Source organism: Dipodomys spectabilis, unplaced genomic scaffold (assembly GCF_019054845.1).
Source record: "Dipodomys spectabilis isolate Male_0828 unplaced genomic scaffold, ASM1905484v1 ptg000019l, whole genome shotgun sequence".
Classification (NCBI taxonomy): Eukaryota; Metazoa; Chordata; class Mammalia; order Rodentia; family Heteromyidae; genus Dipodomys; species Dipodomys spectabilis.
The window spans coordinates 11,328,858-11,400,946 of NW_024870696.1; the positions used below are offsets into that span (position 1 = coordinate 11,328,858).

The window sequence follows — 72,089 nt, forward strand, 5'->3', positions numbered from 1 at the left end:
CATAAAGGAAACATAAATGTTTATAATATTTTCCAAAATCTAAATCATATTTTAACCATCATGAAATTATGTCCCAAATTAATATTTGATTGTTAAAAATAGTTGATTCCTAGCCAGGCACTCATGGCTCATGTTGGTAATCCTAGCTACTCGGGAGGCTGAGATCTGAGGATCCCAATTTGAAGCCAGCCCAGGCAAGAAAGCCCATGACTTATTTCCAATTGACCACACAAAAAAGCAGGAAATGGAGGTGTGGACTAAGTGGTAGAGTGCTTCCCATGAGCAAAAACTTCAGGGATAGCACTCAGTTCCTGACTTCAAGCCTCAGGATCAGAAAAAAGAATTGAAGTATATCCTATACATTTGTTAGATAATATGATCTCAAAATGTAGAACACACTGAGCACTGGAGGCTCACACCTGTAATCTTACACCAGACTCCTACTCAGGAGTCTGAAATCTGAGGATCACACTTCAAAGCCAGCCAGAGTAGGAAAGTCCATAAGGCTCACCTCCAATTAACATGGAAGTTGATCTGTGCTCAAAAGGTAGAGTGCTAGCATTGAGGGAACAAAAAACTCAAAGACAGTACTTAGGCCCTGAGTTCAAGCCTGGTACATGTGTGTACACATGTGCACATGTGCACACACACCCACATACACAAAAAATGAAGATCACAAGAGATAAGTGGTATCTGTTCCAACATTATAATGCATGGTTTTGTTAAAGAAATTAATAAAATACTAATGAAATGCTATTAATGAAATTTAAAATATAGAAGACTACAGGATAGATATATAATGAAGATTACAAGTAAATAAGGTGGAACTGTCACAAGATAGTCCACAAATGATAGAGTGTAAGAAACAGAAATAACATTTTCTAGAGTTCTGGAGAATGAAGTCTTACACTGATGTTTTATTAGGGTTTGCTTTCCAGTAGAGACTTTTTTCCTAGTTGAAAAGGCCACATTTTCACATTTCACATTTCTCACAGACAGATGAGAAAGAAAAGGAGACCTTCCCTTTCTCTAAGGTGCCTGTCCTATGACATTGGGACCTTGTGTGACCTCCATTGTCATCAATCACCTATTAAAACCCCATTTTCATAAACAGTCATTTGGTGCCTCAATTTATGAGTTTTCGAAGACAATATTAGTTGCACAATAGATGATAATGAAGTCTTTAGATGAACTCAGTCTATCCTTTTATGAGTATTTTCCTTTTAGAAACCAAAGTGATTGCTACAGAGAACAACATGCCATTAGGACAGTCGTGCTTTTGTCAAGTAGCAATACTAATGTTTGGTTTGCTTGGTGTCTTTCGGCATCATCCTTTCTTCATGCAGATTTTGTTATTAAACTTGGAAGGGAAAAGCCTCATCTTCAGGAATTTATGTCAGCTGTGTTCCACAGAAATGTTTAGTACTTCCACAACAGTATAAGAAGCAAAGAAGTTCTCAAAAGCAAGATGTATACATAATTATCATCCAGTTCTTTCTTGAAAAGCAAATATGAACAGTTTAAATACTTATGTTCAAGAGGTAGAACCATACTGGGTTTCAAGAGATAGAGTGCTCATCTAGCAAAAGATAGACCATGACAATCACTTCAAAAAAATTAAGTAAAAATATGAAGCTGATGAGATCCATAGACCTACCATTGTGATCTAATAATTCACAAAGAGAGGAATAAAGAGCAAACATCTGAATACAAAGAAAACACAGGATGAATTCTTCTAAGGACTGATGAAGAATCTGATAGGAGAAACATGCAAACACAGCTAACTTTGAGTGTCCAATAATATTGAAGTCTCCAGCTTGTTAGGTAGTTCTTCTTGATTCTTATGCAGAAAGTGCAGTACAACAAAAGTTTGCATGGGGACAAGGAGTAAGCATCTGGTTTGACATCAGAAAGGCATCTGCTGGACCCTCTTCAGTTTTTATGAAGAAAAGAGCAAGTAAAATAAAATAGAAAGCCATCAATTTCAACCAGATGACATCCATAACTTGGAGGTTTATTCCAAGTTTTTATCAGGGAATATGGGGCAAAGTAGAGATTGATAAGTCAACATAAACTAAGTGGTGGAAAAAGGCATATGGAATATACTAATTTTGTGATATTGGAAGGATAACACGGGAACTAGCCTATAAGAGGAAGGACATAAAATGGAAATGAAATTATGAATCTTCAAATCCACAGCCTACACAAGTGTGGTAATGCATCATTGGAAAAAAGTGAAGAAACATAAAGAAAAAGGGAGGAAAAGGGAAATAAATTAAGGAAGGAAAACTTAAGATTTAAAAACAAACAAAGAAAGAAAGAATTAAGATAGAAAGGCAAAAACTGGTACAAGAACTTCATGACCAGAAGAGTATTCTGGGAGCTGGCAAAGTAGGAAGCTCTAGGACTTCACCTCCCACCTTGACCACAGCTGCACTGTCAATCTGTCTCATAAAATTCCTGGAATTCTGGAGTCTGGTCAAAGGCTGTGACTTCAGCAGGGAAGTCTGGGCCAAGAGTTTTGGATAATTTTCATCAAGCTCAACTTCTAGCATGGTAGCAGCAGCCCAACCAACCTTCACTTAAAGCAGGCAGTGTGTTCCCAGAATAGCATGTGCTAAGCTTGCAGGAGCCAGGATGATACAAAGACTCTGTTTTCCAGTTATCAGATATTTGTTGACTGTTTCCTGCTTTTGATCACAGTGGTACAAACACAAGATCTTCTCACCCTTTCTAAGCCTGAGAGTACCTGTTCTTCCTCTAGACATGCACAATGAATTCTTTTTCATTGTCTTTATTTATTTTTTATTCTTTTGTTATTGCCTAAAATGTTTGCATATTGTAGGGAATTATGTAATGTTTTGATATTTATATATGAAGTATATAAACTTTATACAATGTCAATCAGTTTTCCAAAGTGGGAATTGCACGCTAAACATATGAGTCCACACAGATAATCCTGGCACTCAAAAGTCAGAGGCAGGGAGATTTCAAGTTCCAGGAAAGCAAGGTGCTTACTCAAAACATTAAAAATTAAAACTAGAGCCAGGCACTGATGGCTTATGCCTGTAACCTAGCTACTGATGAGGCTGAGTTCTGAAGATCACAGTTCAGAGCCAGCCCAGGCTGGAAAGTCCATGAGACTCTTATCTCCAATTTACCACTGGAAAACCAGAAGTGGTGCTATGGCTCAAGTGATAGAGCACTCATCTTGAGCTGAAGAGCTCAGGGACAGCACCCAAGCTCAGAGTTCAAACCCCGCAAACAATTAATAATAATAATAATAATAATTCCACTTGTGACAGCTGTATACAAAGTGAAAATTACTTCCATATGACATAAAAGCAGGGAATCGATGGGAAGACAGAAAAAAATGGCAGAGGAGATTTAAAAAGAAATATCAGAGGAGAGAGAGCAGAGAAAAGGAGAAGTTTCTATATAAACATATTCCTAGTTGAATTGACCAAGCCTCTGTAGGGTTCCCATTGGGTGTAGGATATTCCAGCTCTAACCTAACCTGAAAGTCAATGATATGTGACTCCTATATGGCATCATGAAAAAATTACAGTACTAATCAAAACAATCATGGGTATAATTTTACTAAACCATGGACTATGTATGGGATGTTGCCATGGAGTTTTAGAAATGAAAAAGCCATGTATATCCTCACAGGCTCTCTTTCCTTGAAAGCCATGGCAGGAGAAAATGTGAGTTTCCCCAACACAGTTGTCCTGTTGGGCTTCTCAGAATATCCATGGCTGCAGATTCCCCTGGTTGCAGTGTTCCTAGTTTCCCATATCCTCACACTTCTTGGAAACAGCTCCATCATTCTTCTCTCCATGATGTAGCCCAGACTCCAGACACCCATGTCCTTCTTCCTAAGCAATCTCGCTCTGCTGGACCTATGTATCACCTGCAACATTGTCCACAGCTTCTGGCCAGCCTCTGGGGCCCAGAGAAGAAAATTTCCTCCTGGTGATGCATCACACAGGCCTACCTCTTCCTTTGGATAGGTTGTACTGAATGTGTCCTGTTAGCAGTAATGGCCTATGATCACTGCATTGCAATCTGTCATCCTCTCAGATACAGTCTCATCATGCATGTGTGTGGCCACTATGTGTATCCTGGTCCAGTGGCCTGGCCAATTCCCTGATACAGGATCCACTCACTCTCCAGCTTCCCCTCTGTGGGCATCACAGCCTGGACCACTTCTTCTGTGAAGTGCCTGCTCTGATTAAGATGGCCTGCAGTGACACTACTGCTAATGACCTCACCTTGATCTTTGGTGCTATCCCTTTTGGAATGATCACTCCCCTGATGGTGCTCATCTCCTACAAGTTCATTACCATGACTGTGCTGAAGTTACCTTCAGTTGAGGGAAAGCACAAGGCATTCAGCACCTGCAGCTCCCACTTGGTGGTTATACTTTGGACCAGGCACCTGCATGTACATCCAGCCTCCTTCCAGCAGCACTAATGCCATGTTCCTGTCTTTATTCTACTGTGTCATTATTCCACTACTCAATCTACTATCTGTACCCTGAGAAACAAGGATGTGAAGGCAGCATGGAAGAGGATCCTACAACTCCATGGTGGGAAGAAGGCTTTCAAAGCCAGATGATCTGCCTGTGTCCTGCAACAAACATCCACATGTTCATGTAACAACCCTCTGCACACTTCAGATCATACTGACAGATCTACTTTCCCAAATAAGTGTCCATAAACATCAAGATTTACCACGGTGATGACTAAAGAAATTCTTTCTTCTGGAATATTCTATAGTATGAGACCTATACTACATTTTTCTTTTTAGATACCTCCATTTCTTAAAAGAATTTGAACAATTGTCAATGTTCTGTTCCCACGCATGCATATAAAATACTTCAAACCCCTTACTCATCTTGTTCACTAGACATCCCCTACTATTGGTATCCACCTCTAAGCAAGGCATGTTTTTACTTTTTCTGAATTTTTTCTCCCATATATATTAATGCCACAATGGGTTTTTATGTGATAATTCACACATGCCTGTATTATGTTCTCAGATGAACCTCATTTAATTCTGATTCTCAGCATCCCTTACCCTCCTATTGTCAATAGCTTTCAGTGAGTTTCTTTGTGCCACCATCATATATGTGGGCACAATACATTTCAATATTATTTCTTTTTTGTTCTTTACTTTTCCTGTGTCCCTCTCATCTCATCAATTCTCAAACAATCCCACAGTTAACTTCAAGTCCCCATCTCCGTCCTTCCCTCTTCCCTCTCTTTCTCTCTCCCTTTCTGTCTCTAGAAAGAGGTATTTGATCTTACAAAGAGAGGAATAACATATATACATATATAAAACATATTTACATATATGTATATATACATATGCAAGACATATACACATGCCCTTATAGAGTATATGCATATATATCCTATATATAATCATTAATGTGCAACAAGGTTTCATTTTAACATGTCCATCTATATGCATCTTGTGCTTAGTCACTCCCACCACCATCCTTTCTTCTCCCCATTTGGACTTCCCAAATGTTTTATCAAGTTTTATTATTCTATTTTGACCATATATATACATATATATATATATATATATATATATATATATGCATCTTCAAAATCATTTGATCTTTTTTTTTGGGGGGGGGGTCCAGTCGTGGGGCCTGAACTCTGGGCCTGGGCGCTGTCCCTCAGCTCTTCAGCTCAAGGCTAATGTTCTACCACTTGAGCCACAGCACCACTTCCGGCTTTTTTCTTTTTGCTTTATGTGGTGCTGAAGAATCGAACCCAGGGCCTCATGCATGCAAAGCAAGCGCTCTACCACTGTGCCACCTTCCCAGCCTTGATCTTGTTTTTTGATGGTGCCATTCTAATGAGATTATATATATATATGTATATATATACACACACACACATATATATGTATATGCGTATAATTGTTTATATACATAAACAAAACATAAGTCAAACTGAGAGTAGAAGGTGAAGGGAAAGAAAAAAACAGGAAGAGTAACTTTGCAACACATTTCAGGTATATATGAAAACAGCACATTAAAAAACTCAATGAGGCCTGGCACTGGTGGCTCACACCTGTAATCCTAGTTACTCAGGAGGCTGAGATCTAAGGATCACAGTTCAAAGTCTGCCCAGGCAGGAAAGTCCATGAGACGCTTATCTCCAATTAGCCACCAGAAAAACAGAAGTGGTGCCGTGGCACAAGCGGTAGAACGCTCACCTTGGGCTGAAGAGCTCAGGGACAGCAGCCAAGCCCAGTGTTCAAGCCCCATGACTGACAAAAAAAAAGGAAAAAAAAAAAGAAAAGAAAAATTATTTCAGTCAATGGGTATTAGCAGAAATGCACTGGGTAGCAAGGATGATGAAGGAAGTTGAATACAGTCAAAATAGATTTCTAACAACTGTGAATATGGAAAAATAAAAACTGATGGAGAAAAAAAGGGGGCAAAAAGAGAGATACTATGACCAAGTAGTAGATAAGGGGTCTGTAGCTGACCAGATTGAAGGTGACTTTAAGTGGTTCTGTTATATGATTGTACTGCCCTAGTAGAGAGTTATCTCAAGGTAAAGGGGAAGGAGACCAATTATTAACTGCCTGTACTAAATGGGCCTGGTGTTCTATTTACTTCCTGTACTGAATGGGCCTAATGATGAACTCTCTGGGAAAAATGCCTACCAGATCCTGGGAAAGGAGCATGCTAAGCTATGGGATAGGAGCCTATTGAACTAACAGACAGACAGAGCATTTCAAATAGTCCTCTTTGTTCCCTATTTCATTTGACTCCTTTTGGCTGTGATGGAATTCAGGTCCTCTTCAGCCATAGTTCTACTCTGTATCCACAGCAAGCTCTCCACTGCTTCAGGTACCTCTCCATTTCTGGCTCTTTTACTGCTTAATAAGGGAGAAGAGTTTTATGGTCTTTGCTGCCTGGGCTGGCTGGCCATTGCTATCCTCAGATCACACCATCCTGACTTGCTAGGAATACAGGCAACATCCAACTGCACTTTGCTACTCTGACGCTGCTGATTTCCTACATGGGTTCTTCCAAACTCTGTTACTCCTGCCGGCTTCTAACCCGGATCCTTCCCTGCCTTCTTAGGAACTAGGATCACAGATGTGGACCACCAAGAGCCAGCTGAGCTCTACGTTTATTCATTTTCTTGAAGAACATTTACTTTATTCTTTACAAAATTGATCGGTGCACTCCTTGGTTATAAGAGAAATTCATTTTGCTTTCAAAAGTAAATTGTAGACGAGCCCTAGCAGCAGCCTCAAGAGGATGGAAGCAAGCTGAGCCCCAAGGGTGAGAGGATCCTTCCCAGTTGATTTCAGCACAGGGTAAAAGATTGCTGCCAAGAACTTTCGAGGCAGGCGGGTTGAGGGAGGGGCACCGCGATGTTCCGATCGGGCCTCCGTGGGGCGGTCGCCTGGAAAGCAGGGTCCTCACCGTGGCGGCTTTGGTGACAGAAGCAGCTGGTATCCCCATGGCACCGGGCCGCAGTCACGGCTGGCCTCCACCTCGGTGCTCCGGGATCCCCCACAAGGGCCGCAGAGAGGCGGGGCAGGGAGCCCCAGAGTTTCCCCCAGGGTCCCCGGGCTGCCCGCCCCCAAGCATCAGCAGCCCCACGGCGGTTGCTATGGCATCAGTGAGGCTTGTTCACCACGTGACGCCTGCCCCCCCCCCCCCCCCCCCCGCGCGCGGTCACGGCCGGCCTGGGTTCCGGCAGCAGCCGCGTCACAGTGGACTCCACATCCCGGCTCGGGCGGCAGGGAAGGAAGCGGCTGCCGGTCAGGGCAGTTATGGCGAAGACGGTGGCATGAGCAGCCCCGCGTCCGCACCTTTCCGGCGAGGCGGTCGCACCAGCAGGAGCATGAACAGCAACCACAGCGCCTGGTCTCCGCGAGAGGGGCAGTGCGGGCACCCGAGAGGACTCCCTGCGGCCGGCGGGTCCGCCGCAGCCACAGCGGCCCTGGCGGCGGGACGGTCCTAACCCGCAGAGGCCGCAGCCACGGACGCGGCCATCACGATGGTGGTCACCGGCGTGCAGCAGTCCTACAGACCCCAACGGCCGTAGCAGCAGTGCCCTCGGTGGGCGGCCATGTCCCGAGGCCCGGCCGCCGCAGCTCTTAGAATGCACACTCGTACGGGACGGCGGCTTTGGGAGGGAAGGTGCGCGGCCTTCCCGCCCGGGGCGCCGTGAGACAGGTACCCGGATCACAGCGTCCTCACGCTGCTGCAGCCCTGGGCCCCGGACCACTGTGGCAATGGCGGCGGCCGTGAGACAGGTACCCGGATCACAGCGTCCTCACGCTGCCGCAGGCCTGGGCCCGGAGCCACTGTGGCAATGGCGGCGGCCCAAGACGCTTCCCGGCCGTGAGACAGGTACCCGGATCACAGCGTCCTCACGCTGCCGCAGGCCTGGGCCCGGAGCCACTGTGGCAATGGCGGCGGCCCAAGACGCTTCCCGGCCTTGAGACAGGTACCCGGATCACAGCGTCCTCACGCTGCCGGCAGCCCTGGGCCCCGAACCACTGTGGCAATGGCAGCGGCCCAAGATGCTTCCCTGCTGCCCTGGCGGGTCTCCGGCGTCAACAGACTCCACGGTGACTCTGACGGTCATGGCTAGAGTGCCAGCCGGGGCCATAGCGGCCATGGGGACATTTTCCATACTGGCGACAACCACACAGAGCGATGGCGGCCGTATTGACCACTGCGGTCATAGCAACGCGGCCGCCATGCTGGCGGCGGCCATCTTGGCGGCGGCCATCTTTGGGGCGGCCATGTCGGGAGCCGTGACCATAGCAACAGCAGGCGCACAAGTCCGACACCCGTTGCCACCGTCACGGAAGCAAGCGCAGGGCACTTAGAATGAACACACGCCTCCGGGATGGCTCCTTTGAGCCTCAGGAGAGCGTGGGGATGGAAGGCGCCGGCCTTCCCGCCAGGGGCGCCGTGACACAGGTACCCGGATGGCAGCGTCCTCGCGCTGCCGGCAGCCCTAGGATCTGAACCACTGTGGCAATGGCGGCGGCCCAAGACGCTTCCCGGCTGCCCTGGCGGGTCTCCGGCGTCAACGGAATCGACGGCGACTCATGGCTGCAGTGCCAGCCGGGGCCATAGCGGCCATGGCGCCGTGGCCATATTGACTACCGCCATCATAGCAACGCGGCAGCCATGCTGGCGGCGGCCCTCTTGGTGGCAGCCATCTTTGCAACGGCCATCTTTTGGCGGCCGTCTTAGAGGCACTGGCCATAGCAACGGCGACGGCCATGTGGGCAGCAGCCATCTGGGTGGGGGGAACCTTGATGGCGGCCATGTTAGGGGCCATGGCCACAGCAGCAGCCATCGTGTCAGTAGGTGAAGTACAACACCTGCCACAGTCACGGAAGCAAGTGTGCCCAGAGGCCCGGCGCAGCCCTTAGAAGGCACACTCGTACGGGACGGCAGCTTTGGGAGGGAAGGTGCGCGGCCTTCCCGCCCGGGGCGCCGTGAGACAGGTACCCGGATCACAGCGTCCTCACGCTGCTGCAGGCCTGGGCCCGGACCACTGTGGCAATGGCGGCGGCCCAAGACGCTTCCCGACTGCCCTGGCGGGTCTCCGGCACTGACAGAATGGCCGTGGCTGCAGTGCCAGCCAGGCCATAGCGGCCATGGCGACATTTTCCACAATAACGGCCACGACCACGCGGAGCGATGGCGGCCATATCGACCACGGCGGTCACAGCAACGGCAGCTGCCATGCTGGCGGCGGCCCCCAAAGTGGCCCATCCGCTGCCGCAGTGAGGAAAGCGCCCGCAGGCGAGGCCCAGCCCCAGAGCGTCTGGAATCAACACGCTCGTGTGGGACGGCACCCGGGAGCCCCGAGGACTTGCCGACAGGGATGCCTCGAGACGTGGACCAGGCCCGCAGCTTCCCCGAAGGCTGCGGGAGGCCCAGGCCGCAGTCACGGCAAGGCGGCGGCCAGAGAGGCTTCCAGCTACGCGTGGATCCGCGGCATTGACCGCCTTTATGGTGAAAATAACGGTCGTCGCTGCGGCAGCCGAGAACGGTGCCAGAGTGCGGCAGCCGTGAGGACCACTGCGGCCTAGCGGCGGTGGCGGCCATGTTATGGGCAGCTGCCATTGCAGCCGCGGCCGCCAGATATGCAGTAACTGCAGAAGTAGCGACATCGGCTACCACAGTAGTAGGAGCAACCCACAGCCCCAAGGGCAGCTGCGTGGCAGTGGGCGCCAGCGTTGGGCCTCCGGGACAGCCTGCCCGAGGGTGCCTGAGGCAGGTACCTGACTGTATCCTCCCAGTGGTTGCTTAGGTGAGGATGGAATCACAGGCTGCCAGCAGGCCCAAGGGCCTGGAGCACTGTGGCTGCAGTTTCTGGACCCAGCCCTGAAGAGGTCCCACAGTGGCCTCTGTGCCTGACACAGAGCAGAGCACTGGCACCGTGGCTTCCCGGAGTTTGCCCTGGCAGCAGTGATGACACAAGCAACCCTCAGCTTGAAGGCATGCTGGCAGTCATCCTTGCTCTTAGCACGAGGGGCTGTGGATGTAACACGCCTTGTCCACTCCTTGCCTCACAGGAAAATGGGGAAGCGCAGTGGGCAAATCAAAGGGCCAGACAGAGACAGCTGGAGGTCAGCTTTCTGGCAGCAGCAGCATACACCTGCTGTGGTAGTGACGGTGAAGCAATCAGCATACCGTCCCAAGGAATATCCACACCAGTGCTTCAGACCTCAACTAAGCTACCTGAAAGGTCCCAAGGAATGGTCACACCTAGGCTCCTAGCGCTTAGAGAGAGCAGGGCGCCTAAAAGTTTTAGCAAAACCTATTGCCACACCGGCACTTGGGTAGAAGGTGCTACTGCATATAGCTATGATGAAGACAGTGATGTATGGAAGCAGTCCTCAGCTTTGCCTTTGTTTTAGGGATTTTAGACTCCATTTTTGAAGGGTGGTGACTAAAAACCTTTAAATTAGAAAAACAACCTTAATCACAGGGCATATCTTGGCTCCACAGGCCTAGTTCCCGGAAAGAAAAAAATGCATCTGGTCCCTCTTCCCTTAAAAACCTAATCCACCTGTGATTGTTCAGTTGAAAACTGACCAGTAAAGCAGATAGGTTGTAATCTTGCTCAACTGGCAATACTACTGGTAACTGTAAACCCGCCTTTTGCCCGCCAAATTTGTGCACCAATTCAAACCAAAATGATAGGATAGTTTAAACAACTACTATAAGACAGACACCTGCGTGTTGCCTAACATGACTATGCAATCCTTTATGTGTGTTGTGAACCCATTGGTCACCTGCGTGTGACCAGGTTTGACCGCATGGATTTTGCCTTTAAAAACGCTAGCTTGTGGGCCGTTCAGGGTTGCAGTTTCAGCTCCCAAGTCTGTGCTGCATCCCTGGCTGGTCAGCTATCCACTTCCCCAATAAAGTCATCTTCTTATATGAGGCTGTCTCTAAGTGGTGGACTCTTTTCCCTATAACAATATATGGTAAGCCCTACTTCTTATCAGAGCATGAGGACAGAAGTTAAGCATTATTAAGGTCTTGGTAAATAGTATTCATTATTACTGATAAGCTTTGGGTTTTTTTAAGTACTCATGAAGGTTTTTTCTTTAATGTTCTAATTGACCTTTCTGCAGAACTGTAGCTAAGAACTGAGAGACAGCCAGATTTTCTTAATGCCAACATGATCCCACCTCCAAAAGAGACTACCCCAGCAAGTAGCATGCAGATACTGGACTTCAGCCCAGTAGACCACCTGTGGATGCTGAAAACATAGTCTTTTGTCTAACATTGTCTAACTAATTAGTGCAAATAGGAGAGGACCATTGTGATTGATGAAGTTGTCCTTGTCCCATACAAGCAGGCTGCTCAGTTCACTTATGAGCAACTAAGAAAGAACCCTCCTTGCTAAACTGCTGATGCTATAACATCACATCCCAATAAAGACATTCTCTCAACTCATCTTGCAATGTGGTGCAATGGGGGGGGGGGGGAGGAAGCAGTGATTGGAATTGAAATCACCGCTCTGGAAGTGGGCATCAGCAAAACTGACCAGAGTATCATTGGCAGGCACTGGATGGCATCAAAGAATACCAACAGAGCCAGTAAAAGTAATGGCAACTGTCAGAATCAAACTGGAGGAAGACTGTTCCTTGTGATCCGTGTGCCACCAACCTAGCTATCAAGGACCAGGACTGTCACTGCCCACTATCATCCACTGGATGCCTGCATATACTACAATGACCCAGAATAACAGCTTGTCTTCACCTATCCACAGTTTCCATCTGGGTAGAGCAAAAGAACACATCAGTTTGGTTAATAAGAAGAGCAGCATGATCTACATATTTTGGGGATGCAGGAGAACTTCATTCCTTCAAATTCTATCCAAAGCAGTTCCTTTACCAGGGGCCATCCAATTATTGCTGTTGTAATACATTGAAACAACCAGGTTTGGGCTAGGAAGGTGGCTCAGTGGTAGAGCACTTGCCTTGCATGCATGAGGCCCTGGGTTCTATTCCTCAGCAACACTTAAGCAAAAAGAAAAAAAGCCAGAAGTGGCACTGTGGCTCAAGTGGTGGAGTGCTAGCCTTGAGCTGAAGAGCTGAGGGACTGTGCCCAGGCCCAGAGTTCAGGCCCCACAACCAGACCCCCAAAAAAAAAACCAAAAAACCAGGTTCTAGTACTATTATTATAATTCAGATGTCATATACAAGCAAAATCATAAAATATTTGTCTTTCTCTGAATTTATCATAATCAAAATTATTTCTAACCTTTTGGGCCTCTGTGGCTTATGTCTTTACAAGCACAAGATCTGAGTATCACAGTTCAAAGCCAGCTCAAGTGCAAAAGTAAGACTCAAACCTCCAATAAACCAGCAAAAACCCTAGACTGAAAGTATTGTTGCATAATGGAGCATAAGGTATATATGGGGGGGGGGGCAAGCGAGAGTACAAAGCCCAGCGTAGAATTCTATTTCAATGTCAGCACACACACACACACACACACACACACACACACACACACACACACACCCTATGATAACTAGTTCAGTTCATTTTTCTGAAAACATAATTTCAGCCCATAGTATATCACATTTTGTCTAGTCTGCTTCCATAGCTGGCTATGTGACTAGTGCTGCTATAAATTTGGATGTGTAAGTATCTCTATGCTCACGTTTCTTATATGTTCACTATATCAGGTATATCATATGGTAATTCCATTTCCTCGTCTCTATACTTTTTATAAAAGTGATGTACAGAGGGGTTATCATTACATAATTCAGGTAATGAGTACCTTTCTTTTTGAACAGTGTCACTCCTTCCTTCACTATCTTCCTGGTTTTCCCTCCTGCCCTCAATTTCCTTGTGTCTTCCTTGGCCATTTTTTTTTAACTTCTTCTGAGAGATGGCAGTACAATGCTATTGATTTATTTGCTCTTTCTTAATTCTCTGTATTCTGAATATTAATCCTTTGTCAAGTGTGTAGCTTACAAAGATTTTCTACCATTCTATAGATTATCTCTTTTATTATGGCTATTTCTTTCTTTGATGTGCAGAAACTTTTTAATTTGATAGAATCATATTTGTCCATTCTGTTCTTTTGTCTTTAGCAATCAGTTTTATTCAAAAAGTTGCTTCTTCTGCTTTATCTTCCATTGAATTCCTTATGTTTTTCCCTGAGTTTCAAGGTTTCAGACATTACATTAAGAACACTGATGCAGTTTTTAGTTGTTGTACATGTTGAAACATGGGGGTCTAGTTCCAGTCTTCTACCTACAGATATTTTTTGCCAAACACTATTTGTTGTACAGGCTGTCTTTTCTTCCGTGTATATTTGTGGTTCTTTTGTCCAAATGAAGATGGCCATAGACACATGAGCTAATTTCTTACTCCTCTATTCTATTTATCAATGTATCTGTTTCTGTTCCATGGCAATTGTATTACATAATTCTCTAATTTGAAGTCAGACATATGTGTATATACATATATATAATATACATATGCACTAACATAAAATAAGCCATTAAAAACTGTATAGGATACAAGAGGGAGGAGGTTTATGACAGAGGCATGAATTTAATCATAGTATATCCATACATAGTAAATCACAATACATTTGGACATGTAAAAAATTTTTGAAAAATCAAAATACATGGAAAAAAAATGGTGACAAGGAGTGACTATTGCATTACATATGTGTGTGGAAACAGCAGTATGAGACCTAGAAAAAATCTTTAAAAAGTGACACTAACAAATATGGAATGAATTTAATCAAAGTACATTATGGGCAAGTTGTGAACATCACAACGAAACTCCTCTGTGCAATTTATACTAATAATAAATATGGTAGACTCCAGGTGACCTAAACTGTGGAAAAAGAAGTGGAACATAAGTAGGGTACCAACTAAATCATGGGAAATGTCAAGAAAGAAGCAGAAAACATAAAAGCAACAAAAGACATTTTGGAAATTACATGCGGTAATTAAATTTCTACTAGAGGTATGAAAAGAAAGAACATGATGCAATCAGCAAATCACATCAAGAAAAAACATTGCAGAAAATGAAACAAGGATCTAGGAACACCAGCAACCAGACCAACATAGCATTGGCAGTAGCCTGGGAGAGCAGGGAGAAATGTTGTAGAGAGAACATTGGAAGAAGCTATTAAAAAATTTAAACTGATAAGAAATGTCAAATACAAGAAGAATAAACTCAGTCACAACAAGACAAAACTAATACTATGGAAAAAAAGAAAAAAGGGGGCGGGGAAGAAGACTGTGACTTTAGCAGGGAAACAGCCAATCTAACCTTCCCTTAAAAGCAGGCCATGGGTTCCCAGAATGGCATGCACTCAATTTGCAGCAGCCAAGATCATTCAAAGCCTCTTTTTTCCAACTATCAAGCATTTGTTGACTAATTGTCTTCTTACATCTGATCACAGTGGTATAAACACTAGGTCTTCTCACCTCTTTCAAGGCTGAGTGTACCTACTCTTCCTCTAGACATTCATAATGAATTGCTTTTCATTTAGTTACTTATTGTTTATATTTTATAGTTAGGACCTAAAATGGTTGGATTTTATGGGTGAACTATGTGCTATTTTGATACCTATATGTGACATATATAAATACTACACAATGTTAATCAGCTTGGAAAAGAAATACTAGCTGGATATGTGAGTCCACACAGGGAATCCTAGCACTCAAATATGAGATGCAGGGGGATCTCAAGATACCAAAGTACTTCCTCAAAATACAAAATGTTAAAAATAGATGCATTTTATCCATAAACTTAAATGGTAAATGGAAACCCCTTTGTACAACTAAAGATAAATATAAATATAAACAATGTAAAGGTAAATATATTAGGAAATTCTCACTAATTCCATGGCATGAATAAAATTTGATGGCATTAAATAGATGAAATATACTAAATCACAAATAATGAATCTACTCCTGGGAGTATATTTTGACCTCAAGCACTAACTGAACCATGTACTGAAACTCCGCTCTGAATTTGCAGTGCTTCCCTCCTCTACTCTAAAGATTTTTTTTTAAAAAAAATAAATCCTAGCTAGTCAGGAGCCTGAGATCTGAGGATCATAGTTCAAAGTCAGCCAGGGCAGCAAAGTCCGTGAGATTCTTATCTCCAGTAAACCACCAGAAAACCAGAAGTGGTACCTTAGCTCAAGTGGTAGAGTGCTAGCCTTGAGCTGAATAGCTGAGGAATGGTGCCCAGGCCCAGAGTTCAAGCCCCATGACCAACAATAAAAAATAAAAATAAAAAGTCTTATGCTCTCTTATTTCTCCATTTCCTCTGGTCTTCTGGTCTTCTAGGATCAACCCATTAATTACAAGTACTTCGAGTTCAAACAAGGCTTCAATTATCACTCAACCCCTTAGACACTAATTAAAAAAAACATCAGGGATAACATCCCAGCCAGTGGAGAACAAGCTTTTACTCTCAGTGTCTGGGGAAAAAGAGAACTCTCCTAGAAACATTGAAGAAGATAAGGTCAAGTTTAACCTGAGGAAAATTTTTTAAGGTCAAGTTTAACCTGAGGAAAATTTTGAAATGAGCAGGAACCAGGTCATGAAATGATTTGCTGTCTTCATCAGATGTCATCTCCACTGTCTACAGCACAATTTAGGGAAAATCTGCAGACCTGTAGCCCAAAGAAAACCAGAAAACCCTGAGGCTTTCCAACAGGACAGCAGCAAGGAAATTCAATTCACCTTCTAGAAAGAGCTCTCTACACCTGCGAAGGTCAGGTAAGGGCAAGGTCACAGTAGCCTCATCAGAGCATCAACAAGTGATATCTTCCTGACATATGCCCCACCTGTGCAGTGATTGCATCCTCCAAGCAGACACGCGTCAGGCTGCTCCATCTCTTAGCTGAGTCCTCGGTAGAAGCCAGGGATCCATCAAGGTAAATCCATGATAGATGCCCTTGACTCTGTATTTTTAAAAAAATCCTTGCAATATGGAGTAGTGGGGTTTGCATTTCATTTTTGCATTATTTGCTTTCAAATAATACAATAGGTTAAAGCTAAAATTGTAATATAAAGGTTTTTTGCAGCTACCCAGGCAGGATAGTTGCTAAGTCTCTTATCTTCAGTTGACTAGTAAAAAAAAAATAAGACAGAAAGAAGTAAGCAGTAACTGGAGTTGAGGTTCAAGTGCACAAAAGCTCAGAGACAGTGCCCAGGCACTGATTTCAAGCCACATTATGCACAAAAAGGCTTTTGCTTTATTTTAGCAGAGTAGTACTGAAGACAAGCAATGAGATTGTACTATTAGGCTTTCTCCTTTTTTTCAGCTAATGCTTTGAGCCTTGATTTATTCTAGCCAGAACCTCTGTCTAAGGAAAAGCAGACCATTGAATCAAGATTACAAATTCAGTTCTGTAGTTTCCCACTGAGTTTGTGATGAAGAAGAACTTGTTAGCATCAGTTAAGAATTCTACAAGCTTCCTCCCTTGGATTCAGTCTCTTGTGGTGTAATCTAGGTATGGCCTTGGCAGGTGCCCAGGTCCTTCACCTGGTTTCTTAGATGAAAGGAATCATAAGTGATATTTCAGATTGAGTTTTTTAAAGATGCTTAGAACTCTTCAATAAAGCAATAAAACTCTACAGCTGAGTTTCCACGCATGTGCTGCATTCCAAAACTTTCACGTACTCTACTGTTAAGTTAGAATTGATTTCTCCTGTTGTAGAGTAGGTGGAATGTTTTATCTAGGCCTAAAGGAATTTCACATGTAAATGTCAAGAGAGAAATACATAGATAACAGAGATGTTGAGATCAATTGAAAGGATTGTATATGGCACAGAGGAAGATACATATCACGAGCAATGTTCCATGTGTTCATAGCCTAGCCTGAGAGTAGACATGGTGCAGGTACTGTCATCAAAATACACTATGATGTCCCAGCATAACAATGTTTATTGCAGCACAAGTCACCATAGCCAACATATGGAATCAAACCAGATGCCCCTCAATGGATGAATAGCTCAAAAAAATATGATATATGTACATAATGGAATTTTATTCAGCCATTAGAAAGAATAATACTGTACCATTTATAAAGAAATGAAAATATTTGAAAAAATAGATTGTGATTTGAGTTAGGCCCAGAGAAGACAAAGGTTGCATGGTTTTCCTCATATGTGGAAGCTACAAGTAGCCTGCAAACTTCCAGTTGAACCCATGGGGTATTATGCAGATATTTACAAATGTATTAACTAAAATATGGTGGACTGAAAGCAAAATTCAAATAGGGTAATTTCTTAGAAAGACAAAGTCAAATCTCAACAAAATAAGCACCAGAAACAAGTACTTGCAAGAGGGTGATGGTGGCCAAGATGACAATGGTATATGAATAAAGAGTAGAAAGGGAGGGCCAAGAATTGAATGTATATACTACAAAATTAAGAAAAGTAAGGGGAGGGAGGGATTAGGAGTTGCGGGTGAGAATATTGAAAGTGGTGACACTAACCAAGATGCATTTTCTTCATAAGCTTCTCTGTTAAATGGCAACTCCTTTGTACAACAACTTAAAGATAAGTTAAAAAATTAAATTTAGAAACAATTTCCCTAGCGCCACTGCTAAGGGAAATAGATGAGCCGATGCCCAGAAGAAACTGCAAGGTGTTCAATGAGCAAAGGATATAAACCCTACTTTCAGCAGAACTATTTTAGAAAATAGGTCCTTACTTTTACAATAACTATTAGTATAATTAATAATAATTAGTGTTAGAAAAATTTCTTCTTGTGTATTTGCTGCACCAGATAAGGGAGAACTGCCAGCAGAGTGACAGTAACTCTGAGAGACTGAGACTGGTGTTCCTACACAGGACAGAAATAAGGAAGATACAGGCAGTACATGCCTGCCTTGCATGCTGAAACCTGTAGCCTAAGGGATGACACATGGAACATTAATACAAACAATCGGAATAGTTTGAGTTAGGTTGACTTGAGAAGAAGCTAGCTCTAGTTGAGAGACGCAATCTTTATTTGAGACCATGATGACAGTCAAGTTTGATATGAACCAGCTCACAATGTCGTGAAAGAATTTGGAACATCCTGCTGAGTTGACAGCTGGAAACAATGTCTGAAAGGACTTTGCTGGAGAGTGGCAGTGGCAGACCTGGAGAGTATCATGTTTATCCAGGGAAAGGAGCCTGCAGCCTGGAAAATGCCTCTACATGGGTAGTGGGAAAAGTAAAAGGAGGCCAAGAAACCCTAACAGAGGCCCAGCCTTGAACAGGGCACCAAGAAAATAACTCCACACAGGGCATCAGATGCAAGGTCTAATAGTCAGGGATGGACAGTATCTGGCTTTGGGGTTGAGAAGCTGTGTGTGTGTGTGTGTGTGTGTGTGTGTGTGTGTGTGTGTGTGTGTGTGTGTGTGTCTTACATATAACTGCAATTTATGAGGAAAATGAAAATGAAAGCTATCATGTATTCTTACACCAGTTAGGTTGGGTAATATAAAACAAATGATAACAAAATGCTGACAAATATGTGGAAGAAAAATTTATTTGAGGAGAGGTGCATCAATTCAGGGCCTCGTGCTCTTATTTAGTGTCTTTGCTCAGGCTGGCACTCTACTTCTTGAGCTATACCTCCACTTCCAGCTTTTTGCTGGTTAAGTGGAAATAAGAGTCTCATAGACATTTCTGTCCAGGCTGGCTTTGAACAGTGATCCTCAGATTTTAGCCTCCTGAGTAACTAGGATTACATATGTGAGCCACCAGTTAAAGTTTACTGTCCCTCTGCAAATAGCCCTTCCTTACCTGATCCAGCATTCAACTCACTGTTGGTGGTCATGCAAATTAGTATAGCATTATAGAGAAACAAAGAGATTTTCATTACAAAACTAAAAATAGACCTAGCCTAAGATCCAGCTTCCCATTCCTGGATGTATATCTTTAACAAAAATTAAATTACCAAACAAGATACACATGCATGCCAATATTTATTGCTGTACTATTTGCAATACCTAAACTAAGAAATCAGCTGAGATACTCATCTGTGGATAAATGGATAAAGAAAATGGATACACAATGCAGAAAAGACACAATTAAAAGACTAAAGTCTTCTTGTCTGAGGCAAAATGATTAGACCATGCGAAATAGGGGGGGAAACTATGTTCTCCCTCATATGCAGAAACTAAAAAAGGTCCACCTGAAAGAAGGGTAGGGACTAGGGATTGGGAAGGATGTGGTAGAGGGAGGTGGAAAAGGAGGGTTAGATTTGATTAATGCATGTGTGAAAATAGTATGCTCTACCCCATCCCAATGTGTATTAATATGTTAATAAAAACAAAGTAAAGACCCTGTAAGCTAAGCTCCAGGGAAGATTCAGTGAGTGAGGTCAGACATTGAGGGAAGGAGGTGCTACAACCACAACCAGTCAGCCCAGAGGCCCACCTCATTCTGTCTACCTAAGACACTCCTGGGGACCAGGAACTCACCATCACTCTCACCATTGTGAAAGCAGATGAGCCCAGACATGGCTCCTAATATGATCTATATAAAGTAGGTTTTAGAGGTGCAGTAAGCCAGGTACCAGTGGCTCATACCTGTAATACTAGCTACTCAGGAGGCTAATATCTGAGGATTAAGATTTGGAGCCAGAACAGGCAGAAAAACCCCTTATCTCTAATTAACAAACAAAAAGCCAGAAGTGGTGTTAAAGTTCAAGTGGTAGAGCACCAGGCTTGAGCAATAAAAGCTAAGGGACAGCCCCAGACTCTGAGTTCAAGCCCCAAGTCCACCACAAAAATAAACTAATTAATTTTTAAAAGTGCTAAGTCAAAGCCAGACATAGGTGGCTCACACCTGAATTCCTACCTACCCAGGAGACTGGGATCTGAGGACTCAGTTCAAAGCCATCCCAGATAGGAAAGTCCACCAGACTTAACTCTAGCTAATCACCAGAAAATTGGAAGTGTGGCTCAAAGTGATAGAACAGCAGCCATGAGCAAAACACTCAGGGACAGAGCACAGGACCCAAGTTCAAGCCCATGACCGACAAATAAAACAAAAAGTGCTAAGCCTGACTTTGCCCTATCACAGCTTCCTGTGTTAAAACAGACCCTGATTATTTAGAGACAAATTTCCATTTGAAAACTAATGTCTTTAGGGTCTGGGAAAATGGCTCAGTGGTAGAGTGCTTGCCTTGCATGCATGAGGCCCTGGGTTCGATTCCTCAGCACCACATAAGCAGAAAAAGCAGGAAGTGGTGCTGTGGTTCAAGTAGTAGAGTGCTAGCCTTGAGCTGAAGAGCTGAGGGACAGCGCCCAGGCCCAGATTTCAGGCCCCATGATCAGCAAAAAAAAAAAAGTTAATGTCTTTAAGTATTCTTGATAGAATAGTGGATGGAAATACAATCAGTTTTTCACAAGAATATGATTGAGAACATTAAAGCAAACACTGTGTACCTTCACACTATGGAAGGAGAAAGCGATACTTGTACTTAACCAATAGGATTGGAATTATTTTCAAATAACAATGGAGTTCTTCCAAGTATGAATTTATGGGTGTCTGCTTGATGCAACCTCTAAGTTAAATTGATCTCTATAAATTTTACAGTCGGTGGGAAAATCACCAAACCAATCATTTGAAGGAAAAAAGCTCCATCAATTACTTGCATGCAGCATTTATATTCAGGTTTATCAATGAGCGCAGCACTTCCATTAGAACTGGCAGGGCTTGAGAGTGGGATGTTGGAAATTAAAGGAGCTCTGTAGAAAAGCTACAAATCAACAGATGGTAATGTGCTTGTTTCTTGATGGCAAATGCATCAGACACTAAATTGACAGCATTTCCTATCACTAAGAGATAACGGCTGCTTGTAAAAAGTCTATCTGGAATCTAAACATCACTTCAATGTGAGACAGATGTTAGCCTTGTATCAATCTCTATGGATTTTTATTTTTCATTAAATCCCAAGGGTTATTTCCTACTATACAAGAACTTTCTTCCTTTGTTTAAAATTCTAATCTTATATATATATATGTCTTCTAGGCCTAGCTTCCACATATGATTGAAAACATACAAAATTTTGTTCTTCACGCTTTTGTTTCACTCAAAATGATGTTCTCCATTTGCTGTAAATGAAACAATTCCATTTATCTTTATTGTTGTGTAGTATTTCCTAATACACATATATGTGTGTTTATCAATTCATCTTTATATAGAGATATAGATATACATCATCTGTGTATACATACATATACATGGGTGTGGGGGTGTTTATTGATTCATCTCTTTGGGGTTCCTCAGTTGATCCAATTGTTTGGCTACTATGAACAGCATAGCAATAAACGTAGGTAGACAGGTGCCCTTCTGGTTATGGATTACACTCCTTTGGATATGCTCAAATAGTGAGTGGTATGACAGGATCACAAGGAACCTCTATACTGATTTCCAAACTCACTGCACTTCTCAACAAGAAAATATGAAATTTCTTGTTTCTCTGCATCTTCAACAGCTTTTGTTGTTTGTTTTCCTCATAGCTGCCATTCTAATGAGTGAGATGGAATTTATATATATATATATATATATATATATATATATATAATTATTTATATGGATAAACGTAGATCGTACATCAAACAGAAAAGAAGGGGGAAGGAGAGAATATACAAAAGGAATGAGAGTAACATTACAACATATTTCAATTATATATGAAATATATAATTGTCTAAGGATCAACAGCCAAAGTGAGCCGGGACAGGAAAATGCATCAGAGTCCTATTTCAAAATAACTACCAGAAAATTGAAAGTAGCACTGTGGCTCAAAGTGTTAGAGTGCTAGCCTTGAGCAAAAATCCTAAAATCTGATTATGTGGTACTGAGGAATTGAACCCAAGGCGTTATGCATGCAAAGCAAGCACTCTACCACTGACTCACATTCCCAGACCAATACCAATAAATTTTAAAGACCTGAAATTTTATTTAAAACTGCCATTCATACAATATACATCCCATAAAGACTTTTACCATTCTCAGGATTCAGACATTGAAACAAGTTTTGTTTTCCTCATTTTAACAGATACAGAAAGTGAAGTTTTGAGAGACTACACGGTTTAGTTAAGATCACAAAGAGAAAGGAGAAACTATGAATTGTATGCTGCTGTTCTGACTTTGCTTCTGACTTCTCCACATCCCAGTGTCTCCACAGAGGTAAGAATGGTAAGACAGGACTGTTACCAAGAAAGAGAAGACACTGGCATCTGAAAACGATTTCACTATTTAGCTCAGAAGTTATTTATTTGAACCTCTTAACAGCTACCAGAAGATGCCTCAGCATGAGAAATGACAACCAGAGCTCCTTGGGGAATTCCCTGACAGATTTCATCCTTGTGGGTATTTCTGACCGACCATGGCTTGAGCTCCCTCTCTTTGTGGTCCTCCTGGTCTCCTATGTGCTGGCAATGTTGGGAAACATTTCCATCATCCTGGTGTCCCGCCTGGATCCCCAACTCCAGAGCCCTATGTACATCTTCCTCAGCCACCTGTCCTTCCTGGATCTCTGCTATACCACAACCACGGTCCCCCAAATACTGTTCAACATTGGCAGCTCCAAGAAGACCATCAGCTATGGAGGCTGCACAGTGCAATATGCAATTTTCCACTGGTTGGGAGGCACTGAATGCATTATCTTGGCCATCATGGCCCTGGATCGCTACGTGGCCATCTGCGAGCCCCTCCGGTATGCCCTGATCATGCACCGCTCTCTCTGCCAGCAGCTGGTGGCTGTGGCCTGGCTCAGTGGCTTTGGCAACTCTCTCGTGCAAGTGGTTCTGACTGTACAATTGCCTTTCTGTGGGCGGCAGGTGCTAAACAACTTCTTTTGTGAGGTGCCAGCCATGATCAAATTGTCCTGTGCTGACACGACCGTGAATGATACAACATTAGCGGTGGTGGTGGCCTTCTTTGTGCTTGTCCCCCTAGCTCTCATCCTTCTCTCCTATGGCTTCATTGCCCGAGCTGTGCTCAGGATCCAGTCCTCCAAGGGAAGGCACAAGGCCTTTGGGACTTGTTCTTCCCACCTGGTGGTGGTCTCTCTCTTCTACCTACCTGCCATCTACATGTACGTGCAGCCCCCCTCCAGACACTCCCAGGAGCAGGGCAAGTTTATCTCTCTCTTCTATTCCATAGTCACCCCCACCCTGAATCCCTTCATCTATACGCTGAGGAATAAGGATGTGAAGGGAGCTCTCAGAAGACTCCTTGTAAGGATCAGGAGGCTGTGCAGATCGTGAAGATCTGAAGATGTGGCGCTCGCCATCTATTCAAGAACATTGGGCAAATGTATTATTTGCTCAGAGCATCTTACATTTCCAGAATTAGTAGCTAAGCAGAAAGTATTCTGAGAGATTTGAGAACCTCAAAAATCCTCTATCCCAAACATCTGGCCCCTCACATGATCATAATGCTTGAGATTTGCAAGCTAAGCTGATTCTGAACATGTAATTCTAATAGGCCATGTGTTTTTATAGATTTAAGTAATTCTGTTTATTGAATTATTTCATTTCTAATTTTCTGGCTCTTCTTTTTTTTCTTTTTCCTTTTTCTTTTACCACCCTCAATTTGTCTCTTTTTAAGCTGCTTTCTTCCTTTTCAATTATCCCTACATTTGTGTAACATGAAACTGAAAGACAGTCTTACACATTTTCTCCATAGATTTAAACTCTCCCTGAGTTTAGTATGATATTATCAAGACATTATAAAAAATAAATGAATTCTTTTCCTCTTTTGTGATCAGAAATGACTTTTTTCCTCCTGTAATTCAAGTTTCCTCCTATAGAAGCTTTTCTTTACATTGACTGGCAAATATTTAGTGTAAATTTATCTATCTATGTTTTCCTCTATACAAATCTACCTATTTCAGAATTCAACATAGAAATTAGATACAGTAAGGAAATAGCAACAGCCACCAATATTTTTTAAATACAACCGTAATAGCATGCCATCATAAGTTATTTAAAATGTATGAATTGCATATTTGTAGAATATTTTATGTATTGTATCTAAACTGTCGTAGACAGTAGAGAAAAGAAATTGTGAAAAAGAAAACTGTGGGTAAGGGGAAACTTATACATGAGCAAATTCTAAATATAAGTAAAGAAACAAAACATAAAAACAAATGAAAATTGTATAAATAAAAGGACAATAACTGAAATAGTAAGAAACACTGCAGATTTCAAAGGCACATTTCAGCAAACAGTAGAAACAATCAGTAAATAAACATGAACCAATAAACATCATAAAGTTGAAGAACAGAAAAGTATTTCAGAAAAGTAATCAGTTCTAATGACCTGTAAGATGCCATCAACCAGAGCACCATAGCAATGCAGGAATACTGGGGGAGGAGAGAAAACTAAAGGAAATAATGGCACAAAATTTTCTGAGCTAATGAAGTACAATAAAAGAAGCATCCAAGAAACTCAACCTATAAACAGAGAAGATAATCAAGGAAACCTACACCAATCGCATGAAAATTACACCAAGAAAACCAAACAAAAGATTGGGGGGGAAAAGTGTTGGCACAAATGTGGGAAAATGTACTTAAGAGAGGAATGGGATCCCATACAGTTCTGTGAATGATGTTAGATATAAATAGATAAAGGCAGATGACCAGACAGACAGATAGATAAAGAGACAGATATTCTAGTTCTGTGTGTGCCCTGAAAATAACTGGATCTGGGCACTGGTAGCTCAAGTCTGTAACCCTAACTATTCAGGAGGCTGAGATCTGAGGATCATGGTTCAAATCCAGCCCATGCAGGAAAATCATGAGATTCTTAGCTCCAATTAACCTCCAGAAAACCAGAAGTGGTGCTGTGGCTCAAAGTGGTAGAGCACTAGCCTAGGGTGAAAATCTCAGGGACAGCTCCCACACCCCTAAATTCAAGCCCCCCACAACTGACAAAAGACAAAAGGAATTGAAGGCAGAAGTTCAAGCAGTTATTTTAATACCAAAGTTTATAGTAGAATATTTACAATAAAAAATATAGAAGTGGATAGGCACCAATAATCCTAGCTACTCAGGAAGCTGAGACCTGAGGAATGGGGTTAGAAGCCAGCCTATGTAGGGAAGTTTGTGAAACTCTTAACTCCAAACCCAGAAATGGTGCTGTGGCTCAAGTGGCAGAGCATTAGCCTTAAGCACAAAAGCTGAGGGACAGCACTCAGACCCAAGGTTCAAGCTCCAGGACTAGCTAAATAAATAAATAAATAAATAAAATATGGGATTGTAACTATATAACAGGCTGTAATATGCATATATAATCCAATATTACTCAGTCTTTGTGAAAGTTGAGCATCCTGATAAATGCCACAACATAGGTGAATCTGGATATTATTTAAATGTAAGAAGCCAATAGAAAAAAATAACAAATATTGTGTGATTCTATTTCTCTGAAGTGTAGAGACTAGTTGAAATCAGGTGTAATGATGGGTGACAGCATCTAGGGCTAGGGAGGAACAGATGAATGGGGAGGTATTGTTTACTAGCACTACTTAGACTGAGAGATGAACAGATTCTAGACTTGAATGGTAGTGATGGAGAACAATACAGATATACTTAATATCATTAATTTGTACACTTAAATATACTACACATATATATGCTATGCTTAATTGCAGGTACTGTATATTTTATCATTACAATAACTGAGTGGAATTTGCAAGGCTCTAAGTTAAGATTCATTTGATGTCCTCCTTCAAGAAAGAAATCTGAATAATTATGTAGCTACTTGAACATTCCCAAAGTAAAATCTGCTATTTGCACCTCCTACATCCTAAATCCAACTGGACTGAGAAAAAAAAACACACTGGGTAGGAATTCCTTTGATAATTTTCCTGGAAGATGTGCTAGAGAAAAAGACAGCATGATCTCTTTATGTGACATGAGGGCAGTTTAGTTTTATCTTCCAGTTTGGACTGGAATATAAAAATGGTGTGGGGGGGGGGGCGGGGATTTTAAAGATAGTAAGAACATAGAAGAAAGAGTGAACAAGGGGAATATCATTTTAAAATTATTATTTGAGTTGACTATGAGTTATTTGATTATGTTTAGCATATTCTAACACTTAACTTTATTCCTCCTTCAAAGCAGAGTATAGGGTAGTATGACAGAGAATAACCCAGTATTTAAAAATTCTATTAGAGGAATCATTCTATGAATAGAGTGGGAGGCTTATGGACATTGTCCTAGAGTTATGGAAATAGAAAAACTCTATCCTCAAGCTTTATCTCTTTCTTTAGTAATATATGTAAATGTATGGTATATATATGCATATTAATATACATACATCATTTGTATGTATATTATATATTGTACATTGTGATATACATATGTGTACATATACATATATGTATATAGGCACATATATTTGTATATGTGTAAAGCAGAAGGCCAAAGAAAGAGAAAATCTGAGTCTCCCCAACACATTTGTCCTGTTGGGCTTCTCAGAGTATTCATGGCTGCAGATCCCCATCATTGCGGTGGTCCTGGTCTCCCATATTCTCACCCTCATTGGCAAGAGCACCACCATCCTTCTGATCATGATGGAGTCCAGACTCCAGACATCCATGTACTTCTTCCTGGACAAATTCTTGCTACTGGACCTCTGTATCACCTGCTCTATGGTCATCAGCTTCTGGCCAACCTCTGGGTCCCAGAGAAGACAGTTTCCTCCTGGGGATGCGTCACACAAGCCTACCACTTCCATTGGACAGGTGGTACTGAATGTGTCCTGTTAGCAGTAATGGCCTTTGGTGGCTGTGTGGCAATCTGCCATCCTCTCAGATACAGTCTCATCATGCATTCCTGGGCATGTGTGTGGCTGGTAGCTGTATCCTGGTTCTGTCCTGGCCAATTCCCTGCCATAATCCACACTCACCCTCCAGCTTCCCCACTGTAGTCATCACACCCTGGACCACTTCTGTGAGGTGCCTGCTCTAATACACCTGGCTGGTGAAGACACTATGGCTAACCACCTCTCCTTGACTCTGGGTGCCATCCCTTTTGCACTGATGTCTCCCCTCTGGTGCTCATCTCCTATACGCTCATTGCTAGTGCTAAAGTTATCAACAGCTGAAGAAAAGCACAAGGCACTCAGCACCTGCAGTTCCCACTTAGTGGTTGTCACCATGTACTTTGAGCCAGCCATCTACATGTACTTCCAGCCTACCGCCAGCAGCACTCGAGCCTAGTTCCTGTATTTCTTCTATTGTATCATCACTCCACTACTCAATCCACTCATCTTCACCCTGAGAAACAAGGACATGAAGGCAGCAAGGAAGAGGATCCTACAACTCCAGGGAAGGAGGAAGTATTTCAAAGCCAGATTTGTTAATTGGCTATTGATTCTTTGAGAGTTTGTATATGTATATGTGTATCTTTAAGCCTTTAAGACTAGATCCTGTAAATGAGAAAAAAATTGTGCCATATTTTCCTTTTTATCTTGATTTATCTTTCCCAACATGATTTCCAAATCCATCTAATAACCTGACAATGGCACAATTTCACTTTTCTTATGGTTCAGTAATATTGCATGATATATATATATATATATATATATATATATATATATATAATATTCTCTTTATCCATTCATCAGTTGTTGGGTTTATTAGCTTATTCCTCTACTTGGCCATTCTGAACAGAACTGCAATAAATATGAATATGTGTGTTGTACAAAGTACTATATGCATGTATTTATATGTATATATATCTTCTTTAGTAATTATCAAATCATATTTTATAATTTTTCTTCTCTCCTGAAATGTAATTATCATGATAAATTTTGTGTTTATCACTCTCTCGCTATTTTTGTGTTGTATAGCTATTTGAAAACTAATAAAATGAAAAACCAAAGCAAAAAATTATGAATAGGTAGATGTTTCTCTTGTGTATTGATTTACCTTCCTTTCATATACATGCCAAGAATGATATAGTGGAATCACAAAATACTTCTGTTTTCAGTTGTTTAAGAACCCTCCATATGCTGCTTTTCATGGTGCTTGCTACCTACATTCTCACCAATGTTATATGATGTAGGGCTAGATCTCCGGCAGGAGGTAAGCGTGAACGACGCGCACAAGGAACACTTGTTGGGAGAACAGGCTTAAGCAGGACTCATTTATTCTTGCACAAGGAGGGGATTTTACAGCCCCAGCTTTCCCAACATCCTGAGTCCTTCCCAGCCAATTACTTAGCGGGGTGTTGATGTAAGGCACGTGTGAAGGGCACTGCTTGGTGACAGGCACTGATTGGTCCCCCGGGGGCATGTAGGGAGTGTGGACAGCTCATGGCTGGCAAGCTAGGCAGACGTGCCTGTGGGTCACCTCTCTATGAGAAGGAAGTGTGCTTCAACTGCTACTCTAGCTGACTCAACCAGATCTGACCGGCTCTACCCACAGTATGAGAGTTCCATGTATCTACATTCTCAGCCAGTCTGGGCTGGCTCTTATCTTCAATGAATCACCAAATGTCAGTTGTAGAGCTGTAGTTCAAGTGCTGGTGTCAAACTTGAGTGCAAAGGATAAGCCAGAATGCAAGGCCCTGTGTTGAAGCCCCAGAACCAGCACACACAAAACGGTAGCTATTTATTAGCCATCATAGTCCAGCTGAGCAGGGATAAATTCTCCAGACTGACTTTAAAGGATGAAAAAATCCTTTGATCACTGTGAGTTTCGTCTCTCAAGTACTCTATGCTCCTATCCTGATTCCTCTCTAAAGTTTTTCAATTTGAAAACAAGCTTTTATTTATTTCTTAGTGAGCAGTGACCTGTCCACTGGCAAGCACAGTCCACACTGACACACTTTTTTTCAAAAAATACTTCTAAATATAAACGTAGTGAATGCACATGGAACAATCAAAAAGAATTATTGTCACCTAAAATATAGCTTGACTAAAGCACTGATAATTTAATGTTTCCTCTTTTAGACATTTTTTGAGAGAAAATTATTTTGCCCATGCAAATGACCTCACCCCTCAGCTCTTCAATATTTTCTGATTTGGTTCCAGACTCCCCAGTCAATGCTTGTGACTCAAAGCATGCTCCATGGACCTGCTCTACAGGCATCATCTGAGAACTTGCTAGAAATGCAGATCCCATGATTCTGTCACCACAGGACATTTGCACTCCCCATTCTCTTTTGTCTTCAAGGCTAGTCCTGCAGTTACCTGAACAACTCATTTTCCTTCTACATTCCACTCTCTGTCACCTGGGAGGAAAGCTATTTCACTCCTGATGCTCTTTCCCCTTTTCTCCCTACAGCATAGCATTTATAATCCCATAGCATTCATTTGTATGCATTCATCTAAAAAGTTCTTCCCAGAAATATTTATGGGAAATTCACACTATGCCAGATGCTGTTCTAAACTCCTGAGAACACAGAGGAGAAGAAAATAAACTTCTTATGCCACCCGACTCTCTGGGTAATATTTCATCTCTTTTGGTTTATTTATGTCTCCAAGAAGAAGCCTAATCCCATTGCAGGTACCAGGACTTGAACCTTCTTTTTGAGAGACAAGTTTCCAATGTGCTTTTGTGCTGTGCTGAGCACGTTGTGCTTGGTTGTCGTTAATCTCGGTGAAATGCACAAGGACAGTTTTCCTGCAGTAGAAATGTCCCTTCCTTGATGTCAGTCTCCAATCACATAGCTGGTGGTTGTCTTGCCTGTGTGCAAATTGTCTGAGTTTAAACATTCCTTAGTGTGGAACCAAAAAATGTGTTAGCATCAGCAACACGACCAAGCCTCAGAAAATCTTCAAGGGGAAAAGCTATGTCCCCATACTTCTTCCTGCATCTTTATTATGGTTTAGGTATTTGCTTTCTCAGTTTCCTCGGGGATGGTGCTGTATCACTTAAGCCAGTCTCCAACCTGGCTTTTTGCTGGCTAATTGGCAATAGAGTCTTGTGGATTTTTTTTTTTTGGGTCCGGTAGTGGGGCCTGAACTCTGGGCCTGGGCGCTGTCCCTCAACTCTTCAGCTCAAGGCTAGCACTCTACCACTTGAGCCACAGTGCCACCTCTGGCTTTTTTTCTTTTTACTATGTGGTGCTAAGAAATCAAACCCAGGGCCTCAGGCATGCAAGGCAAGCACTCTACCACTGAGCCATCTTCCCAGCCCTCTTGTGGATTTTTTTGTTGAGGGTGGCTTTGAACTTCAGGCCTCCAGGTCTCAGTCTCCTGAGCAGCTAGGATTATAGGTATGAGCCACTGGCACTCAACTAAAGTTGAAATTTAATTACTAATGTAACAAGAATAATAGGTAGGATTTTTTTTAAGTTCCAGGTATATTTTAGATATGAGACCCTTGTCCGTGGTATGGCTAGTGAAGATCTTCTCCCAATCCGTGGGCTTTCTATTGATCTTGCTAGCTATGTCATTTGCCCTGCAGAAGCTCTGCAATTTCATGCAATCCCATTTAGCCAACCTTTCTTTGATTTGTTGTGTTTCTGGGTCTCTATTAAGAAAATTTCATCCTGTGCCAAAGAGACCTACAGTTTCTCCTATTCCATCCTGTAATGTTTTCACAGTGTCTGCTTTGACTCCGAGGTCTTTGATCCATTTGGAGTTGAAAGCCCACGGATTGGGAGAGGATCTTTACTAGCCATACAACGGACAAGGGTCTCATATCTAAAATATACTTGGAACTCAAAAAATTAAACCACCCAACAACAAATCCTCAAAGAAACAACTGCCCAATAAATAAATGGGCGAAAGACTTAAAGAGAAGCTTCTCTGAAGAAGAAAGAAGGATGGCCAATAGACACATGAAGAAATGTTCAACATCCCTAGCCATAAAAGAAATGCAAATCAAAACAACATTGAGATATCACCTCACTCCAGTTAGAACAGCAAAAATCAAGAACTCTAACAACAACAGATGCTGGAGGGGATGTGAACAGAAAGGAACCTTACTTCATTGTTGGTGGGAATGTAAACTTGTTCAACCACTTTGGAAAGCAGTATGGAGGTTCCTCAAAAGACTTCACATAGAACTCCCCTATGACCCAGCAATCCCACTTTTGGGCATTTACCCTAATGTTTACAAAAAAGACCACACTAAAGCTACCAGCATGACTATGTTTATTGCAGCATTATTTACCATAGCTAAGATATGGAACCAACCCAGATGCCCCTCAGTAGATGAATGGATCAAGAAAATGTGGTATATATACACAATGGAATTCTATGCCTCCATCAGAAAGAATGACATTTCCCCATTTGTTAGGAAATGGAAAGGCTTGGAAAAAATTATATTAAGTGAAGTAAGCCAGGCCCAAAGAAACATAGGTCCCATGGTTTCCCTTATTTGCAATATCTAGTATAGGTATGAGTCAAGCGGAAAAGGTCAGATAATGTGATGTTAGGAAAACGAACCCTTAAATGTGTATTTTAATGTTTTTGTTTCTTTCATGCATGTGTTTCTAACGCATTTATAAGATTATTTCTTTGTTGCTTTGTATGTCCCTCCCCCACAGTGCAACTCCTGCTTTCACTATATTTGATGTCAGTATAACAGGTGGAGGAGATGGGGACAAACAAGTCGTTTAAGGATTCAGGTGGACCTGTTGCAACAATGAGAAGTACAAAATGTCATGTCAAAACCAGCTTTACAATGTCGGTGTGGGGGGGAAGGGGGGTATGATTGGGTGGGGGGGAGGGGGGAGGCTAGGAAGGGAGGTGAAGGGTAAACAAAGGAGGAGGCTGCAATGCTTGGTAAGAAATGTACGCATTATTCTGCCCATGTAATTGTAACCCCTCTGTACAGTATGTTCTCAAATAAAATAAAATAAAATTTAAAAAAAAAAAAAGAAAATGTGGTATATATTCACAATGGAATTCTATGCCGCCATCAGAAACATTGCCCCATTTGTTAGGAAATGGAAAGACTTGGAAAAAATTATATTAAGTGAAGTAAGCCAGGCCCAAAGAAACATAGGTCCCATGATTTCCCTTATTTACAATAACTAGTATATGTCTGAGTCAAGCAGAAAAGGTCAGATAAGTTGATGTTAGGGGAATGAACCCCAAGATAAGTATTCAAATGTTAGGGGTTTTTTTTCCTTTCATGCAATTGTCTCTAATACAAGATGATTTCTTTGTTGCTTTGTATGTCCCTCCCCCCACGGTACAACCCATGCTTTTACTGTATTTTATGTTGGTATAATTTGTGGAGGGGGTGGGAAAAAACAAATCATTTAACTAGGGATACAGGTGGACCCATTACAACAATGAGATGTACTAGTCCTTATGTCGAAAAACGAACTTTACAACTTTGGTGGGGGGTGGAGGGAGGACCGGGTAGGGGAAGGAGGGAGTATGGGAAGGGATGGGAAGGGGAAACAAAGAGGAGGCAACAATGCTTGATAAGAAATGTACTCGTTATCTTGCCCATGTAATTGTAACTCCTCTGTACGATATTCTCACAATAAAAAAAAAGAGAGAGAGAAAGAAAAAAAAAGAAGGCCCTTGTCAGGAATGCCACAACACTGTTAGTGGGAAAGTAAACTGGTTCTAACACTCTGGAAATAGTATGGATATTCCTCAAAAGACTACACATAGAGATCCCCTATGACCCAGCAATTCCATTCTTGGGCAGTTACCAAATGGTCACAAACAAGGCCACATTAAAGCTACCAGCACAACCATGTTCACTGAAGCATTATTTACCATAGCTAGGATATAGAACAACTCAGATGCCCCTCAGTAGATGAATGAATAAAGAAAATGTGGTGGAGGAGGCTGCAATGCTTGATAAGAAATGTACTCATTATCTTGCCCATGTAATTGTAACCCCTCTGCACAGTATGTTCACAAAAAAAAAAAAGAAATTTACTCATTATCTTGCCCATGTAATTGTAACTCCTCTGTATGGTATTCTCACAATTAAAAAAAATAACAATTGAAAATTAAAAAGAAAAGAAAATGTGGTATTTATACACCATGGAATTTTATGCTTCCATCAGAAAGAATGACTTTTCCCCATTAGTAAGGAAATGGAATGACTTGGGAAAAAATCATATTAGGTGAAGTAAGCCATAACCCCGAAAAATAGGCTCCATGGTTTCCCTAATTTGTAATAATTAGTATATGCCTAGGATAGTCCTAGTAGAGATTCACAGTAGCTCAACAGTTATGAACATATAACCATATAAAATGATGCTAATTGAAATGAACTCCAAGATATGAAAACAAAGAGTTTTTTTAATGTACTGTGTGAAGTTATTTCTTCTGTCTTTCATTTTTTCCCTTTGGTTTATCCCCCATTGTCACTGTTTTTATTCCGGTACCCTGTGTCTTGTATGCAGTTTATCTGATTTGGGGAAGGGAAGGGGAATTACAAATTGGTGCAACAAAGGACTAAGGATGAACCAATGCAACAGTGATACTCACAAGACACTATGTTAGAGATTAAATGTACAATTTGGGGGGAGGAAAATCAGGGAGAGGGAAAGTGGGAGGAAACAGGGCGGGGGAGATACTGTTCAACAAGAAATATACTCATTACCTTACTTATATAATTGTAACCCCTGTGTATCACCTTTCAAATAAAATAAAATATTAAACCGGGTGCTGGTGGCTCACACCTGTAATCCTAGCTACTCAGGAAGCTGAGATCTGAGGATCATGGTTCAAAGCCAGCCAGGGCAGGAAAAGCCATGAAACTCTTATCTCCAATAAACTACCAGAAAAACCAGAAGTGGTGCTGTGGCTCAAGAGGTAGCATGGTAGCCTTCAGCTGAAGAGCTGAGGGACAGTGCTCAGACCCAGATTCAAGCCCCACGACGAACATTTCCTGCCTCAAGACTAATTTTCCTTCCAACTTTTAAAATACTTTTACACCCATTAATATATGCCTCTATACAACACAAAAAAAGAGGAAACATGGTGCTGTGAAAAGCACAATGAAGCCAGGCACCGGTGGCTCACGCCTGTAATCCTAGCTACTCAGGAGGCTGAGATCTGAGGATCAGGGTTCAAAGCCAGCCTGGGCAGGAAAGTCCGTGAGACTCTTATCTCCAATAAACCACTAGAAAACCAGAAGTGGTGCTGTGGCACAAGCGGTTGAGCACTTGCCTTGAGCTAAAGAACGCAAGGACAGCGTGCGAGCCCAGAGTTCAAGCCCTATGACTGGCAAAAAAAAAAAAGAAAGAAAGAAAGAAAAGAAAAGCACAATGAGCAAGGGGTCAGGAAATGTGGCTCTAATCTTCACTACCCACCTCCTCACTTCCTACCACAGAACCATCACTCAGCCACTCAGTGTTAAAATCCCTCCATGAGGATAAGTTCATGATAAAAATAACAACAGTAATAACATCAGCTCTACTGTGAGGATCAAGATAATGGGTAAAGAAGCACTTACCAAACAAAATACAACACAGTTACAAGTCAGCTTTTATGGAACATACTGCCTTGCCGTGTTCTCAAAATATTTCATATGTAGATCTTCTCTTTTTTAGCCAGACAGTTCAGTTGGGGATGTAGATCATTGGGAGAATGCTTATCTAGCATATACAAGGCTCTAAGTTTGATCCTCAATACTACAAGAAAACTAACCAAAAAGAACTTTTTCTAGCTAGATAATATGTTCATGGAGAGGTGTACAATGCAAATTTGTTTTGTTATCTGTTCCAATGTTGGTGGAGTCATTTGAAACAAATAATACACATACAAAGAGTGCTTGAAAACTTTATCCAAAGTTCTTGATACTCTTCATCCTTAAGCAAATTGCCTAAAGTACATAAACTTTACACTCCTCATAACAAATATTCTTCCATTGGTGCACAATGAACGTGCTCTAGAGTTCTAACAAAGGAGTGTTATAGTGACTGAGTTATTTGAGGAAGAGTCCCATCTTATTAATGTTTGTTTCCCCAGAACTTGCCCATATCTCAGCACATACAAGGACTCCAGTTATAATGGATGGTATTGTTTCCTCAGTCCTTATCAATGTGGTGAAGCCCTAATACCCAATGTGACTGGAGAAAGTATTGGGGTTAATAGAGCTGCCATGGGTGGGGTGTCATATTAGAGGAGGGAGGGTCTCAGAATAGCATGCTCTCTGTCCATCCAACACTGAGGAAAGACCAAAGTAAGACACAACTTGGTGACACCAGCAAGCCAGAGAAACAACTTAAATCATTCCAATCAGTACCTGGAAGTTCCTGCCACAGAACTGTGAACAGGTAACTTTCTGTCCTTTAATCCACTTTAATAATTCCATATTGCTGCCTGAGCTAATTAATATAGCAGTGACTGTCTAAAGAGAATGAAAAAATACCTCTATTCAGTAATCCTGAAACCAAAAGAGAGTCTTGATTTTTGCTTACATTTATTTGCAATATGCTTTTCAGAATCATCTCTAGGCACTAAAAAATGCACAATATGGTTGGGTACTACAGTAGTTCCACCAACACATGATCTTCCCATCCTTAGTGGGCATGACCGTTCTTACTGAAAGAATATGAGAAGGACTGGGTTACCAGGGCAGTGGTGGTAAAGAATGTAAGTGTTACCAGTCTGGAAGGAGAGGAGGTTGCACACTCTTAGGGCCTTGAGGAGAACATAGTATACCATAAACAGTCAAAGTAAAAAGTGGCTGATGCATCTGGAGCTTCTGAGCAGAAGATCTATCCCTCGGCAGGAATCACTGAGAGATCTTTGTGAAGAAACTTCCCTCCGTTACCACGGGGATCTAGCTGGTAAGAGAATGCTTCCGAGCTGAGGCCTCTATGTGATTGATCCTGAGCTTCAGAGAACATCAAGATTCTGCAAGGAAATACAAAACGCATACTTTTACTTCCACATGGATCTGTATAAAACCATATTCTATATTAAAAAAAAATCCACACTCCCCCAAAGGCTTTTATTTTTAAATATAGATCTGTATTTCGAGCAAAGCCTGAATCAAATTATGTATTTAATGCCAGTAGAAGGTAATTTTAGAGGCCTGTGAGAAGAGAGGGTGTCAACGGTATAACCCCTGCCTTCACTGTATTTGATGTTGGTATAATTTGGGGGGGGGGGGGAGGGAAAAAACAAATCGTTTAAATAGGGATACAGGTGGACCCATTGCAACAATGAGATGTACAAGTCGTTATGTCAAAAAACGAACTTTACAACTTTTGTGGAGGAGGAAGGCGGTAGCAGGGGGAAGTGGGGGGGGGGGGGGAGATTGGAAGGGATGGGAAGGGGAAACAAAGGAGGAGGCAACAATGCTTCATAAGAAATATACTCATTATCTTGCCCATGTAATTGTAACCCCTCTATACAGTATTTTCACAATAAAAAACGAGGAGAGGTGTCAGCACATAAAACTAAATTATGCTTTTATTTATGTTACTTCCCACAGATTGAAAACAAATTTTCAGAGCACTTGTCTAGTTAATCTCAAATTGTAGATTCCTAAAATTTATAAATGTGCTATCTCATAGCGCCCTCTGGTGTTCAAGTAGATCATTTTGGCTTGTCTTGAGGCAAAACTGTATAATCAGGCAAATCTATAATTAACATGCATGAGTTCTCCAAATATTTACTGAAAGTCTACTATGTGACAGTTAGTGCAGAAAGTGTTGGGAAAGACATGGCTTCTTGTTTAAGCTCATAGTTTAGTAAGATTGACAAATGTATTCAGCTACAAAATTTAACAAAACCTCTTTGCCTAGTTTTTCACTAAAATACACAGCTGGCGTGCCTCTACTTACACAGTGTTGGACCATTATTCACTTTAGCAGGTATCTGGCTGGCTGTGGACAGAACACCACTGGCCAAGTACACAGGGAAGATTCTGAAATAGAATAAGCATCCCAAGATGTACAGTGAGATTGAATCCTGGCTTTACAGATTGGAGAAAGGGCCTTTCACAGTCAGCCCCAAGATATTCTGGTCTTGTTGGTACCCAGAGGCTTGTAGTCATCCTATTTCTGGATGTGGAAATCTGACAGTCATTAAGCAGCTGTTTATGCAGCACTGTGATAAAAGTCCTCAAACAGAATCACAGAAGCCCTAGAGGACTAGAGGGAGCTTAAAAATCTATCGCACGCTATTTAAGAATGTACATGGGGGTAAGGTGGCTCAGTGGTAGAGCACTTGCCTTGCATGCATGAGGGCCTGGGTTCAATTCCTCAGCACACATAAGCAAAAAGAAAAAAGCCGGAAGTGGTGCTGCGGCTCAAGTGGTAGAGCGCTAGCCTTGAGCTGAAGAGCTGAGAGACAGCGCTCAGGCCCAGAGTTCAGGCCACACGACCGGACCACCACCCTCCCCCCCCCCTCAAAAAAAAAAGAATGTGCAGATCTGCAAATTGGCAATTGGAGTCATAGAGCATATGGTATAAATAGGTGGATCTTCTGGCCTCCCCAGAAAGCAAAGGGAATCTGAAGGAGTGGTAGACACCTTCATCAAGGACAGAAATGAAATTCAAATATCCAAAGATCTAGGAATAACTACAGAACAGAAAAAAAATGCTGTATTCCACTCTGTAATGTTCGTAAGGTTTGTCTTTTCCATTCCTTATTGTTCTTTAAAGTAAGTGGGGCCTGCAACCTGCATCTAGCCCCATGGCAGATGGCAAAGGTGACGTGACACATATGAATTCATTACACTAGACGACAAGGTGCATCCTCCCAAAATGCCTCCTTGCTGGCTTGGAGAAAGTAGAGTTATGATGGGAATACCTGTGTGGCAAGAAGCCAAGAATGGCTTTCTGTCACACCTTTGGGAAGAGAGACCATTGCAAGGAATAGAAGACTGCTAGCAGCACACGAGAGAGCCATCAGACCTTTCTTTCCCCAGGTATGTCAACAGCTTGGAGGCAGATTACCAACCTAGGCCTACGTCACTCACCCTCCAGACTGCAATCTTAAGTGTGTGCTGCTTTAAGCTGTGAATCTCACCAGACAATGACAAATATGGATACAGAGTTCAGGACACTTTTTATTTTGTAACATTTTATTAGAAAAGTAATACAAATAACAACTGAAATGCTGGGGAAGGAAAGCCACCTATTCATTTACCATGCCACGCTTGCTACTATAACCACAGGTAATAATCTTGCTTTATCATCCTCTTGTTACATGCTGGGGTCATTTGCAGCCATGTTCACATTCACTCACAGTTTCATAGTTTGTAATGTTTTCACTGTAACATTTTCTCATGTTTGTCATAATATATACTCATTTCTAATGACTATTCAAGGTACTACCCATAGACAGGTTTATTAACTGCTTAGACCAGGGGATGGTAAATGAAGGCCCACATTTGTAAATAAAGCTTTAATTTACTATAACATAGCCTGACTCATGGTTGACATATTGTCTATGGATGGTTTTCATGCTACAAACAGCAATGTTGGGCAATTAGGACAGATTGTATGACCTGCAAGGCCCATTTATTGCCTGGCCCTTTAAGAAAGTGTGTACATTCCTGACCTAATCTTTTAAGTGGCTCACAAGTGGGAATATTAAAAGTAATGCTAGCTGGAGAACATTTGAACATATAATTTTTATACTTTGTACAACATAATTGGAGGATTAAGAAAAGTGGAATGACTAGGTCTAGTTAATAAAGATGTCTTTAGGGCCGACACTTTCTTCCACACTATCTCATGCAGTAGTATAGCTATGATAGAAGGATGGTGGGACAAAAGGCCCAGTGTTCCTGCAGGTAGCAGTCAGAGGTCCTGACTGTTCTACGCATGTACACTTACACTCCTGAGGAGTGTAGTTTCAGTTCTGACCTAAAGTCAACTGAAGAGGAAATTGCGACTGAAAAAAGAATCTACAGAAAGAATCCTTCAGTGTCTACTGGGAATGAAAGCAGATAGTAGTAAAATTCTTCAGGGGTCTAAGGCCATGTAAGTGCCATTCCACGCTGGCTGAAATGACTAAAAGGCACTAAAGGGCTGAAGAAGGGAAAGAGGGGCGACTTCAACAAGTTCACGGCGGCAGCTATGCATGTGATGACAGAAGCGGCACACGGATTCTCTTCTTTGCACACATCCTGCCATAACAAATGCAGACTGTCTCCAGAATGCTCTCCAGCAACTACTCGACGTTTCTGACAATACAAATTCTTTTATCTGAGAGAATTTTTTCCAAAAAAAACTTACAAGATGGACAAGCTATGTTAACCCTGAATATCTTGAAGTACAAGGTAGAGCAGGCTGATGAGTCTCAAATCCAATCCTTCGTGAGCACAAGGCGTTGACAAGCAAAGATGTCATCTTCTAAGGGAAATATTCTGCAACATAAAAAAAGGGATCAAGATACACTTTTTCCCTACTAAAGAATGTAACTTAAGAGGAAAATCAGAAAGATATTTAATTATCCCAATTATGCCAGCAAAGTGTGTAAAGATATCATGCATGAAATAGTTATTTTATTAAAATGTACCTGTAAAAATGTCAATTAACAGGTTTTCTTAAGAAGCATTCATTAGATTAAAACTATTATTGGCCTTTACATTCGACTTCATTTATTCACTACATAACTAAATGAATGGTGACTTCATGAAATAGTCTGAAAAAACTATGACATTCTCCAGAGAAAGGGAATAAAATTATTTTTGCAAAAATAAATAGGGAGATGTTACTTTGCCCAAATCATAGCCAGTTTTCTGAAGTATAAAAATAGATACTTTTTTGTCGCGTTTTTCAAGTGGCAAAAGGAGCAGTCATTGTACAAATAGCTTAGAATCATGTCGTACTTTTCCTCTGCGTTCACTGTTGACTCTCAGTTACCTCAAAACTGACCTGTGGGTCTGGCAGCATAAATCCATCCGTGAGCTTATAATAGACTATTGTTGAGTCAGACTCCACTATGGCCAAGGTAAACGACATAGGCAGATCTGGATCGCCTTGCAGTTTTCGAGATGCCTTCAGGATTTCCCTAATCCTGAAAGCAAAAACATAATGCATGTAGGAGCCACCACCACTCAAGTAATGATGAGTTCAAGGCAACGAAACACTGGAAAGAGGAAATGACAGTCAAAACAAGACAACACTGCCTGAAGCCTCACATATCAGCATCTATGAGCAATGTATTTAGAGATTCAGATAAAGTAACCACAGGTACTAATCAGGAACTGCATTAGTATCACCTGCTAAAAGACAGCATACTTTATCAGTTGAATCTTTTAGTACAAATAAACATTTTCCTGCTTCAAAAGTGGCAAACTAGTACCTGACTAGAAAAAAAGATCAATTTTTACAGGCTGTCCACCTTGTATTTGTTTTTTTTTTTCTACAAAAACTATAGAGAAAACAGTGTCTGGGGAGCTGTAAGAATTCTAGTTTATCCAAATCTCCTGCTGCCAACATGCACCACAGTTCTTCTTCAGTATGCAGTGTATCTGCAGCCCTAACATTCAGACTGTGCTGAGAATACAGACAAGAAAGTAAAAACCTATTAAGAAACTTAAACTTTTATATACTTTCTTGTGTTTGTGCATATGTGCAGGAGCAAGAATGCACATATGTGTGTGTGTTTCTTAGGTAAGTTGTATGGGAATCTGAGACCATATAGAGACATTTTGGACAGCAATTTCCATCTCACTCACTGCTTTTCTCAGATGATATGTGTTCACATACTTCTTTAATATAGAGCAAAGACTTTTCAGACTTTCTCAAAACACCCATGTGGGAAACCCTAAGGTTTGAAAATCAAGCTCAGAGCTGTAAAAGAGGTTTTGTTTCCAGAGTTGAGAGAAATCACTGTCCAACATGGAATGGAAGTTCCCATCTGTGAGGTCATGTTTACTACTTGGCAATGTGTGTGAGGAAAACTACCAAGGAATCTTCACAGCAACAAACAGCTATCCGTCTGTTACTTAAGCACATTCATTAGTCCTCTCAAATTTCTTGTTAGTATCTTTCCCAGTCTAGTATATGTGTGTGTATGTATGTGTATGTGTGTCTGTGTGTGTGTGTGTGTGTGTGCATGCAAATGTGCTGGTCCAAGGGCTTGAACTCGCAGCCTGGGTTCTATTCCTGAGCTTTAGACACAAATCCACTTCCAGTCTTTTGGTGCTTAATTAAAGATAAGAGTCTCACCAACTTTCATGACCAGGCTGGCTTCAAACTATGAGCCTCAAATCTCAGCCGCCTAAGTAGCTAGGATTACAGGTGTGAGCCATCAATGCCCAGCTCCAGTGTTTTTCATATATGTTACTGTAGTAGACCCATCACTTGTCCCATTCAAGACTGTTTTGATTCCTTCACAAAACACCACATTAACTCATAAAAATGTTCACCATGCCTTTAGGTCAGCAGACTGTGTTTTCCGATTGATTATCAATAATGGTCAAAAAAGCACTAGGTTATGAAGTTCTTATTTAATAAATCCTACAAGTGTGTAAAGATGTCAAGATGGTAGAAAGGTCACTGGAATATTATAATCTCAATTATTCCCAATAAATTTGTAATATCAATTTAGAAATCACAGAAATCTACAAGAGAAAAGGCCTATATATTATTAAGAATTTGAATCTTTCACTGAGTTGAACCTCAAGGGAAAAGAATCTCATCTAAAGAACAAATATCAATATTCACCATAGCTGCTGACGACAGTAACAAAATTCAATGATCATAGCAGATTTCTCTTTCCTCTAACTTTATGGATGAGCTTTACACAGTAGGGGAAAAAAAGAGCAGTTCTAAAGCTTAACCAATTCAAGAACAAGCCTGAAGAAAATACAGTCAGTCACAAAGTTCATGCTATTTTGCTAGTGTCCTCAGTCAAATTAGTTAAATGCTGTGGTCAGAATGACACAGGCTGTGGCCATATCTATAAAAAGGACTGGCTCTCTGGTTTGCTTCATGATGATATGGCTGAATGGACACCCCATCATACAGTGAAAACTGAACTTAGAACTGGAGATGCGGAAGAAGCCAAGTCCACCCACAGGTCCAGTATTAAAGGCCTATCTCAGGTAACAGATTGCCTCCTTGGAAATCATACCAATGCTTTCCTAATTTAAAAGGGAAAAAAAAAGCAAGGCAGCTGAAATCACAAGGGGATCTGCTCAACAATCTCAGTGAGAAGTCATTCTGCTAAAACAAATTGCTGCTTTCTTGGTTGTTTTTTAAGGGTAAGACAAAAACACTGCTGTGTCCATTGAAAGAAGTTTCCAGAACTGGGGGGCTCACCAGCATGCAACAACTCCAGCAAGATGTGGGGGTGAGAACACACCCCTAGAGATGGGGCACGAAGAAATCACCAGTTGTTAAGACTTCAAGATGGGGCATGAAGAAATCACCAGTTGTTAAGACTTCAAGTCTCAAATAATAAACTTACAACAAATATTATACTTGCAGGGAATGGAAATATTTTTCAGTAACAGGGAAATAATATTAGGTATCCTGCAAGGAAATACGTGGCATTCATAATAGTAATAATAGTAAATCCCATAAGAATACTTCTAAGAATACTTCTGGTAATGCTGAGAAGGAACTTGGTTCCACCACTAAGACAGACTCTTAACTCCCAATTAACCACCAGAAAATGAGAAGTGGAGCTATGGCTCAAAGTAGTAGAGCACTAGCCTTTAGCACAAAAGTTCAGGGACAGTGCTAGGTGTTGAGATCAAGCCCTATGACTGACTGAAGAAAAAAAAAAAAAAACAGAATGTGAGGTGATTAGATCTAGTGTTGTTTTTATAGGAGAGATTTGCTTTCTCTTATCTAAAATACTTTCGAGATGGCTCACATCTATAATCCTAGCTACTCAGAAGATTGAGATCTAGAGGATCATTGTTCAAGGCCAGTCTAGGCAAAAAGTTTATGAGACCCCCCCAACTCAACCAATAAAAAGCCAGCCACAGTGGTGTATTTTGTCATCCCTGCTAAAGTTAGTGTAAATAGGAGAAGTACAATCCAGACTGACCTGGTAATAAACAGGAGACCTCATTTAAATTACAAAAGCAAAAAGAACTGGCAGCATGGCTTAAGTAGTACCTACTTACCAAGAATAAGGCCTTGAGTTCAAACCCCAATATCCTTCCCAAATTTTTTAAATTAAAAACTAAAAATCTTAGCTACTCAAGAGTCTGAGATCTGAGGATCACGGTTCAAAGCCAGCCCAGGCAGGAAAGTCCGTGAGACTCTTATCTCCAATAAACCACTCAGAAAACCAGAAGTGGTGCTGTGGTTCAAGTGATAGAGCAGCCTTGAGCTAAAGAGCTGAGGGACAGCGCCTAGGCCCAGAGTTCAGCCCCATGACTGAAAAAAAAACCAACAACCTGAAAATACTTTTACTTTGTGTTATAAAATACCTATCAGTGTATGTGTGTGGGCAGTCCATCCCTATGGAAAGCACGTTAGACTGTTTTCTGCCTAAGGGACTGTAGAGCACATGGGCAGCAAAGATGGCGCTGGGAGAGAGTAGGGTGGGCAGAGCCCAATTGATCTTCCAATCAGTGCCTAACCAGCCCGTGAAGGCTCAGGTGCATGATAGGGTGTGAACTTGACAGTGATTGGTTCCTCTTCCTCCCTTGCCATGCCACCCGCCCTTTTTGGCTTTAAAAAGGGCTGCTCTCTGTTAATAAACGAGTTTTCTACCTGCTGGATTTGGCTCGCTGCTGTGTCTGATTGTCTCCCGGGCTGAGGGAGGCTGGGGAACGGGCGAGCGCCACACTTACCTTTCCTCGGACCCCGTCTGTCTCTCGTGGGACGGACGAAGACCCAACAAGGGACTGAAAGGAGTCTATAAACAACCCTGAGAGATGCTTGTGGAAGCACATTTCTGCAGGTACAGCACTCACATAAAATCAGTCACCGGGCCACAGAGGGTTTGAAACAGACACTGTCCAGCATAGGTGAAAAATGATCAGTTCCAACGAGCTTCCCAGGAATGGAAGCTTGTCCCACATGCTCAGCCTGTATCTAAGTCAGTTTTAGACAAGCAGGTGCACACTACTTTAAACTACTGCATAGAGTCCCTTCAAGAGTGATAGTCAGGAAAACCCACACCAGGAAGAGGTGCAGGGAAAGCAAGAGTCCCTTTTGGACATGCTAACTTCAGATGCTTCAGATCACAGTGAGGTTAAATGAGTCTAATGTTCACAGGAGATCTCACATGCAGATACAAATTGTAGTCATCCGCATTTGGTACAGTACATGTCCATTCATATTCTATCTGCCCCTCTGTCTGTCTTTCTCCCTCACACTCACACCCACCCACCCATCCATACACACACACACACGCACACACACACACACACGCACACACACACACGCACACACACACACGCACACACAGACACACACATGCACACACACACGCACACACACACGCACACACGCACACACACACACGCACACACACCCATCCATACACACACACACATACACACACACACACGCACACACACCCATCCATCCACACACACACGCACGCACACACACACGCACGCACACACACACACCCATCCACACACACACACGCACACACACACGCACACACACACACATCCATCCACACACACACACATACACACACGCACACGCACACACGCACACACGCACACACACACACGCACACACACACACGCACGCACACACACACACACACCCATCCATCCACACACACGCACACACACACACACGCACACGCACGCACACACACGCACACACGCACACACACGCACACACGCACACACACCCATCCATCCACACACACACGCACGCACACACGCACACGCACGCACACACACGCACACACACACACACACACACACCCATCCATCCACACACACACGCACACACACACACGCACACACACGCACACACACGCATACACACACACACGCACACACACGCACACACACACACGCACACACACACGCACGCACACACACACACACACTCACACCCACCCACCCACCCATCCACACACACGCACACACACACTCACACCCACCCACCCACCCACCCACATGCACACACACACCCGCACGCACACACACACGCACGCACACACACACACTCACACCCAGCCACCCATCCATCCACACACACACACACGCACACACACGCACACACACACACGTACACACACGCACACGCACACACACACACACATACACACACACACACACACGCACACACACACACACACGCACACACACACACGCACGCACAGAGCTTTCTTATCATGAGTGGCAGCCACTCCTATCGCTGTCACAACAAACCCATTGAAATTTCATGCTCCTTCTGCCCTGCACACTTAACTCTTGTGAGTACTTCTGCAGGAACCTCCTTTTCCATGGCTGTGCTGTGTTCAAGGCCCTTGCAGATTTCAGACATCTGGTAACTCCACGCAGCTTCCCCAGCCCCCATCTCCTGTACTAGCATGGATAAAGTCCCTCCCGAAGTCTTCCTCGGCCCTCCTGTGTGTATTTCATTACCTCTAATACACTGGACATAATGGCTGTCCATCTCAGTTATCAGATGGATGGAGCATCGGATGGCCAAGACCTGTGTGGTGTTTTGTACCCTTCAAGCCCATGCATCTAAAAAGAGCAATCTACAAAATGATAGTGCAATCTGCAGTGTACCTTTTTATCTTCTCCCCAAGCCAGAACATCCTCCAATTTTGCCTCCAGATGGTCTATAATTATATTCATTTCAATTTATATTTGTTATATTTACTGCTTAAAGAGAAGCATAATTATAGTATTTGTAATATTTTACTGATATTTTAGTTTACAAATAGCCATTAAAATTTTAATTTTCAGGCTGGGAAGTTGGTTCAGTGGTAGAGTGCTTGCCTTTCATGCATGAGGCCCTGGGTTCGATTCCTCAGCACCACATAAGCAGAAAAAAGCTGGAAGTGGTGCTGTGGCTCAAGTGGTAAGGCACTAGCCTTGAGCTGAAGAACTAAAGGACAGCACCCAGGCCCAGAATTCAGGTTCCACAACAACAAAAAAAATTTTAATTTTCCTAAATAGCCAAGTGTTTCAAAATATCAAGTCTTTTTCTTCTCCTCATGAAACACCAATGCCATTGATGCTGCAATGAATAACTGGTCCATTTCTATTATGTGTGATGACTGTGGAAGGTACTGGAACAGCACAGACAATTAAAAGGTTTCTAAACATAAGAAAAGTAGGAGGTAGCAGGGTGCCGGTGGCTCATGCCTGTAATCCTAGCTACTCAAGAGGCTGAGATCTGAGGATCTCAGTTCAAAGCCAGCCCAGGCAAGAAAGTCCGTGAAACTCTTATCTCCAATAAACCACCAGAAAACCAGAGGTGGTGCTGTGGTAAAGTGCTCCCCTTGAGCTGAAGAGCTGAGGGACAGCACTCAGGCCCAGAGTTCAAGCTCCATGACCAACAAAAAGAAAAAAAAAAGAAAAAAACAGGAGGCTTTTTTCCCCTTTAAAAGTTGTGGAGAAATTAACTGTCATGAAGAATGGGCGCACACTCCCTCGCTGGAAGGTGGGAAAGTGTCAGCACTGTGATGGGCAGAACGCAATAAGCCTTGGTAAGGTAAGTGTTGCATTAAGATAATCACCAGCCAGGAGGCCTACCCATGTGTCTTCAGTGGTTTCACTTCACTTGAGGAATAACTTTCTTTTACTGATCTCTTTATGTTGTTGGGGTTTGGGGGGGGGGAAGGGAGGTTGGACAGTACTGGGGCTTAAACTTGGGGCCTTGTGTTTGCACTCTACCATTTGAATCATAACTTCAGACCTTTTTAATATAAAGTTATTTAGAGACAGTCTTGCATTTTTGCCCAGGCTAGCCTGGACTGTGTTCCTCCTACCTCTGGCCTCCCAGTTCATGTAGCTGGGACTATGTATATATTCTCCCGCGCCAAGCTTTTTTTTTTAGGTACATGACCAGGACTTGAACTCAGTACCTAATGCTTTCACTCACTGGCTAGTACTCTATCAATTAAGCCACATCTCCAACCCCACCAAGCTTATTTTTTTAAGATAAAGTCTTGGTAACATTTTGCCCAAGTTGTCTCCAAACCATAATCCTTCTATTCTCCACCTCCAAAGTAGGCTGAATTACAGGAGTGAGCCACCATGTCCAGTCAAAATTTATGAAATTGTAATCTTGTCAAGGGTCTCGACTGTACCAACTAAAAAAAACTCTTAAAGTTTTTAGCTTTTATGATATCTAACAGAAAAGCAATTTGGTATAAAGATGATGGAGTTTTCTCCTGATTTGATGAAAAATACTCAGATGGGAAGCCAAATCCAGAAAGAGAACACCTGGAATAACTTTCACAGATAAAATGTTTGAAAAGGTTACCAATCACCATAAAGCAAAATACATACCACAAATGTGTGTATGTGTGCACAAGCATATGTATGTGTGCACTGTGTGCATGTGTGCATGAGTGCATGCATAAATGCATTCGTGTTCAGAGCATGTACTCTTTACCCTGGTTAGAAACAGCAATCACAAAGGAAAGAACTACCATCCTTTGTGACCAAGGAGATGCATAGACCATTTAAAATAAAATCGTAGCCATTTCTAGATGTTATAACTGTGTAACACACTTCATTTCACGAGTTTTCACACATACACACAAGCAAAGATAAGCTTAAAGTATGTCAGCTCTCACTGCAGGCCCTGCTGACACTGGAACAGAGAGGTGGCATGTGGCCATGGGGGGAGGGGAACCACTGGGAGCCAGAAATCAAAAATAAAATTGCTTTCACTCATAAGATGGATCATAGTGTAAGTCATTTAAGATCCTGTCACATTAATAGCTACCTGCAACACTAATTCCACATTAGCAATCTGTCACACTACTTTCCTAACTTTGGTGTAACAGGTCTCTCTTACTGTAATACTCCACAAATAGCAACAGCAGGCTGGCCCAAAGAGAAGCTATCTGAACATAAACTACGTATGTTGTTTATGATGTGTTTCCTCTGGCCTCTGCAACCTGTGACTCTGATTTCATGTGACTGTTGTATCTGGGGAAACGTGTTTTACCTCCAGCAGCATTTGTCAAGGTTATTCATGGGCTTCTCAGATTGCCTTAGGTAGAAAATAGTCCAAGGTGCTTTCCACAGGATTTACCATCCAGACACATATACTGCATACTAAAAATTATTTATATTAGCTTTAGTAAATGTTTTTAGTTGAAGGGGGAAAAAAGATGTGCCATTGCCCTCAGGAAACCCTAGCAACTAATCACCTTATACTCCATAATATTCCCATCAACAATCAGAAATGGGTACTTTGCCAATTTTATTCTCCCTCTAGAGACAGGCAATTAGCATTAAATCAATATTTCCAGGACTAGTGTATACAAGACCACCTGAGACTTGAAAAATATGACGAATTGTTTTAACTGTGATCATACATAGTCACGGCATTCAAATACACATTCACCCTGTAACAGGATCTGTCTGTACTTGTGCCAGAAACTAAACAAATCCACAGCTTGGGAAAAGCCATGTGACACGGACAGAAAAACTGTTTTGACATTCCTAAAGCACATGGAGATAGAGACACTGTTACATTAAACACTGCTTAGAGTGAGCGCCTTATAAGGAGTGGGCGCATGCCACAGAAGAGTTGTAAAACAAGTCACGGAAAGAATGAGCCATGCAGATCCAGGGGCCAGGCTGCCACTCGTGTGACAGACAGCCCACAGCCACTGAAATGGCTTTAGGTGAAAGTAGGGTGACTGGTCTTCATGAGGGAAACTTTTTATAACTAAGTTGTGGTTAATATAAGTGATAGTTCAGCCCAGATTCACAAATAACATACCCTAGAATTTGGAAGCATCAATAAAGGCTGGCAGGACTCCATGCTCTCCATGAATAGAATGCAACTACATTTCCAGCACAGCCATCTCCTCTCACTCTTGGATACTGTGCGCTACTCAGCTTCCCCATTAATAAGTATGCTGTCTCAAGTATTCTCAAGGAACACAGAGCATTAAAAACACTGCAGTGCAAAGCCATCGCAGGCAGAAAAGTCCATGAGACTCTTATCTCCAATTATCCAACAAAAATGCCAGAAGTGGAGCTGTCGCTCCAATGGTAGAGCACTAACCCTGAGCAAAAGAGCTCAGGGATAGTGCGGAAGCCCTGAGGTCAAGCCCTAAGACCATCACCGGAAGAAAAAAAAAAAAGCAAAACAAAAGAACAACAACAACAAAAACCCAACAACTCACTCCCCATGTTCAAGAAGATAAGCAGCATAGCTCAGGAGAGTGCTCCACAGCGGTGTGTCATGGTGTAGGCAGCAAGTAACAAGCTTCTAACAAGTAGATAGGACACTTGTTAATATAACGCTAATACTCTCGATAATACATAACAAACAGTCTCGTTCACATGCCACTCCTTGTAATTGTGTAGTTTTCTGTGCCTGGCTTTGTTTCACAACAGATTTTAAAAACAACAGTAATGTAGGAATAGCTCTGAGAGAGACGATAAGAACTTTTAACAACATATATGTTTTTAAAATCTGGAAACATAGGGATACCAATCAAGCGTATTTTCGTCTCAGCTCTGGGAGTGAGGTAGACAGGATGGTGCAGTGGAACAGGACACTCAGAGGCCCTTACGGGTCTCAACCTGCCCCCTACTGTCTGCCACGCCTGGAGCCCTGGTGACGACATCTTTTTTCAGAGGCTGATCTGTTCCAACATCGTATGTGCTAGCTATGTACTATCCAAAGATTCCCCATAAATAAAGTACCTTCTTTCTGCCAAACAGTAAGAATACGAAACTTCAAAGGCTCCTGTCAAGTTAAGACATGTTAAGACAGGTTAAGACTGGCACGCTGCAGATTTGTATGAGCTTCATGACAAATAATGTAAATAATGTTGGTGTATTTGAATTCCTTTTCTGTGAATTGCCTGTTCATAGTCTTTGCCTGTTCTTTCCACTAGATTGCTTCTTTCTTAATTTAGTCACAGAAAACTGGTTATATAATCGGAATTAATCTGTATGCTTTTTGGTTGGTGGTGGCAATATTAAGGTTTGAACCCATGGCCTTGCGCTTGCTCAGCAAGTTACCTTACCACTTGAGCCATGACTTCAGCCCTTTTTTGCTTTATTGCTTTAGAGAGGGTCTTGCACTTTGTATCTGGATGGGCCTGACCATGACCATCTTACCACCTATATCTTCCAAGAAGCTGAGCTTACAGGAGTGTACCTGTATTCCTCTCTTGTTTTTATTGAGATAGGGTCTTGCTAACTTCTATCTTCTTTCACCTGATTTGGCCTTGAACCCCAATCCTCTTATAGCCACCTCCACAGTCAGCTGGACTGCAAAGAAAAGAGCTACCACATTGAGAATTCCTGACAGTCACATATATGGGATATCTCCTTTCCTATTCCATGAAAATGTTAAGCACTGCCTGTATAAACTGTAACAATTTTAAAAGGAACACCTCAGCAACAAGCAGTAAAGATGTAGATATAAATGCCACGGGTCCCAGGCATTCCATCTCTAGGCTTCCACTCAAGGAAGCTCACATGCATGAGTACCAAGAAACACTTAAAACATTGCTACTAAACAGCTGTCTGCAACTGCAAAACAAGTGAAAACAGCAATGGCTTCCTAACCCGAAAACCATCCCCCCTCACTTCATCCTCACTTCTCTTTCTAGTTCTGTTCATTTACTTGTATTCTCTTCCTTAAGGCAGTATTAGTGAGTGCCTTCTCTGGCCATACAGTAGGCTAGACAGGTGGCCATACTTAACTACCTGCAGCTGTCCTGTGAGAACGCAGTCTCACTACCTTCAGGAGACTCTTCCTGAGCTTAGTGTGATCCAGACATGTACAACACTGTCCATATCACTGTAAAGTGCTTGTCAGGTCTCCACTGTTATTCAAGTAAGAAAGTTAGTGGAGACAGTCCCAACACGTAAGAAAGGATAATTCCATTCTTACTAGATCCCATCCAACAATTACCAAGAAAGAAATTTTATTTTCTAGGCTAACACGCAATCTGGGATAGTGCTCTTGTGACTATGGCTTGGTCAGCATGTTCTCCCAGCACTTAGCCAAACATACAGGAGCCACTAACACATACTAAGTTAAAACAAAACCTCCCAAGGAACATTATCCCCAAATCGACACTTAAAAAGTGAACAGAGAACACATTTATTTTATAGATGCCTTATTACTGAATAAAAATTGTTTGCTGTCTTCAGTAAAAAAGATTTCTATTCCTGGTGAGTTACCTTTTCACAACGCACATATTTTCAGAACACATCTCAATGACCTTTTCTATGCAAGGCTATGCAAAGGAAAACCAGGTATTCCCCAAAGCTATTCATGCCAGAATTCCAGTGCTCTGCCCTCTAACTCCATGGTTATGCTCACCCAAGAGAACCTAGATTTTATGTGTCCTATAGCCTAACTCCAGGTGGCTTCCAGCTGAATACTACACTCTTTAAGGACGCTCTTTAACCCCCTCCCCCGCCCCATATTTCAACACCCTTGCTCCATCAGGACTCACTTTGTCGTCTCTACTTTCTGTAGTTAGCTCACATGGCAGCTGGCTTCCCTCAGAGCAAGGAAGAGAGAGAGTGCCCACGTCAAAAATCTCGCCTCCTTACCAAGAGTATGTTTCCTACTCCCCAAAGGACCTGCTAAACTAAATTCATCCACTAGAGCAATTAGACCAAAAACCATCCACTCACCTGTGATGGCTGAGAGAAGCCGAGACTGGAGTAGGCACCACCGTCTGTAACCCTTCCCCTTCTATCTCAGTACCGACTAGGCAGATGAGCTGCAGTTCTGGTAATCCCACACAATTCACTTCATGCCAACTTTTACCTAAAACAGAGTCATCGAATGGACAATACTTGATTGTTAAAAGCAAACAATGCAAGCTCTACCCAAACTTAGCTGAGCAAATATCACTCATAAATATTATCTTCTCTCTTTACTTTTCTAGCCTTTTCTGCTATATAATTATTCCTAATGTAAAGGAATGAAGAATAATTAATTGGCAAAATTAATAACAAATGCAAAAAATGGTTGCTTATTATATGTCAACAATGCTATATTCCATCCCAATTCCCAAGTCCCCAGCATGGCCCCAATAACCAAACAACATAAACAAAGAACTTACTCTCCATGAGATCCAGGTAAACCAAGAATGAAATATAAACTTGAGTGGCATCTCCTATGTCTAATTCCATCATTTCTAAGTACTGAAAATAAAAACGTAATTGTCAAATAGGAAAAGAAGAATCTTTCAGTATTTTTCAGTGAAGTATTCACTGAATGCACACATATTCGTATATCAACATTAGGATAATTTAAAAAATCTTCCTGATATAGTGGAAGAAACAAGACAATATAAGATCCAATCTTTGTAAGCAAATCTGTAATTGTTAGAAAAAAAGCACATACATAGTCTTCCCTCTAGGATCCATAATAGAATGGCTCTAGGACCTTCTCCCCACTACTAATACCAGAACTCAAGAATGTGCATCTCTGTAGTATTTGCCTATAAAGAAATTCATCCACAGAGAAGACAAATTTTAATTGTATTTTTGTTGGGACATGTTAGTAAAGAGCTTCTACTTCCCCAGTTTCTTAGTTGCATGTAGAGAGAGCCTGCTAAAATACCATTCCTACCTAGTGTCACTCACTCATGAGTATAGGCAATTATGTCCTTGTTGCATTTTAAAGAAGAAAACTACTGAGGCTTCCAGATATATCAGTGACTGGATGGATACAGAGGGTTAATAGGATGATCTCTGATATCTACATGGAGCTCTGAAGTCACCTTTCTCCATCAGCTTCGTAGCAAAGGTACCAGTGCCTGAGAGCCAAGCTGAGTTGTCTACTCCAGTCAGAAAATGTGTTTGAAAAATAATGCTAATATTGTGCCAGGCTGCAAGGTCTTTGTGTGTAAACTAAAAATGTGAATTATAGAACAGCATAACTTCTGTATGATACATCAGATGCCATTTCACTAGGTCTACTGATATGATCTTACTGAGTAATGGAAACTCATCCATTATTTCTTTTTATCTTAAAAGTTTTTTTGTTTTTTTCTTTAGGTAATTTTTGTACCAGTTCTGAGACTTGAACTCAGAGCCTGGGCACTGTCTCTGCACTTTTTTGTTCAAGGCAAGCATACTACCACTTGAGCCACAGCTCCAATTTACAGCTTTTAGATGATTAATTGCTGGTAGAGTCACATACTTTCCCGAAAAGGTGGCTTTGAAAGCAAATCCTCAGATCTCAGACGCCTGAGTAGCTAGGATGGATTAAAGGCCACAAGCCCTTGGCTGGTATTTTCTTCCTAAGGCTCTAAATAACATTTCCATGCTATTGTTTCTTTTTTAGAGGTCTGAAAGGGAGACCGCAGGGAGACAAAAATCAAGCAAAAGAAGCTGAAAAAGAAACTCACTCTGGACTCCATTTTTTCAAGGTTTTTTGTTCTTTTGGGTAAGGGGGAGTGCCGTTTTATCAATGCTCTGGTCTGGTCCCTGAGATTCCTGACAGATCCCATCACCTCTACAACTCAGCACCAACTCACTGCCGGTGGCCATTTCCCAAGCAGCAGCAGGGTCGGGGCTAGCTGCCTGCTACTGGGGAAAACACACCCCGCCTTGGGCAGGAACCCACTGCACCGGCGCGGGACGAGGCGCACGCCGAGCCCGGGCTGAGGCTTGGCTCCTCACGGACTCGGAGGCCCGGCCCACGACCACACACCGCCGCGGCTTTGCTCTGCCTGGGTAACAAAACAGAAGCAAGCGGGGTGTTCGGCTTTGGGGTGTCCGTGTGGAGAGAGGAGTTCGGGGTCAACCCCGCCGCCGCGGGTGGCGCGCACCGTCGGCGGAGGTCGGTGCGCACCGCCGCGCGTCCGCGGGTCGCAGGGGGACCGCGGCCCGCGAGTTCCGCCTGAGAAAGGGGCCGGGGCCGCCCTCGCCTCCCGCCGCTGACCTTAGGGTGCGTGGCCATCCAGGCGTCCTCGGGGGCCCACGGGGGAGCGCCGCCGTCGCCACCCCCGCCACCGCCTCCAGGCTCCGCGCCACCACCGCCACCAGGAGCCGGCTCGGAACCGACCTGCTCCTCCATGCTGGCCCGCGCGGAGCCCCGCGACCCGGACCCGGCCGGAAGCCGGGCGCGCGCGCCGCCGTGCCGCTCTTCCGCCGCCGCGGCCGCCGTCGCCGCGGGTTTGCCCGGGACGCCCCCACCAGCCGCTCCTTCCAGAACGTTCTCTAGGCCTTTGCACTCCGCGGTGCTCGCGTCTTGAGCGCACGGGGGTGTGAAAGGGTTAGGAGAGGCCGCAGCCCCCTCCGGCCCGGCTGCTCTGGGGAACGTGGGTAGCTCGCGTCCGCCTCGCCCTCGCCCGGCCTGGGCCCCGGACTCCCCGGTCCCGCAGCCGGGGGGAGCCGGCGCCACCCGCCGGGAGCCACCCCGGGAGCCGAGCGCCCGCCGGGAGCCACCCCGGGAGCCTGCCGGCCCGGGGCCAGCGCGGGGCGCGTGGGCAGCTGGGCGCGGTGGGGGTCACTGCGTGTGAAATGGGGAGACCCTGGAGGGACAGGCGGAGCGCCCAGGGGCGACTCGGCGGCCATTAGGTGAATCCCAGCAAGAAGTAGCTCTGGAAATCCGAAGCGTGAGAAGCCGGGAGTGGAGCCGTGGCTTAAGTGATAGAACCTGGGACCGTGCCCAGGCCCTGAGTTCAAGCCCCAACACCGGCCTAAAAACAAGTTATTCACAGTTCCAGGTAGAAGAGAAATTCTTCGGGAACATGATCAACTAAGAACCTGCCGCCGAAGTGACAGGTAAGAATTTTTTAAAGAGACCTGTATTACAATCATCTTCAATGAAGTAAAAGCATGTTGTCCGTCGACGGAAACCTGGAGACAAATAGAAAAGAGAGGAAAAGTGTAAAGCCATTCTGCTACTAAAAATGATAATTTCAGAAATAGAAAGCTCATTGGGCAGTTTTAACAGCTGAGACAACTTACAGAGAAAGAAGTAAGTGAACTTGACATTATCTAAGGTGAACAACAACAATAAAAAAAAATTTGGAAAAAAAAAATCCTTGGAGATGTGTTATGTGATGTTAAGCAATCCAGCACACATATCAGTAACAGAGAAAGGAAAGGATGGGTCAAAAATGAAAAATGGACAAAATGTTACCAAATTAAATGAAAGAAAATTCCCAATACCACAATGATTTTCTAAGAGAGTAACACATGGGAGTTTGTGCTATTTCAAACTGTTGCAAGTCAAAGAAAAACATCCTTGAATGCATTAAAAAGAACAAAAGGAAACATCACAGGTGAAGGCTTATAAATTGCCCTAGAATGTGTTGGAACCTTAGCTTTCACAAAGTAGCTACCATCACCCAAAGAAATAAATAGTGCTGAAATAACCAGGCTCCTTGAAACACTGAACACTGCCATTAAAGTAATTATAAAAGAATAGATCTGTCTCTTGGACCCCTAAAAATCTAAATCAGTTCATATTCCTCAGGAATTCTATAAAACCATAAAAAGGTCTAAGGAAATTAGATACTATTTGAACACGGCTCAAAACATCTTTTACAGGCCCATGCCTGTAATTCTAGCTACTCAGGAGGCTGAGATCTGAGGTTCACGGTTCAAAGCCAGCCCAGGCAGGAAAATCTGTGAGACTCATCTCCAATAAACCACTCAGAAAACCGGAAGTGGCACTGTGGCTCAAGTGGAACAGCACTAGCCTTCAGCTTGAACAGGCCCCAGAGTTCAAGTCCCACAACTGACCAAAAAAAATAAGAAGACTTGTCAGTTTAAGAAAAAGAGCTGGGCAGAAAGGAAAGCCCAAAAGGATGGATAAAACAACTGATAAATGTCACCGTTGGGCAAATACATTAAGTTCTATTGCTTAAAAAATAAAGCATAACTATTTTTACAATAAAAATATACAAAAACAAAAAAGATTATAAAATGAAGCACAAGATCACTAATGGATTTGTTTGTCAAAAAAAAGAGTCCATGTTAGCTATTCAAACACAATTTAAAAATAAAAATTCTTCAAAAAAAGAAAGCATGATATATTCAAGGATAAGTATTAAATGATTCTGACTTTTAATTCACTAAGAGAATGAAAATGGAATCTCTCTTAGCTTTCACATTAAGCCATAACAATAATGTGGGGTGGGTACTGGGGTTTGCACTCAGGTCTTGCTACAAGCATGCACTACTGCTAAGCCAAGCCGCCAGTCCATTTTTGCACTGGCTATTTTGAGATACGAGTTTCACTTTTTGCCTGGCCAGTGCCTGGTCTGTGTTCTAATATTTTATGCTTCCTGCTATAGGTGGGATGACATGTGAGTATCCCCGTCTTCTAAGATTGGAGTCTTCTGAACTTATCGCTTGGTCTGATCTAGACCCATGAGTCTCCTGATTTCAGGCCCCTATGGAGCTGGGATGATAGGTAAAGCACAACTGTGCTCACTGAAACTGTGTTTCAAGGACTTTTTGCTAGGGCTGCCTCCCCCTATGATCTTCCCAATCCCTTCTCCTGAGTAGCTAGGATTACAGGCATAAGATACTACACTTGGCTAAGCAAACAAAAACTTTCAAATAAGTTTTGTTGATTGGAAATGGGTAGAATTAAGTACAAAGGATTAGAAAATTGAAACGGCTCATCTAGCAATCTAGTGAAATGCATTTGAGAACAGGATAGAGGCTCAGCTTCTGATTTTCTAAAGGATTTCTCCTCTTAGGACTGCCTAAGTAGTTCACTATATCAGAGAACCGAAGTGGCTAGTGGGAATGTAACAGGTAATAAAACATAACATTCCCTCTTGAGTTTACTGTACTTAATCAAAGCCTGTAATTTGGCACCTAGTAGACTGATGTCCCAGCCTGATACTGCAAGCCAGACCATTTTATTCCTGCAAAAGAAATCTGATATCTAGACAGACGTATTAATTCAGCTAGAGTCTCAAGAGGAAAAGCAAACACCCAATTGTGATGCAAACCTTTAGTGTGCTAAAAGAAAATTTTTAAGGCTTTTTATACAGTGGTCTTTTAGACTTACCTCAAGCTAAATACAGACTAGCTTTCTAGATCAGCTTTTTATACACTGAGGATTCATATATGTCTTGTTATATATTTGTACACAAGTCATGTAACTTCCTGTTCTCTGTATCTTAAGAATAGCTGAGATATTTATTCTAATAAAATATTTAGGAATCTATTTTATCTCTATATTATCTCTAATCTGTTTTATCATTCACACACATTAACACATATAAGGTAATCACCGTGGTGTTAAGAACTACGTGGATGATGTTCTTTCCACTTTTTCTCATAAATTTCAAGTGCTATCTAAGCAATCGGAAAATAATATATTTGATTTTAAAGGGAAGGTTTACATTTAGAACAAAACAACACAAAGATGTTACTATAAAAAATAATTGGATAAGAATACTGTTCATTTGGAAAGACTCAATGTTGTAAAGGTGGCAGTCTCACCCTAATGTATAAATTATAGCAATCCCAATCAAAATTCCAATTGATATTCTCCTAATATTTGATAAGCTGCTTCTGAAATGTAGGCATAAAGATCCCAAAACAAGGGTTTTCTTAAGAACAAATGGAAGGGACTTTTATGCACATCTGCAATTAAGAGTGTAGGCTAAGGCCAAGTGTTCTGCAACGTGTCTATAATACCAGCACTCAGAAAGCAAAAGCAAGAAGAATCTAAGCTAGAGGTCAAATCTGGCCTATTCAGCAAGATTGTATTTGGAGAGGTTGGGGGAAGGAAAAGGAGAAGGAGGGTAGCAGAGGGCAGGAAAGGGAGAAGAGGAGAAGAGAATGAGAATGTGGTGTTGGTACAGGAGTAGGTGAATAAACAGAACAAAATAAAAAGTCAAGGAACAGGGCAGTGCAGGTGTGGGAAGAGGAAAGGACGGACAATTCAAAAAATGTGTGGAGGCAAAAGCAAACACTTTAACATTTTTAATAAAATGTATGTACAAAAGAGTATTTTGTAACTATAAGATACAGATTACTTCCTTCAACAATACCCTAAAACACAAACTATATGAAAAAATGCTTGACAAACTTCATTCTATTTTAGTTAAGAATTTCTGACACAACAATTCAAAGAAGGCATTTATGACACGATGAAAAGATAAGGCTCGAGTCTATAACACTAGCTCCTGAGATCTAAGATCTGAGGATTGAGGTTCTAAGCAGCCCAGGCAGACAAATCCTAGAGACCCTTACCTTTAACAAGCCAGCAAAAAGGCAGAAGTAGAGGTATAGTTCAAGTGGTAAAGAAAAAAGCCTAAGGTGAGCATGAAGCCCTGAAATGGGGGCTGAGTGGAACAACATACCTAGAATATATACAGAAGTCCTCAAAACTAGTTAGGAAATAAAGCAAAACATTAAAACTTGCAATTAAAAACGTTAGTCCCTGTGATTAGTGGCAGAATGCTTGGCCAGCAAGTGTGGTGCTCTGAGTTCAATTCCCAGTAATAAATAAATACATAAATTTCCCTAAGAATATCTCTGAAGTTGTTTTCATCTTGTAAGAATGAAACTCTGTGCCCATTTAATTACTGCCCACTTAATTTCAACCTCAGGCAGCCACTATTCTAATTTCTATAAATTACACAGTATTTGTCTTCTTGTGACTAGCTTATTTCATTTATTATAATGTCCTCAAGCCTGAACTATTGGAGCAGATGTGAAAACTTCCCTTATAACACACCATGGTAGGCATCTACTACAATTTGAATGGCTATTCATTGACTTACAGATTGCTCTACCTTTCAGCTGTTGTGAACAATGCTCCTTTGTATATAGGAGTACAAATACCTGGATTTTTCTGGGGTGGTTGTTTTGGTGTTGCATATGCAAAAGTGAAATGGTGGATCATACAATAATTCTATTTTATTTCTTAAGGAATTGTTATACTATTTTCCACAGCAGCTGTACATTTTAACATTCACAGCACTAATATACAAGTTCCAACTTTTCTAAATCCTTACCACAGTTTGTTATTTTCTGTTTGGTCTTGGGTTTTTGCCAGTTGCCTTCCTAATGGGTACAAGGTATTATTTTAGTTTTGATGTGCATTGCCCTAATGATTAATAGTGGTGAGAAACTTTCCATGTGCTTATAGAGACTTCTATTTCTCTAGAGAAACATCTATTCAAAGTTCTTTGCCCATTTTCAAGAAATCATATAAAATCATACAATTTTCCAGCTTTCCTTCAACTTTCTCTCTAGCCTCGGGTCATGTTCTATTCATTGCAGTTTCCCAAGGTTTGTGCACTTCCGTTTACTTGGAATTACATCCTGTCTCACCTTTTGCTTTCTATTTCCTAACACGCTGCTTATTTCCCAACACTTTAAAGTGAAGACAGTTCAATTTTTACTCTTTGCAACCTGATAGGAGTTCTTTACCTCTTGCCCTTTCCTTTCTAGAAAGGTCTTTATGTCCATGCATGGGAACTTCATAGACTCGCCTTGTCCTTAAGAGTTCCACTCATCAGTGAGGGTTCCATTCCATCAGTGTCCTTCACCAAAGCTTTATCTAGTGCATCTCAGCTTAGATGCTAGATTAAAAGTTCAAAAACGTAGGAATAACAGGAGATATTGCCTAATATCCTTTCAAGTGCTTCATGTTGAAATGGTTACTTACTCATTCAAGCCATTTTTCTACTGGTCGTGGGGCTTGAACTCTGGGCCTGGACACTGTCCCTGAGCTCTTCAGCTCATGCCAAGGATCTACTACTTGAGCCACAGCACCACCTCCTCAAGTGACTTTTCCATTTGTAGCGTTTTAGGCTGGATGAGACAGGGGTAAAACAATCCAGGTGGTGGAAGAAAGACATTTTGGTATAGAAGAGACGAACCTGGATGATTTAGCCAGGAGCTAAATCATGGATCACGGGAGCCCAGTAGGGATATTCAGAAGGCAGGCCACCTTTTCACCCCAATTTTCTGGCCCCAGAAGACAATTCAAATACCAAACTGGCAGTAATTTCATAGGTGTTCATTGAGCAAAAGATGAGGCATGACTTTACTTTTATGTCTTTCCAATAGAAACTGATATTCAGAAAGATTGTCTCCAAGGCCACACAGAGAACTAGTGACACAAATAAGGCAGAAATTCAGCTCCAAGTCTAAGCTCCAACTTTAAGCAGTTGCTGCACTTTCTAGAATGTTTCAGCTTCTGAAAAGGCATGTGTTTCCTTCCCTTTCTTGGCTGCTAGAGCCACAGAAACCTCAAGAAGTTTTCCTGCAAGAAGCCTTCTGCGCAGCCTAGATGTCCTACTCCTGCCACAACTAGACTAAATGCTGGAATCAGAGGTTCTCTTGTCCCCAAAGGGGGCCTCCTGTGCTGGTACAGTGGGGGGGGGGGGGGAGGGCAGACAGGGGAGCAGGTATCCACTTCTAACATCGTGTGGGAACTCTTGGGACAGTCTAATGGCAATGGAGACTGGGACCAGTTTTCAGTCAACCAATTTCCATGACAGAACATTTTAAGCAAAGGGTATTTAAACAATGTAATTGACTTTATCTTTTAATTAGATTTTACAAATTAACTCACAACATTAATTCTATGGGGTAGAAAAACATCCAAGATTCACATCACTAATTTGCAATTAACTCCTGGAATGAGTCTGTGAGTAAAATAGGGACTTTTCCCAAGCTCCCCCCTCCTCCCTCCCCACACCCACCCACTGCCACGTGTGCTCTTCTTCTGTCACATACCTGGCTGTGGCCTTAATATTCTTGGTAACTAATTAACACTCTATAAGTTTCAAACGGGTATCTTTCAGGAAACTCTGCATCTCATCCACATAGCAGATGGTACTTCTTTCAGAACACTGGGAAGCTAATTTCATTGTATTATTAGAGGCCAGGCGGGGCAAGCACCACAGTTTTACATGCTACTTCCTTGTGAAAAATGAGCTCAGATAAGTTGTGAAGTTAACAGGAGCAAGACTACACAAATGTGGGTTCCTACTTTGAAACTTCCTCTGCCTGCTGAAAGGTGAACAAATGATGAATACAAACCCTGAATTCCTAAGGCCTGGAGGGGGTCTCAGTCTTGGAAGTTGAATGAAATATAGACCAAGGAAGGAAAAGAAAGAACAACATGGGAATCATCTCTGTGAAACCCTTTGAATGCTCTCACACACACACCTCTGTAGAAGTGACCATGCCTTTCTCTGTCCCTTTGCTGTAGCTGGCACATACTTTTGTCATGATACTTGAAATAGATGGTTAAGTTTTCCTTCTCTACAAGATCACAGGCACCTGGGACAGGGTCAGTTCCCACAGGAAGATGGAGGGGATAGAAGATGGAGGGGATACCTATGGGATGTTAATAATAAAAAATATGAATATCATTGAAGAGGTTGGGGCAAGAGTCTCTGATTTGGTAGATGCACTAACCCCAGGAGACCACAGGGGCCAGAAAAGTAGCACATAGTGACAGAGAGCTTTTACTTGCAGACAGATGAGTAAAATCTGCGAATGCATAGACTATGTGACAGAGGCCTGGAAAGGTAAGGACTAGAGATCTCACTAAATTCACCAATGCTGAAGTCAGCCGTGTGTTTTCCCAGCACAGGAAAGGGCTGAAGCCATGTTGCCTTGTGGTAGGTGAGATGGGAGATGAAGTGGAGAAAGGAAGTGCAGACCCTTTCTTCAAGGAGCTTGGCCCAGAGCTGGTCAGCGAAGAAACGAAGGTTTCTATACAATTTTGTTTTAAGGGTGAGAGTGACACTATGGTAAGATTGATGTAAATAAGTTGCTAGAAAAGGACCCACGGAGAATTTGGTGGAGAGTGGCTAAACGGGTGGTGGGGGGGGGGGGGAATGGGAATGGCCTGGAAGAGGCCCTACAGCAGGCTCAAAGCCCTTAGTAGCAAATAGGAGTGGATGCAGGGCTGCTGCTAGCAGATCAGGGTACTGGGGGAGTTGAATGAAGGAGATGATTGTCTTCTGAGGGAATGAGGGGGTCAAAGGCTTAATTAATACATTGGAAAGAACTGTGGGACAGAGCCGAGGGCTAGTTGGGACTGATGGTCTTAAACTCATAGGGGCCCCAACGCTCCATGCGCACTCGCACTCCCAGATCCCAGGCTAGTAGTGTTTTCACAAGGAGGAATTCACGTGGCGATCCTCACTCCCCCAAGCTGTCTGCGGGAGTCAGCGTCCTTTATGAATGCACCTCAATTCCATTCCCGTGCTAATTGCGTTTTCCCTCCCCTAGCCTCTTTCTTTCCCCTATTTTCTCTCCCCACTGTCTTGGCTACTCTTTGTTCGTTTTGGTCATTAAGGAAGAGAAAACCATCCAATGAGTCTCTCTTTTGTCCTTAAGTTTGGACCTTTGGAACCGGGGCAATTAGGACTTTGTTTTTATTTTAAGGGGTCTGGTCACTAAAATTCTCCAAGTCAAATGCTGAAAGGGGTGACATTGATCAATGATATACTGTACTCATAAACTGACATGTTGAATTTTAACCCTTTGTACAATGACTTAAAGCTAAGACAATCATAATAATAAAATAAAATAATATAAAAGTCTCCAAGTCTTCAAATTCAGTGTTATTGGGTGTTTCCTCCATCAAGAATGAATTTCAGAAGTTGTGTGCCTAAGGAAACGCAAACATTTTGTCTCGGTATTTTTTAAAAATTGTCTAGCACAGGCATGAATAGTTAGGGTGACTTCCCAATTTAGAATTCCACTCGTTTGTCAATAGGTGCATTGAGAAATACTGCATACATACTGTGAGGGACTCCGGCTGCGGTTTGCCCAAAACAGAATAAATTTTCTTGGTGTTGTACCGTTATGTACACACACACACACACACGCCCACTGGCAGACACGGCCACACCTCACAGCCCGGGAGAAAGCCACAGACCTCAGCTGCACAAGCCGAGCCTGCACTGGGGGAACTTTCCGCCGGACTCTGCACCGACAGCCACCCCTGAGCGAGCGAGCCTGGGCGGCGGCAGGTACGCGGTGCCCACCCGCGGCGTCGGGACCTGGGCGGTGCTGCGGCGGCCCGAGGGTCCGGGGAGCTGCAGGGCTGGGCGCCGGCGCGCACGCTGGCCGGCCTGGGGAGCGGCAAGCCCGGCAGCCCCGGCAGCCTCCCCGATCTCCGGGAACCGGCCTCGGGCACCCTCGGGCCGCGGGGCTCCGCGCTCGCGGCTGGACCTCCCCGCCGCCGGCCCCGGGCTGGAAGATGGCTGCGCGCCCCGCCGCCGCCCTCGCCTGGTCCCTGCTGCTCCTGTCCTCCGCGCTGCTCCGCGGCGGCTGTCGGGCGCGCTTCGCCGCGGAACCCGACTCGGAGGACGACGAGGAAGAGGCGGTGGTTTTCCCCGAGTCGCCTCTGCAGAGGGCCACGGTGATGGTGGCCGTCCTCGCCCGCAACGCTGCGCACTCGCTGCCGCACTTCCTCGGCTGCCTGGAGCGGCTGGACTACCCCAAGAGCAGGATGGCCATCTGGTGAGCGCGAGGCGGGGTCCGGCCGCGGGGAGCGGGGAGCGGGGAGCGGGGACCCCCCACCCCTCCTGCCTGCGCTGCGCCCGGGCCCACCGGGCGGGCTGGGGAGGCGCGGGGCCGCGTGCACGCCGCGCGCTCGTTCGGAACGTCGGTGCCCCTGCGTGGGTAGGTGCTGCGCGCCTCGCGTGGTCCCAGTCCTTCTGACACCGCTCCCACCCCCGGGGGCTGGAGGAGGACTTTTCAACTCTCGAGGTTCCTGCTCTATCCCCGGCTGTGGAGAGAGGAGATGGGTGCCCGGAGCCCCCTCCTCCCCCAGGCGACCCTGGGGGCACAACTGACTAGCAGCCGGGACCACTGAGGCTGGGGCTAGGGAGATTTCGCGGTGCCAGGACCAGACAGACGACCTGAGCGGAGTCGGCCCAGCCCCGCAGGCTATCCCAGCTTGGTGTCCTCTGTGCTCAGAGGCGATCCCAGGGCATCCCGTGCTGGGGCGAGATGAAGCTGCCCTTGGGAAGAGAGCCAAGTTTTTCTCCGAATGAAATGCCCGTGCTTGCCGGATCGGGGACCAGAGAGGGGAGCTCCCCACTCCCTCAGCGACCCTCAGCCCAGGCGGGCACCTGATTTTAGAAATCCAAGTAGCAGAGGCAAGAAATCGGCCCGGTCGTTGGGGGCCTCCGGGCCATCCCCTCCCCTCCCCCAGGCGGTCAGAGTCCAGGTTACTCCTGGAGCAGGTTTCTGCGGGCGTTAGCCAGGGGAGCGCCCCACACAGAATCCTTACAGGGCGGTGGGTAGCCAGGGGAGGGAGGGTAAAGACAGCCCGCGGCGGGCGGGAAGGACGGCCTCACCACCCAGCCTGCGGCCAGGGGCAGAGGTGGGAAATAGTGCAGCACTGTGCGCACACTGCTTCACGTGCACCGCCCTACGTGACGGCCTCCACGCAGGACAGCACCGCAGGTGGGAAGTGGGCTGCTAGGACAGCCAGCTTTTCAACCAGAAGGAAGAGTCTATTTACTTATTTGTGTTAACCATTTCCCTTCCAAAAGAAACTTTGAAGAAAAAAAAAGTCTCTTTTTGTTTTGGTTATGTATACAGTACTGGAGTTTGAACTCAGGATCTCTAGCTGGCTAGCCAGGTACTCTACCACCTGAGCCATACCTCCTATTCTACAGAGTGTCTGCTCAAGCCTTGATTCAAAGATCTCTACCTCCCAAGTAGCCAGGTATATGATAGGTGTAAGACACCAGAGCACACAAAAAGCTTGAAAGAGAAATACTCTGATCCTTATTTTACAAAGGAAGAAATGGAGACTTGTTCAGTTCAACAACTCACTCAAAGGTCACAGAATAACTAGAATTTAATCCAAACTTGCCCCTAAAGATTGCCTAGAAAATTGTTTTTAATTATAGACTTTATACAAACCTATACATTAGGAAATTTGAATTGTTTATCAAGTTTGAATGTGATTTGGGCCAAGTTGTGTGGAATTCATAGACATCTCTCTCTCTCTCTCAATAATAAAATGAGAGAAAATTGAAATTAATGAAAAATCCCTTCCAACTCTTGAATTCCATACACTTGATGATTAGACTCAACCAACCAATGAATGTACATCTTAACTGCCTTGAGTGTTCCAGGATATATGGATGATGTTCTGTTTAAATGGGTAGCATTCTGCATCTGCATAGCTTTTTGTGGTCTAGTTCCTTACCTTACTTTATGTTCCATGTTGCTGTCCCTTATGGCCGCAGAGTGAGCCAGTGAGCAAGCTCAAAGAGCTTAGGTAAAGGCGTGGCCAGCCTCTGAGTTACTCACTGAAGACTCTCCTTTGAAAATTCCTGATTCTGCCTTAGAAACCATGGATCATTTATTAGGTTCTAGCAGTTTAAAAAATGTCAGTTTCTTAGTAGTCCCTTCTAAAGGGCTTTCATCAACTGAACACACAAAAAAAAGTTGAACAAAAGCTGGCTCCTTCTAGATAAACATGGCTTTTCTTACTGGGTAGTGTAAGGTGATCTGAATGGCATTTAAACAGAAGGATTTCTATATCTGATGGGGGAGAGGGGATCTTGTGTGGCCATGGAAGGCTTCTAGAACAGTTGATACTGAGTTTGGACTGAGTTTTGAAGGATGAAAGAAGTCAGCTAAATCCTAGAAAAAAAAGGAGAGCTGAAAAGGGAGGGTGCTACAGGGAGAGAAAAAAAATCCAGGACATCAGCTAGAGTTTCCACTGAAGGGAATGAAAGCATTTGACTGGCTTAATGACTGTGGGTCTCCACACTCATATTCCCCATCAGGTCTCTGGAAATGTTGACTTTTAGTCTAGCACTAGATGAGTTTATGACTGGCAAAATTATGGGCTAAGCCCCTCTGGAGGGAAGTGGTGTCTTAGGATGTTACATCTTTAAGGGTCTTGCACCAGTTGCTTATTCCTGGTCCCTGAAGCTCAGTTAAGATCCATTCAATAGTCCATGTTGCTAACTGTCTACTTGACAAAGCCAGCACATGCAAATGTCAAAAATGACTGTGACCTTCTGAGACCTTTACAAACAGAACATTATTGCCTCCAGAATCTGGGGTGCCAAACTCTAAATATCTCAATATCGCACTCAGTGCAGACCCATTCGTCTTCATCCACTTACCTCTACCAAAGGCTGGAGAAATGTCTGATAAGGCTTCTTTTCTACATCTTTCAGGATCAAGACTTTTTCCCCTTAGGTTATAGGATCATTGAAAGGCCTGGCTCCTATTTTCCATGTGAATATTGTCTTACCTAATGATCTGAACCAAATCTGAATTACAGGAAAGAAAAGTACCAAAAAGAGATACAAATGACGGCTATTGGAGAATGACTGCAGTCATTTCCGCATCAAGCTTGATTTGCATTAGATGGAACACAGGGAAATGTATAGTTTAGACATGCTTCATACCAGCAAAAAGTAAAGCACTTTCATATTTACCTGTCTGATCTCAAAACCCACCAAACTATTTGCTTTCTTTAAAATATTGAAAGCCTGTGTAGACATAAGGACACTATGTCCATGGCACTAATTAGAACAAGCAGCAAGTCCACGAGAATGGCTACTGAGTTGAGTGGAAGGCATTGGGACATGTGGCAATGGATGTACTGGCTTCTCTTTAATTCAGTGGAGACATGAACAAATAGCCTTTAGCAAAAGAGGGAAGGTTAACCTCATCCTTCTTCACAAAGCTATGATTTAGGACAGCAGGGCCACGTACCAGGGGCAAGGCATAAAGAAAAGTCCTCGGCTGTAGAAAGACGTTAAGTTTGCCATTTGGACAGCCTGTATTGCTTGTGGGAGACATTTGGATTCATAGAGTCTCTGCAGATCCAAGGCAGTAGCTGCTATGTAATTACAGAACAATTTGGACATTTCATTTGGTACAGTCCATACTGACTTTTGTTCTGATTTATACTAAATTGAGACCCAGTTTTTAATTGTTAGACCCTGTGAGGAGATTCTGTGAACATCAATATAAACAATGATGAGCTTCTACTTGTTTTCAGGAGGAAGGCCAGACCCCACACGTTGTCCTATATTTTTTGTCTCTGCATTCTTTGAGAATTATCTTAAATTGGTCTCCTCTGCATTGCTGAGCCAGTAGCATTTTGGTAGATGTTTAACTGGATACACTAATAGAGTAAGTGTGTTTATAAAGTTTTCCAAACTATTATTGGTGAGGATGGCATATTTTATCACTTGTCATTAGAGGTGGTGTGTTGTTCCTATGCACAGATGAAAACAGGTGATTCTTTAGGCCTCTTCTGTTAGTCTGTTTTGCTCACCTTTCTCCTCCTTTTCCTTATGGTTCCCAACCTGATGGTTAAGAATGGGGGAGGAGGAGAAGTGGAAGCTTAGATTCAGATACACTGCAGGTCCAATTTGTGGAATTTGGGCATATCTATGAACCTCGAAAAGAAACTACTTAACCTCAAAATGAACAATAATAACAACTATCTCAAAGCATGATATAACAAGTAGATGAGAAAGAATATATACAGTCTTAGCAGAAATGCTGCTAAATAAATGGGTTGCAATTTCCTATGCGTCTCTTGTGTCTCTGAATGGAGTTTGAAAAAAAATCACGCTGAACTTGTTAGTATGTATAACTCGCACATATTAATCCAAAATAAAATAAAATACAAACGTGCTCACAAGTAACTCCATTCATTTCCTTCCTTCAAGCAAAAGATTACCAGTTGCCCTAATGAAAGCTGGCATTGATGGAGATGCTGATAACTGATTTGCTCCTGCCAGCAAGCCTCAATGGGAGGGGCCATTGCATTTATCACTCTCTTAAACTTTATACAGGAGGAAACTGAGGCACGGAATATGCAACTATCTATCCTGAGGTCACAAGCTGGTGTATCAAGGATAGACCTGGGCAGCTGTCACACAGTATATATGGTCTGTTTAACATCAAGAAGGAACAATTATTTCTAGTTTTGTGTTTTTCTTTTCTTCTGTCGGTTGACCCAACTTGAAAACATAGGGGCACTAGTGTTTCTTTCAAATCAGAATTGTCGCTTCTGCTTGAGTTCACAAGGGACTCAGTGGTTCTCTTCCGCTGTCTTGATCATTTTGTCACTTAGCTCAAGCACTGACAAGTTACTGAGCTCTGTGCTATTGTAGTACATTTCAAAGGAACCACCTGAGACTGACTATGTGGGCACTACATACACATTCAAGTCACTTGCTATGGTCACTAAGCATAGAAGTATTTTTAATAGCAATGACTTTTCATGTGCAAATTGGTTATATTTTTGGGTTCCTATTGGTACAAGAGTGTTTGCTTTTTAACTTTTTAAATTAAGAGTTTTCCCTTTGCTTGCTCCTTAAGCTCAGTTCTCTTACAGTTATAATTTGAGAAAACTATCAGTTTTTTATCCAGTTTCAAAATATGATTGGTGCAAAGAATTAAACATTTCCTTGGATGAAAACTGAAGTAATTAATACATGCCACCAGTTCAGTTCCAGTTAGGACAAATTGCCTACAGATTTAGAGAGGAGGCCTAAATTGCCCTTGTTGTGTTTATTGAGTTGCATGGATGAGAATCCAATGCAAAGTGCAGTTAAGAGACTCCTGTCAGTAAATCATACAGTGAGTGATGTCAGGTATGCCATTTCTAGTTTTCAGTGCTGTTGTGACCGTTTCAATGTTAGCTTATTTTATAATAAATTCCCTTCTTGACTTAAAGAGCCTGACAATTATTCTAAACAGAGTTTGAATGAATAGATTTGTCTTCAGATCCTTTATCCAAACACTTCTCTCCCTGAATTTCTTTGTGACTCCAGGCTCATAAGCATGTGCCTCTTGTGGTTCTCTTGCTTGGCTGTCTCTGGTGGTTATAAGGACCAACAATGAAAGCTTTGTGACCAGGAATGCTGCTGGTTGTGCCTTGGTCCCTTTCCCAACACTGAACTGTGCACAAGGGTTGTATCACTGTGCAGCACTGTCCCTAGGTGTATGGCATGATCAAGAAGGACCATTATAAGGCTTTTGTAGGGACTATGGCAGGGAAATTATAAGGTCTGAGTCTGCACATTAATTCACAAATCAATAATATAAAGCAATGTCTGAGAGAAAACTGTTAGCCTATAGTTTGGGTAAATTCTTCTCCAGTTGCCACTCTCGGAAAAAGTTTCCCTATATGTGTTTAAATCATAGCTAGCACTCACCAGGAGCTAAAAATCAACGTGGACTGTATAGGTCTTATCATTTTTATTCTCAAAGGAGTGGCTTGTTTATTTAGTTGTCAAAATTTACTGGTTTAAGAAATTTAAATCCCTTAAGACCTTTGTAGATGTCTTTAATAGTATTTCAATTTGACTTTTTTTTTGTAAATCATAAGGCAATATGCATCCATAAAAATTTTTGAAAACAATTTTGGTGGGACTAGGGAAAGAAAAAATAATAATCAAATTCCCCTTTTCTCCAGGCCACCTGCCAGATGAAACCAATGCTAATCGCTTTTTGTTTGTTTTTTATGTATTCTTCTAGAAACTGTCCATACACATACATATATCCTTGTCCTTTGACCCAAACATGAGTGTTATATATGTATAATGTATGGATATATGCATACATACATATGTATGTATCTTCTTCTGTATACACATAATGTTTTTATTTTCATATTTATTTATTGGTAGCTCTAGGGTTTGACCTCAGGATTTGAACTAGGCAACCACTGTATCATTTGAACCACACCCCAGCCTGAGAAGTGTGTTTTTGTTTTTTAAATTCATCTCATCGATGCTCTGGGTGGCACACTGAGAGCAGCTTCCCATAAGACCTGTTCCAGGTAGGTACTCTACACACCTCTGTGATAATACCCATCCTATTCTCTGGACCCTGGAAAACCTGTCTCTAAGCTCCCTTTTAAGAACTACACTTTCAGATCCAGAGTTCAAGCCCCACAACCGACAAAAAAAAAGAACTACTCTTTGATAAATTTTGATGTGCATCTGCAAAGTGCACGTATCATAACTGTGTGACTTTTCACATGCAGACATGCCCATAGAGCCATCACGGGGCCCTACCAAACCTGCATTTGTACATAGCAGCTGTTACTGGGACAGAGTAGCCACCACCCTGGACTTTGTCCAGGCCCACACAGTGTGAGCTTGCAGTTATCTCTTTTGTCTCTTTGACTTGATTTAGCTGATCCCTGTTAGCTTTTGATCAACAACCTTTGATCTCTTCTCAGGCTTCTCTAGGAGTGGTGGGATCTAGGTACCTCTTAGAACCAGCAGGCTTTGTAAGCAGCCAGCAAGTGACCTAATAGTCCCTTAAAATACAGAACTAGGATTGTTGTATTGCTTTTCCCTCTACTCTCCATCCTTCTGGTAGAAAAGCTGTGTGTTTATATTCGCAGAGTAAAAAAAAAAAAAAATGAGAAGGACCTTGTTATAGGTAACAAGTGAAATGCCATACAGAAGATACAAAGGGTGGCTATAATTTACTAATTCACTTGAACTTGCTACCACTCAGATCCATGAAAATATGGCACTGGTGGTTGGTGAGATTAGTCAGGCCCCTTGCATGAATTAAACTTTAGTTTTGGCTAAAGGTAATTTCGTTTCCTCTTGAGGAGGACCAGATGTATAGAAATTCTTACAGCAGGCTTCAGACTTGAGATTTCGACCCATAATTCAGCTACAGTTGCACTTGGTAACATTTCTTTGAAGTAGTAATTATTATTATCACTAATTATTATTACTAATTGTTCATCAAATCCAGTGAGCCTTGAGACTTTTGTTTCTCTGTACGCAGAAGGCAAAATAACCAATTCTCCACTGTTTTCTGATAAATGTTTGAAGATCACTTAGAAGATGCACAATTCAGAAAAATGAATTACCTAAGTAATGATCCTGGGCTGAATGACTGTAAGAATCATGCAGATAAATGAGGCTGGGACAGGCTTCTTCTATTATGAAATCAGCTGATTTCATAAATATATAGTTCATTTCCTTCTAGGTCAAGTCCCTTCCAGGTCTACTTAGAACTTTGAATCAGGCTAATGAGAGGAGGCTTCCTAAGAGAACTTCCCCATGAAGACAGACAAAAGTGCATACATTTTAGACTACAGAACCCATTGCCAGTATAGGATTCTCTATCCTCTTTTTAAGAGTGATTGCATGGTTTTAGCTGGGTGGTGGACAGTGAAGAACTTTTTATTCTCACAGGTGGCAGATGTGACTCTAAGAAAGAGTTGTCTAAGGGTGCACATTCTTCCAGAAAGCAGTGGGAAGCAAGAAATTGCCCCTTTACAAGGTACTGGCAGAATTTTCTAGATACTTCTAGACCTTAAATTCCTGGAATATCTGTGAACTTTGGGGACCTTTGAGGTCCTGGCATTCCCAAGCTCTAGCATCTTGGTTGCCAGCCAGCCTCATAAGGCTGGCTACACTGCACACATACTGCCATTCTGGTTTAGACCCATCAATATGGTGGAAAGTTGCTGCCAAGTGGAATCAGGGTAGTTTCTGTGGTCTCTGCAGCACTGCACAACCAGCTGTGTGCAGTTCCCTCTCCTCCAGGCAGATTGAGTGGAAGAGCACTCAGGCACTGGGCCATACCTTCTATCACAC

At 42.6% G+C, this 72,089-nt stretch overlaps 3 protein-coding genes and 2 pseudogenes across 5 annotated transcripts in view; 4 read left to right on the plus strand and 1 right to left on the minus strand.

Annotated features, from left to right (window-relative positions):
* The first annotated feature begins 3,866 nt into the window (after positions 1–3,866).
* On the plus strand, positions 3,867–4,543 carry LOC122103945 (annotated as a pseudogene).
* An 18,298-nt stretch (positions 4,544–22,841) lies between these two features.
* LOC122103972 (olfactory receptor 2B11-like) lies at positions 22,842–23,798 on the plus strand. Its single transcript, XM_042674656.1, has one exon. It carries the CDS (start codon positions 22,842–22,844, stop codon positions 23,796–23,798), a length of 957 nt encoding a protein of 318 aa, XP_042530590.1.
* Positions 23,799–26,026: 2,228 nt separating this feature from the next.
* LOC122103946 lies at positions 26,027–27,918 on the plus strand (annotated as a pseudogene).
* Positions 27,919–38,473: 10,555 nt separating this feature from the next.
* On the minus strand, positions 38,474–54,602 carry Tsen15 (tRNA splicing endonuclease subunit 15). Of its 3 annotated transcripts, XM_042674658.1 has the most exons (5): positions 54,446–54,602; positions 52,617–52,698; positions 52,183–52,318; positions 40,310–40,451; positions 38,474–39,798 (listed from the first exon to the last, which is right to left on the minus strand). In XM_042674658.1, exons 1-5 carry the CDS (start codon positions 54,578–54,580, stop codon positions 39,778–39,780), a joined length of 516 nt encoding a protein of 171 aa, XP_042530592.1. In that variant the 5' UTR covers positions 54,581–54,602; the 3' UTR covers positions 38,474–39,777. The 3 variants fall into 3 exon arrangements, with proteins under 3 accessions (XP_042530592.1, XP_042530591.1, XP_042530593.1); XM_042674657.1 differs by lacking the exon at positions 38,474–39,798 and having other exon boundaries at positions 40,087–40,451; XM_042674659.1 differs by lacking the exons at positions 38,474–39,798; positions 54,446–54,602 and adding an exon at positions 53,910–54,102 and having other exon boundaries at positions 40,087–40,451.
* A 9,096-nt stretch (positions 54,603–63,698) lies between these two features.
* The window catches only part of Colgalt2 (collagen beta(1-O)galactosyltransferase 2), a 103,035-nt gene continuing 94,644 nt past the window's right edge, over positions 63,699–72,089 (plus strand). Inside the window, exon 1 of the mRNA XM_042674435.1 lies at positions 63,699–63,978. Within this exon, the coding sequence (XP_042530369.1) occupies positions 63,716–63,978 (263 nt within the window). The 5' untranslated portion in view covers positions 63,699–63,715. The remainder of the gene's footprint in view (positions 63,979–72,089) is intronic.

What these genes read in the sequence shown, in the direction of transcription:
- Tsen15 (XM_042674657.1), bottom strand. Translation starts at nt 54,580, where the DNA reads ATGGAGGAGCAGGTCGGTTCCGAGCCGGCTCCTGGTGGCGGTGGTGGC. An exon ending in GGATGGCCACGCACCCTAAG is followed by an intron (nt 52,699 to 54,445) that starts GTCAGCGGCGGG and finishes TTTTATTTTCAG; the next exon opens with TACTTAGAAATGATGGAATT. An exon ending in GCTTCTCTCAGCCATCACAG is followed by an intron (nt 40,452 to 52,182) that starts GTGAGTGGATGG and finishes TTTTGCTTTCAG; the next exon opens with GATTAGGGAAATCCTGAAGG.
- LOC122103972 (XM_042674656.1), top strand. Translation starts at nt 22,842, where the DNA reads ATGAGAAATGACAACCAGAGCTCCTTGGGGAATTCCCTGACAGATTTC.